This window comes from Dipteris shenzhenensis, chromosome 28 (genome assembly GCF_047967505.1).
Source record: "Dipteris shenzhenensis isolate YYH24624 ecotype China chromosome 28, Dip_SZ_1.0, whole genome shotgun sequence".
NCBI classification, from domain to species: Eukaryota; Viridiplantae; Streptophyta; class Polypodiopsida; order Gleicheniales; family Dipteridaceae; genus Dipteris; species Dipteris shenzhenensis.
The window spans coordinates 5609698-5670645 of NC_141623.1; the positions used below are offsets into that span (position 1 = coordinate 5609698).

General features: G+C 42.5%; 1 protein-coding gene across 1 annotated transcript; it reads right to left on the reverse strand.

Moving 5' to 3' along the window:
- Positions 1-19950: 19950 nt before the first annotated feature.
- LOC147883086 (serine/threonine-protein phosphatase PP2A-2 catalytic subunit) lies at positions 19951-58073 on the reverse strand. Its single transcript, XM_087399618.1, has 12 exons — positions 57779-58073; positions 55330-55386; positions 54862-54945; positions 53475-53546; positions 46671-46742; positions 46378-46418; positions 26753-26819; positions 25183-25374; positions 24996-25085; positions 24544-24595; positions 20489-20544; positions 19951-20392 (listed from the first exon to the last, which is right to left on the reverse strand). The coding sequence occupies exons 1-12, from the start codon at positions 57869-57871 to the stop codon at positions 20327-20329; spliced, it is 942 nt and encodes a 313-aa protein (XP_087255744.1). The 5' UTR covers positions 57872-58073; the 3' UTR covers positions 19951-20326.
- Between the last annotated feature and the right edge of the window lie 2875 nt (positions 58074-60948).

Genomic DNA, 60948 nt, shown 5'->3' on the forward strand with positions numbered 1-60948 from the left:
GTGAAGCTCTCAAACGAGGATTCATCACCACTGGTGGACGAAGCGAAGTACAGAAGGCTTGTGGCTAATTTGATTTACTTATGCAACACACGACCGGACATCAATTTTGCGACTGGTGTACTGAGCAGGTTTTCCAATAAGCCCCGGGAGAACCATAGGAGGGCAGGGATGCGGGTGCTGAAATACATTAAAGGCACACTTGATTACGGCATCACCTATACCAAAGGCAACATCTTGATCAGATTCTGTGACTCGGATTGGGCAGGAGACGTGGACAGCAGGAGATCAGTGATAGGTTACTATTTTTCACTTAGATCTAGAGTTGTGTCATGGGTCAGCAAGAAGCAATCCACAGTTGCTCTTTCTTCTACCGAGGCTGAGTACAAATCAGCATGTTTTGCTTCTTGTGAGGCAGTGTGGTTGAGGAGGATTTTAGGGGACATGGCTGTAGTGCAGAACAAGCCTACGTAGTTATCATGTGACAATCAGAGTTGCATGGCAATTGCAAAGAACCCTGTGTTCCATGCTCGCAAAAAACACATTGAGATTCAATATCACTTTGTACACGAGCTCATCATGGATGGAGAGGTCGACTTGGTGTATTGTCCGACTATAGAGAATGCTGCAGACATCTTCACGAAGGCTCTTGGAAGAGACTTGCTGGAGAGACATCTTCATCGACTTGGCATTGTTGGGCCGAAAAAGTAAGTTCACTTGCGGGTGGACATTGAGGGGGGGTGTTAGATACCAATGCTCCACTCTCATGTAACTACGCGGGAACCAACTAACTCTACTTGTAAGCCCCTCATATGAGGAGAAGGCATTTGAGTAGCTCGATTATCCGATAGGTCCTGGTTTGGACACCAAATGGGGGCCATGTGTGGCCTATTGGCTGGACGGCTTTAGATAAAGTTGGCACACCGCCAACTAGGCTACGTGCAAGTGTGGGAAGGCATCCCATGACTGACCGCATTGAGGGTAGATGGAGGATTTCCCAGGGCAGCCCACTCTTGGGTTGCAGGGCCCGCTGTTTGGAGCCCCAGATGATCTCGGATGGCTCTGGTCCGAACGGAGACCGTAGGTAAGTTGCTCCATTTTGTGCCACGGTTCTATCGTGTGGTCAGTGGCCTATTTCGGGACCAACCCCCAGTCGACTATTTTGGACGGACTGGGTCGGTCACCCAATTGGTTCTAACCGACTACGAGTGGTGGCTATATAAGAGCAAGCCCGTGAAGCCCATTATCATCACTGGCTATAGCAACCCTGATTCCTTAGCATCCAGCCTTCGTCCTCTACTGTTTCCAGCACACCATCGAAGCTTCTCACACAGGAGCACATGGCTGGGAGGCAGCGCCATCTATTGTATCAGTTCTACAGTAATCAAATTTTTGATTCTCCATACTATCTATTTTTCTCTCTTGCATACGAGATCCTGTTATCTGTTGAGCACAGACGTTGTATTGTTTTCTTACAGAGGATGCATATGATGCATGAGTATCTTGTGAAGCTTACACATGAGCATGTTTATAACTAAAAGTATATATACTGAGAGTGCTCTCAACGGAAGTGGAACGGAAGAGGGAGAGAGAGAAACAGAGAGCCACACAAGTTTTTGGTGGGTGCAGAACACCCTAATCTTCTTTTTCATTCATTTATATATGTGTTTAAGTATTGTACATAACCGGGGTAAAGGCACAATGACCTTTAACCCCCACAACCTCCCACTTAAAGGACAATGTGCCTTCAAGGGAGAACAACCAGTGAGCATACTATCCAATGCCCATCAATATATGACAATACTCAAACCGCTGACTAGGTAGACTCTTCGTCAGCATATCTGTAGGGTTATCATCTGTATGAATCTTGACAATCTCTATGCGCTTGTCCTCAAGTACCTGCCTGATGAAATGGTACTTGACCTTAATGTGTTTGGTCTTTGCATGAAACCAGATTCCGTGCTAGCTGAATAGCTCTCACTATGCAATGTCGGTACACCTGTATGAATTCCCGAATCTCCCACTAGCCGATCAAGCCATATAGCCTCCTTGAACCCTCTGTGACTGCAACATACTCAGCCTCTGTGGTAGACAAAGCAATGCACTTCTGTGCACGAGACATCCACGACATTGCACCACCTACAAAGGTGAACACATAACCAGAAGTGGATCTCCTACTATCCACATGCCCTGCATAGTCTGAATCTGTGTACCCAAGTACATGCATGTCTCCTCTACCAAAATAGATGCACATCTCCTTGGTACCCTTCATGTACCTCATGATGCACTTAACTGCCTCCCAATGCCTCTTTCCTGGATTAGCCATATACCAGTTAACAACTCCCACTGCAAATGCAATGTCTGGTCTAGTAGCTATCATAGCATACATAAGACTCCCAACCGCTGATGCATAAGGAACCTTGGCCATCATGATCCTCTCCTCATCTGATTTGGGACTATCTGTATGACTCAGTTTCACATATGGAGGCAATGGAGTACTCACTGCCTTCCCCCCTCCATATTGAAACGTTGCAATACTTTTGTAACATACTCCTTCTGTGAAAGCCAAAGGAGTTTCCTACTCCGATCACGCGTGATGTGCATACCAAGAATATGACCTACAAGTCCCAAATCCTTCATATCAAAGGCCTCATGCAACTTGGCCTTTAATGCATCTAGCTCATAAGTATTCTTGCTAGCCAATAGCATATCATCCACATATAGTGCCAGGATTATCAGGCTATTATCCTTAGCCCTTTTAGTGTAGAGGCAGTGATCAATTTCACTCATTCTAAAACAATGGGACTGAATGAAAGCATCAAACTTTTGATACCATTCTCGAGGCGCTTGCTTAAGACCATAGAGACTCTTCTTCATCTTGCAAATTAAATGCTCTTTGCCCTTTTCTTCAAAGCCTTCCGGCTGCACCATGTAAATTTCCTCATGCAGATCCCCATGCAAGAAAGCTGTCTTGACATCCATCTGCATAAGCTCCATATCTTCTGTTGCCACTAGTCCAAGCATGCATCTAAGTGTGGTCATCTTCACAACTGGAGAGAATATCTCATCAAAGTCCACACCCTTCTCTTGCTTGAACCCTTTAGCGACTAAACGGGCCTTGTACCTAGGCACATCATCACCTGTGACCTTCATCTTGTAGACGCATTTACATGGCAATGCTATCTTTCCATGTGGCAAAGAAACCAAGTCCCAAGTCTTATTCTTCATAAGTGAACTCATCTCTGATTGCATAGCATACTCCCACTTGTGTTGATCCTCGCACATCATATCCTCTCTGTAGCAAGAAGGCTCCCTGCAATTAGTAAGCATCACGTAGTCTACCCCTAGAACAAACCTATCAGGTGGTCTAGACACTCTAGATGATCTTCTCAAGGGCATTTCAGCTTGCTGTCCCATTTGCATATCAACCACATTTGGCTCATCATTTCCACCAATTGATGATCCATCATCTACCCTTGATTGTATACCTGTGGGAGTACTTGGTGGTACCATTTCTTGCACATTTGGTGCATGGACACCTTGCTATCTATCAACATATGCATGTGGATTCACATCCTGGAAACTGATTCTCCTCATTTCCACATCCCTCATGGGTGCCTTATGCATCTTCTTCTCATTGAAGACTACATCATGGCTGCGTATGATCTTGTTTGCTTCTGGATCCCAGAGACGATAGCCCATCTCTCCACTTTCACCATAGCCCAAAAAGATGCATTTCCTAGACTTAGGATCTAGCTTCTTTCAAAGCTCTTTTGGCACATGTGCATATGCCTGACACCCAAATATATGCAAATGAGAGTAAGAGGGCTTCTTGCCACTCCATGCCTCTTTAGGAATACCACCATCCAAACTCTTACTAGGTGATCTATTGATCACATGCACTGCAGTCTTCATTGCCTCAGCCCAAAAACCACCAGAAAGGCTTGCATTGGAAAGCATGCATTGCAACCTTTCTTGAATGGTATGATTCATCTTTTCTACAACTGGATTTTGCTCTGAAGTACGAGGGGATTTGAGCTCCCTCTTAATCCCACGTGTATCACAGAAATGTTGAAAGTCATGTCAATTGCAGTCAAGGCATTGGATATATTGTCATGGATTTGTCTTCGCGGCACAAACCCATACTGATGAGAATGAAGTCCCGCATCCAGTATCCTATGAAGCCTATGCACAATCATTTTGGCAATGAGTTTGTAAACTACAAGCATCAAAGTAATAGGCCTCTAATCTGACATATGTGGGGATGGATTTTCAAAGAACTTCGAAACAATATATTGCAATCAAGTTTGGAATACAAGCTCCCTTTTCTCTTCCAAGAGTGTTTTTGGGTGTTCTCTTGTTTTTTTTGGAGTGCCTTTGTGTTTGCCACTCCATCCCCATTCATTCTCCTCCCATATTTTTGTCAATATGCCCGTTGCCCCTAAAATGCCACATTGAGAAACATTTATATCTAGAAAAGAGCATAGTTTTTCTCTCTCTATAAGTTGCGAGAATATGCAAGAGCACAATTTTAATCTCTATTCTCTCTACTTACAAAGAGATAAAAACTATGCTCTTTTCTAGAGATAAATGTTTCTCAGTGTGTTTTCAATATGGCCCTTGAGGGGTCCCCTTTAGGGGTAAGGGCCATATTAGCAAACACATATCTCTAGAAAAGAGCACAGCTTTACCTCTCTCTTTTTTTGGGCAAATGGTTTTGTGGAAGTAAAGAAGTGGTAAAAACTATTTTCTAACAAAAAAGCAAGCATTGTTTACTCACTAATAATTGAACATGCTATCATGTTTATTATGTATATTGCTCATAGATCGAACTGCTTAAAGACCCAAAGTTGGCCCAATTGATAAAAGGTCTTGAATTGCAAGAAGATATCCCATTTCAAAAAACATCAAAGTATATTTCTATATTAATTTCCAACACCTTCAAAAAAACATCTTGATTTACAAGGTACTACATTGGTGGCCTAGACTTCATTCCAGGACACTTCTACTTTACAAAAGATTTTATTTCCTCTCTTTCTCTCTATTTACTCTCAAGTAGATCTTTTGCTAACCTTTGTAATTCCCTCTTCTCAACCTCCCAACATTTTCTTTCCCTTTTTGCTTCTGCATCAACTTCCATTTGCTGTCAATGGTTTTGGGCTCTCAACTTTGATTGGCCTTGCAATTTCTTTCAGTCTCTGAATGAGAGCAATGACTACATCTAACATCGCATCTTCTCCTAATTTATGGTCTGTCACAAAATAACCATGGCACTATTGTTTCTTCCAAGTAGTACTCTCTTACATACACAGTTTGATGCTTCAGCTTTGAGCAACCAACCAAGTACTTTGTGGGTTCTAAAGCACCTTGTATAGGCTATCATCAATTATTAGAGTGATCCCATGTCCAAATGTCGAGTTTAGGCACAAAATTTCATGAGCCATTTGAAGAATATAGATTTACTCTAAACTTGGCAACTAGTGCACTCACAAAACTCCTATGATAAAATACCTACTAACCAAGATTTTTGTGCTCCAAGCACCAAGTCAAATATCTCATTGACCTTGGCTAATCTACTGGTGCTCCATATGTAGACATGAAAACACTTGATGCACAAATCTAAAAGTCTATAAGCATCTTTTTGCAAAGCATTTAATGCCTGCCATTAATGGGGTGCTTCACCATCTAAAAATCAATGAGCATCTTTCTACAAAATTGATAATGCCTGCCATTAATGGGGTATTTCACCAAGTCCTTGTTATAAGTGTGGGTTTAAAGGTCACTGTGCCTTTACCCCGGTTATGCACAATACTCAAACACATATATAAATGAATGAAAAAGAAGATTAGGGTGGTTCTGCACCCACCAAAACTTGTGTGGCTCTCTGTTTCTCCTTCTCCCTCTTCCGTTCTTGCTTCCGTTGAGAGCACTCTCAACTGGTATCAGAGCTCGAGTGATCTACCTAAGTGTGCGTGAATGCTTGAAGCTCAGCAGCTCTGTGGGAGGAAGGAGAAGCTCTATGGGAAGCTTTGTGGGTGACTTTACTTGCATCCGAGTGTGTAGAGATATTGGAGGAACCTTTGCAAAAGTCACTTTGGTTTTGCGAAGTGGTTTTGAGAGCCTATTAAGTGTTTTCAAAGAAAAAGTCGTTTTTTGAGCTTTTCCCTGTTCTGTTCGATGACAGAGACTCCGTATTGACTTCTAGAGGCAACTATTGCTTGCTTTTGGTGTCCACTTCACTTCAGGAGCTTGGAAACACCTTCATTCTTGAATCTGGGATCATTTCATTGGATTTTTGACTCACTATGTTAGTTTCTGCGTTTTTCTGCCTGGGTGTTGGAACTCAAGTTTGGAGCAACCACTTGCAGATCTGTCAGTTCCGATGGACTCAGGAGGTCCTAAAACTTCTATGTTGCTCATCATTCGCACTCCAGTGGAGTTTACAAATAGCTCTGTTTCCAAAAACGCTTTTCAGTCCGTGTGTTGGACCCAGTGATTGAGACCATAGTTGTAAGAGAGTCCAATGGAGGACAAAGGAAAAGTGAAGATCGAGGAGATCAATGCAGTCACACATGATAGTGACAATGACATTCTCTTCATGTCTAGTTTATCTGCAGAGTTGCTTACCACTTCAGATGATGCATATTCCAAAGATTGGATTTTGGATTCTGGTGCTTCATTCCATGTTACTCCCTATAGGGAATGGTTCTCCACTTATGACAGTGGAAAGATAGGTTGTGTGCATCTTGGAAATGACTATGCATGTGACATAGTGGGAGTAGGTGACATAAAGTTTTCTTTTGCAAATGCGTCTGCATTTATTTTGAAACATGTGAGACATGTGCCTAAGTTGACCAAGAGTCTTATTTCAGTGGGTCAGCTAGATGATGCTGGTTTTCACACCACTTTTGGCTTTCAGAGTTGGAAAATTCAGAAGGGCTCTATGCATTTGGCCAGGGGTGCCAAGTGTGGGACTTTGTATCCCTTACATGTATCAGGGGTATTTGATCATGTTGTTGCAATAACCGAGCAGCCAAGCACTTCTTTGTGGCATTGCAGGTTGGGGCACATGAGCCAGAATGGAATGAAACTCTTATGCCGTTTGGGTTATGTACCACATCTGAGTTTCTCTGATTTTGAATTTTGTGAGCACTGTCTCTATGGGAAGCAGACTAAATCAGCCCATAAAAGAAGGGGAAAGAAAGAGTTTGAAAAGCTTGATTTGGTGCATTCAGATGTATGTGGTCCCATGCCTACACGGTCATTAGGCGGGGCTGAATACTATGTGACATTCATTGATGATGCAACTAGGAAAGTGTGGGCTTATGCTATAGCTCGGAAGAGTGATGTGTTCCAGGTATTTTAGAAATGACTGGTCTTGGTTGAGAATCAGTCAGGTAGAACGCTTAAATGCCTACGAACTGACAATGCTGGAGAGTATCTCTCTCATGACTTTCGGCATTTTTGTGATACACGTGGGATTAAGAGGGAGCTCACATCCCCTCGTACTCCAGAGCGAATTCCAGTTGCAGAAAAGATGAACCGTACCATTCAAGAAAGGTTGCAATGCATGCTTTCCAATGTAAGTCTTTCTGGTGGTTTTTGGGCTGAGGCAATAAAGACTGCGGTGCATGTGATCAATAGATCAGTTGTAAGAGTTTGGATGGTGGTATTCTTGAAGAGGCATGGAGTGGCAAGAAGCCCTCTTACTCTCATTTGCGTATATTTGGGTGTGAGGCATATGCACATGTGCCAAAAGAGCTTCAAAAGAAGCTAGATCCTAAGTCTAGGAAATGCATCTTTCTGGGTTATGGTGAAAGTGGAGAGATGGGCTATCGTCTCTGGGATTCAGAAGTAAAGAAGATCATACGCAGCCATGATGTAGTCTTCAATGAGAAGAAGATGCATAAGGCACCCATGAGGGATGTTGAAATGAGGAGAATCACTTTCCAGGATGTGAATTTACCTGCATATGTTGATAGACAGCAAGTTGTCCATGCACCAAATGTGCAAGAAATGGTACCACCAAGTACTCCCATAGGTATACAATCAAGGGTAGATGATGGATCATCTATTGGTGGAAATGATGAGCCAAATGTGGCTGATATGCAGGTGGGACAGCAAGCTGAAATGCCCTTGAGAAGATCATCTAGAGTGTCTAGACCACCTGATAGGTTTGTTCCAAGGGTAGACTATGTGATGCTTACTGATTGCGGGGAGCCTTCTTGCTACAGAGAGGCTATGATGCGCGCGAAGATCAATGCAAGTGGAAGTATGCTATGCAATCAGAGATGAGTTCACTTATGAAGAATAAGACTTGGGACTTGGTTTCTTTGCCACATGGAAAGAAAGCATTGCCATGTAAATGGGTCTACAAAATGAAGGTCACAGGTGATGATGTGCCTAGGTACAAGGCCCGTTTGGTTACTAAAGGGTTCAAGCAAGAGAAGGGTGTGGACTTTGATGAGATATTCTCTCCGGTTGTGAAGATGACCACACTTAGATGCATGCTTGGACTAGTGGCATCAGAGGATATGGAGCTTATGCAGATGGATGTCAAGACAGCTTTCTTGCATGGGGATTTGCATGAGGAAATTTACATGGTGCAGCCGGAAGGCTTTGAAGAAAAGGGCAAAGAGCATTTAGTTTGCAAGATGAAGAAGAGTCTCTATGGTCTTAAGCAAGCGCCTAGAGAATGGTATCAGAAATTTGATGCTTTCATTCGGTCCTAGGGTTTTAGAAGGAGTGAAATTGATCACTGCCTCTACACTAAAAGGGCTAAGGATAATAGCCTGATAATCCTGGCACTATATGTGGATGATATGCTATTAGCTAGCAAGAATACTTATGAGCTAGATGCATTAAAGGCCAAGTTGCATGAGGCCTTTGATATGAAGGATTTGGGACTTGCAGGTCATATTCTTGGTATGAGCATCACGCGTGATCGGAGTAGGAAACTCCTTTGGCTTTCACAGAGGGAGTATGTTACAAAAGTATTGCAGCGTTTCAATATGGAGGGGGGGAAGGCAGTGAATACTCCATTGCCTATGTGAAACTGAGTCATACAGATAGTCCCAAGTCAGATGAGGAGAGGGCCATGATGGCCAAGGTTCCTTATGCATCAGCGATTGGGAGTCTTATGTATGCTATGATAGCTACTAGGCCAGACATTGCATTTGCAATGGGAGTTGTTAGCCGGTATATGGCTAATCTAGGAAAGAGGCATTGGGAGGCAGTTAAGTGCATCATGAGGTACATGAAGGGTACCAAGGAGATGTGCATCTACTTTGGTAGAGGAGACATGCATGTACTTGGATACACAGATTCAGACTATGCAAGGCATGTGGATAGTAGGAGATCCACTTCTAGTTATGTGTTCACCTTTGTAGGTGGTGCAGTGTCGTGGATGTCTCGCGTACAGAAGTGCGTTGCTTTGTCTACCACAGAGGCTGAGTATGTTGCAACCACAGAGGGTTGCAAGGAGGCTATATGGCTTGATCGTCTAGTGGGAGATTTGGGGATTCATACAGGTGTACCTACATTGCATAGTGATTCCATGAGTGCTATTCAGCTAGCATGGAATCCGGTCTTTCATGCAAAGACCAAACACATTGAGGTCAGGTACCATTTCATCAGGGAGGTACTTAAGGACAAGCGCATAGAGCTTGGCAAGGTTCATACAGATGATAACCCTGCAGATATGCTGACGAAGAGTCTACCTAGTCAGTGGTTTGAGTATTGTCATGTATTGATGGGCATTGGATAGTATGCTCACTGGTTGTTCTCCCTTAAAGACACATTGTCCTTTAAGTGGGAGGTTGTGGGGGTTAAAGGTTACTGTGCCTTTACCCCGGTTATGTACAATACTCAAACACATATATAAATGAATGAAAAAGAAGATTAGGTTGGTTCTGCACCCACCAAAACTTGTGTGGCTCTCTGTTTCTCTCTCTCCCTCTTCTGTTGAGAGCACTCTCAATAAGGTGGTGGTCGTTCATCAAATTGGCTCTTCATGACCTTCACAAGGACCCCATTAAGGTCAAGAATTAAATCTCATCTTTCATCTTGTAAGCTCTATGGTGCCCATGTAAGGTGAGTTTCAAGGTGCCAACCAAGGATGATTACCTCCCTATAGGGCTGACATATTGCTGAACTATACGTACAATTCTCTTTGGAGCTACTTAGACTTCTAGATTCATGGCATCTAATCATCTATTTTAGATAAGACAACAACAATACTTGTAGATTGTTTGATCCCATATAGAAAAATGTATGTATTCAAAAATGAAGTAGATAAGCAAAAAACCAGATCATTTGAATGCTCTAATAACAAAAGCATATGACAGTGACACCTAGCTATGACGAGGGTACTTAGCATCTGAGATCATACGACAATAGTACCTACAATAGCATATGATAGTGGCGCATGGAATATGACTAGCAATCGCAAATGCTAACTAGAATATGATAGTGCTGACTATCATTTTTTGACATCTTCAACATACAAAAATATACTTTTCACATCTCCATCACATGAACTTCATCACGTGAAAAGAAACACTCATCAATGTGGACTCAATGGGAAATCGTTTGGATTATATTCACCTTTGATCAATTCTAAATATAACCCATTATTACATACTTTGATGGCCATATGGATGAGGATACAGGGAGACTCCCATGCAGCCTCAGCTAGGAGGGCTTCTTTCTTCAGGGAATGGAAGGACTCTCCTTTCTTCTCTGAGACTCCTACAGGGTTGAGGTGGCATTGGTTGTTTTCCATCTCACTTTGAGGGGGTTTTATTTATCCTCATGATTTCATGATGTATTTTCGCTCAGAGCTTGCTCTAGCAAGTTTCTTTCTTAATAGAAGTCTCTTTTTTTTGGGGGGGGGGGGGGGAATATATATATATATATATAACCCATTATAGTTTTTGAAGACAACAACGTCTTTGTAATCCTCTTTTCATCTTGATCTTATTCCATCGAACATGGCATTAGGTGTTGGAAAATATCTATATCATCAAAGGCCAACAAGCCAATGTGCAACACAAGCGATTTACAATTGTGCATATAGTAGTACCTAAATAGTACTAATGAGCATATGATAGTGGCACAGTTGTACTAATGAGCATATGATAGTGACACATAGCATATGACAATGGTACTTAGCATCGAAAGCTAGGAAGTGAAAGTCATGAATAAAAAGAAAAGAGAGATCGTTCATTATATGACCACTTTACAAAAATAGAGTTTCAATATCATCATTGTTACAAAAAGACACCTCCATGAGATGGGGATTTGTCCAAATTAAAGAGCTAGAAGAGGGAAACAGCTCATGACTTCTTGCATGCATGAGGTTTGAGGGATTTGGTCAAAGGGATTTGGCTATTAGGGATATTTGGCATCTTGCTTCAACATGTATCCACTTGCTTGGTACTATTTCTTTTTGTTTTTCAATAGTATGCTTATTAAGAAATGAAATGTTTTCCTACTGTTCAGTTACAGACAATGGGGACTAGGTCTAGCATTTGAGGGTGGACCCCCTTGCTTGGGGTTATGGGCATTAGTGACCCACAAGAGTGATGGCCTCTCTTTGAGAGGGACATCTGAAAACCACACCCCACCTGAGTACCCAAACATGGGACCAATCAAATGCACAGTTGCATGCTGACCTGAGAATGTTCCCTGAGCTTTGGGTGTGGGCCTGGCAGCATGCCAAGAGTAATGGAGATACAAGATAAGATGACAAACAAATGAGCTCAGTATGGCTCAAATATGACGTGAGAGTATGTCAATAGATAGTCCAAGCTGTTAGGAACCCGTGGGTGTGATCAGAATTGAATTCTGACAACTTTAAAATTTTAGGGTTTTTGGGAGTGACACGTGGCAACTGACACGTGGCAGACTGCCACATGTAATCTGAGCTGGCAGGTCAGTCTACTTGTCCCACACATGTGGCAGCATGCATGGCAAGTGGCAGGGCATGCAGGCCAAGTGTCTGGCCCCAAGTCTGGTAGATTTGGGGCAGGTTGTGGGCTGTACTCTTTGGGACTGCAGCCCACCAAAAATCTAGGAGAAGTGTCCACCTTCCACTCTAAGCCTGGGGGGGGCTGAGCCTATAAAAGAAGGCCTCTCCCCTTCATTCCCTACATGAAAAATTCGTAACTTTTCTTCTCTCTCCTTTTGGTTGATGCAGTAGAACCTCTCCATCTCCTTGGGTGCAGCCAGCTTCTCCCTAGGCCATTCTCTCACCTCATCAGCACTTTCTCTCTCTACAATAGCACATTCTCTCTCTACTACTCCAGCCCTTCCTCTCCAAAAATCTGCCCCCTCTCAGCTCTTCTGGAACAGCAGTAGCATCCTCTCTCCTTCTCCTAGCCTGGAGCAACCACAACCCCTTTCTCTCTTCTGCTACAGTATTTCTCTCTCTACTGCAAAATTTCTCTCTCTATTGTTCTAGTTCCCCTTGCAAAAATCTTCCTGTCTATGCACCTTTGGAACAGTAGTAGCTCCTCTCTTACATCCCCTCCCTTGGGATCAGCATTGGCACTCTCTCTCTACAGCTATCACTCCATAAAGGCTTTCTCCCTCTAGCCTACAGGCTGTTTTTCTAAGTTGTTCTCATTCCAACCCCATTTCCACACTCTCCTCACCCAAGGTAGCTTCAGAGGCATCAAGGACTTCATCTACAAAAGGGTCAAGTCACGAAGGGAGCCTGTATTGTCAAGTTTATCTCATTTACAGTACTATTTCATGTTGTTTCTTCTATCTTTCTAGAAACTAGTGCTTGCCTCTAATGTTGGATGTAAGTGGTGATTGTTGTAGGCTTCTTCCTTATGGATTGGGCAAGCCAAGAGTTGAAACCAGAGCTTGGAGTCCTCCTTTTTGTTGTCTACCTACACATATGCTCTTGAGTCTTGTATCTAGGTCCTAGGTTTTCATTGAGTTCATCAGTTTGGAAGGTGCATTGCACCTTCATCTTGTATCTCCATTTTCAAGAATAAAGTGAGCCTGGATAAGGGGGGAGGGGTCCCGTCTTGGCCCCTCAATCATATTGCAATTTTCCAATGATGTCACTTTGTGTTTAAGCGTGTTTAAGCTGTATAAGTCTTAATTCCAGCTCAATTGCAGACTCTTAAGTTCAAGTATATGTGTTTGGCAACTCGCAATCATTTCATTCAAACGCCTCTGCAAAATCCGTTGTCTGAATTGATAGAAAGCACCGAGTAGTTTACATTGGTATCAGAGCTTAGGCAGTGGTCCTGTACTTTGTGCTTTCTCTTATTGAGTCATCTTGTCATCATGGCAGCCAATGGACCTGACCCTCCTCCTAACCTGCATGAGTTGAGTGCTCTCTTGTCGAACATTGCTCAACAGGTTCAAGTACTGGAAAGAAACCAAGCAAAAACTCATGACATAGGGCCCCAATCCCAAGGAAGAGGCTGTGCGGACAACATCAACTCCAACAAGGAGGGAAGATCATCCTCTTCTTCCCCTCCTCGAGGTAGACGGCGTCATCGGAGCCCATTTCCTTCGAGACGTCCACGGAGACGAAGGTATGCAAAGCATAAGGTACCTCTTAGAGATAAGCTCTTCAAGTTTACCAAGTACAAGGGAGAGAACAAGCCCGAGGTCTTGCTGGCCTGGATCCGAGACCTTGAGTATTTCTTTGAGGGGGATGAGTACGAAGACAACGCGAAGATCCGATTTGCCATCCTGCACATGCAAGACCGTGCTTCACTCTGGTGGGCAGTTATGGTCAACACTGGACAGCAAGCCCACACCTGGAAGCGCTTCAAGAAGAACTTGATGAGGCACTTCCTGCCTAAGGAGTTTAAGAGAGATACAATGGTGTAGTGGGACATCCTCTGCCAACGCCAAGAAGAGAAAGTCAGTGAGTATGTTGATCATTTTTTGGATACTTTGTTAAAAGTTCAAGCATTCACTAGGAAGGATAAAAAGGAGCAGCAAAGGAAGTTCTTTGCTGGCCTACGGTATGTCGTTCAGCATGGGGTGGACATTGCCACTCCTACTTCTCTCAAAGACACCATCAACATCACCTTGAAGGTGGAGAAGAAACAGTCTTTCTCCAACAAGCGGAACGGTAGCAACAACAAGCGAAAGTCCCAGGGAACCTCTTCCAAGGAACAAAAGGGTAAGGAGACAGCAAAGGACGCACCAAAAGAGCAAAAGTCAGCCAGCCAGCCTCCTTCGAATAAAGCCGCCCGCACTTCCAGCTCATTGTCTCCACAACAGAAGCAAAAGTATTACTCCAAAGGGCGGTGTTTCAAGTGTGGCGAGCGAGGCCACAGCTTCTACGAATGCCCTCAAGCTGCCAAAAACAGCAGCAACAAAGAAGCAGCCCCCAAAAAGCCAGTTTTGGTAGTTAACAAGGTGGAAGCACCTCCAAAAAAGGGAGCTGTAAACGACACCCATAGTTTGTTGAAAACATCGGGTCAAGTAAAGGATCAATCCGCTTTGTTTTTGTTCGATAGTGGAGCTACTCACAACTTTATTTCTCATGAGATGGCTCAGAACTTGGGGATAGCCCCAGAGGATAAAGGAGAAGCCTTGGAGGCAACTGCAACCTTCAAGAACCAAGAAGAGAAGGTGTACCCCATCATCGGCAAGCTTCGGGTACACATCCAAGGGTACTTGGATCATCTACCCTTCATGGTGGCACCACTTTAAGGATCAGATGTAATTCTCGGCATGCCCTGGCATAAGCAAGTCAACCCCCGAATCGATTATGTGAAGAATATTCTAATCCTCCAACATAAGGGTAGAGATGTGAGCATTACAGCCAGAGTTTCAGGAAACACCAATCTTCAATCTTATGGTAGGTCATGCACAATCTCCCAATTTGCTTAAGAAAGGAGTATGTTCTTTTCTAGTGTTTGTAACCAAGTGAAGAAAAGTCGGATCCTCTCACAAAAGAAAGATTAGATTTCCTTCAGGAATTCTCTAGTTGCTTCTCTCAGGAGCTTCCTAGTCACCTCCCTCCTGAGAGACCAGAGGATCACAAAATTGACATAGTTCCAGGGTCTTCACCTCCAAATAGACCCCCATATAGAGTTAGTCAATCTCAACAAGATAAAATCCTCAAGCAAGTCCAAGAACTCTTGGACAAGGGATTGATCCAACCCAGTAGTTCTTCTTTTTGCTTTCCTATCTTACTAGTCCAAAAGAAGGATAAAACCTTTAGGATGTGCATAGACTATAGAGCTTTAAACAAACAGACAGTTAAAAATCGTTTCCCGATTCCTCGTATAGACGATATCTTTGATCGTTTAGGAGGATTTGAAATTTTCAGCCGCATAGATCTTAAGAGTGGCTGGGTACGAGTTGTACCTGAGGACATTCATAAAACAGCCTTCTGAACCACATTTGGGCTGTATGAATATATGGTAATGCCATTTGGCCTTACCAATGCCCCAGCCACGTTCAATCGACTGATGGAACGGTTGTTCAAGAACTATAGACAGTTCACTGTCGTCTTCTTTGATGACATCCTCATTTTCAGCAAGAATGAGGAAGAACATAAGGGGCATCTAAAGATTGTATTTCAAATCTTAGCTGAAAATGCTCTTCACATCAATGAGAAGAAAAGTGAGCCTGAGATTCACCATCTTGGTCACATTATCTCATGAGAAGGTGTCCGTATGGACCCAGCCAAGATACAGACAATTGTAGAGTGGCCTGACTTGAAGAATGCCCATGAGGTCTTTTAGCCTATGCTCATATTACCGAAGGTTTATTTGGCATTTTGCTGAACTTGCAGCTCCTCTACATGATCTCACTAAGAAAAATCTGAAGTTCAGATAGACCCAAAAAGAAAAGGCCTCTTTTAATGCTCTTAAGCATGCCCTGACTATAGCTCGTGTACTTATCATTCCTGACTTAAGGAAACCATTCCTAGTAGCAGTTGATGCCAGTGGCGATCGCCTTGGGGCTTCTCTTACCCAGGATGGTCATGCTGTGGCCTTTGAAAGCCGACGGCTAAGAGATGTTGAACTTCATTATGATATCTATGAAAAAGAACTCTTAGCTGTAACTCATGCTCTCAAACTTTGGAAACATTATCTTTTAGGGATAGATTTTCTTGTAAAAACTGATCATGAAAGTCTTAAATATTTTCTAACTCAACCTCTGATCAAAGAGAGACATATGAAATGGTCTACCTTTTTGCAATCATTTCATTTTCAGATACAATATAGTCCTGGAAAAGAGAATGGAGTGGCTGATGCCCTTTCTCGTAGACCACGGCTTCACCATATTTCAGTTCCCTATCATGATGAGCTAACAGCCCTCAAAGAATTCTATGAGAGACATGCTGATTTTGCTCAGCCATGGGCACATTTGAAAGATCGAGGCACCCATCATGCCTACCACATCAGGGATGGCTATTTATTCATGGAGAACAAACTATGTATCACAAAGCAGCTTAGATTTAAAGTGATGGAGAAAAGCCATAACCGGTGCACCCTATGCTGGTCATAGGGGTATTGTGGCCACTTTTTCAACTATGGATAAACTTTTCTACTGGCCTAACATGAAAAAGGACACTGCTGCCTACATTTCAGCTTGTCTCGCATGTCAAAAAGCTAAGTATGAGAGAGGAAAACCCAAGGGTTTACTTCAACCCCTACCCATTCCTGAGAGACCATGGGAACACATCGCCATGGACTTCATTACAGGAATTCCCAGGACCAATCAAAATCATGACATGATTTGGGTGATAGTATATCGATTCAACAAGCAAGCCCACTTCATTCCTTGCAGAAAGAATCTCAAGGCACCTGAAGCTGCCCATTTATTTATTAGACACATCTTTAGACACCACGGCGTGCCCAAGTCTATAGTATCAGATAGAGACTCAAAGTTCACTAATAACTTCTGGCAGGCTTTGTTTGAGAACCTTGGAACTCTTCTAAGTTTCTCCTCTGCTTTTCATTATCAAACGGATGGCCAAGCTGAAATTAGGAATAGTACACTTTTGGATTTGCTGAAATTTTATGTGCATGACCAGCAAACCTTTTGGGAGAAATTCCTTCCTCTTGTGAAGTTTGCTTATAACAACACAATTCATTCCTCCACTGGAAAAGCTCCTTTCGAAATTGTATATGGTAGATCTTTACCAACTCCACTCATGCAAACAAAAGAGAAAATCTTTGCCGCTGATCAATTCGTGGAGGACTATGACTCTGCTTATGCCGCGGTTCGAGCAGCCATTCAAAAGGCACACGAGAAATAAAGAGCAGCTGCAAATAAAAGACGGAGGGCGTTTGCCATGAAAGAAGGCCAATGGGTCTTATTGAAATTTGAGAAAGCCCGATTAAAAACCAAAGTAGGCAAAAAGCGCATCTACTTCAAGCTATCCTTTCGATATTATGGTCCTTTTCAGGTGTTGCAAGTAATAAATGATGTCTCAGTCCAATTGAGACTTCCAGAGCATTGGAAGATCCACGATGTCTTCCACGTAAGCTTGGTGAAACCCTTCATTGGGGAACCACCTCAAGATTCCACACTGGACGATGCACCTAAAGTAGAGAACACTGAGATCTCGTTGATCCCAGAGCAAATTATTCTGCATAACTTCACTACGGGGCGTCGAGGCATAACTCGCAAGATGTACCTTTTGAAGTTCAGAGGGCTCCCATCCACCGATGCCCAATGGGTGGACAGAGCTACATTTCAGGAGTGTCCTGAAATCCTGGATGTTTATGAGGAAGCATTTAGTTGAGGACAACCGAATGAAAAACGAAGGGAATGTCATCTTGCTTCAACATGTATCCACTTGCTTGGTACTATTTCTTTTTGTTTTTCAACAATATGCTTATTAAGAAATGAAATATTTTCCTGCTGTTCAGTTACGGACAATGGGGACTAGGTCTAGCATTTGAGGGTGGACCCCGTTGCTTGGGGTTATGGGCATTAATGACCCACAAGAGTGATGGCCCTCACAAACCTCCATCTAGTGTGCCCAATCCACCCCCCTCTCCACATTCTCTCTCCACTCGTTGAGGCTCAACCCCTCATCTTTGTCCCCCATGTCCTTACTTACCCCTCTCTTCCATTAGCCTAGTCACACTAGCAACCAAGCACCCCTCCAAACCCCCTCTTTGAATTCCTTTTCCTACCCCCCTGCAAGTCAGCAACAATATTTCAATAGCTACCAACTCATCAACTACGAAAATATAATCTAAACTCCAACAAAGTCAAGGTTTTTGTCTAAAGTGAAAAGTTGAGTCTCTTTGGGAATCAATATGTATTTTCTTCAAGAATCAAAAAGATCAAGAGGGGTGCAAGCTTTACTGGAGGCTGATGAAAAAATAAAAAAGCCAAGAAGTTTGGATTAGCAAGTGCAGTGAATGTGTGATGCAATTGTAAGTTAAGCATGCAAACATAATGGTTTGAAAACAAATACTATGAAAGGTTTAAAGTCACCTAATTAAGAAGAAAAGATGTTGCGAATGTAAACAATGATAGTCCAAGATAAGACTAGATACTTACCATGATTGAGGACTTCGTCCAAAAGAATGCCAGTATATCTTCAACCCATGAAGAAAATGATCGAGCTTGAGAGAGCTACATCGAGAAGATGCTTGTCAAAAAATAACTCTATGCAGCCTTGAAGAAGATGGAAGAGGAAATAAAGTGAGATCAAATATCCCCCAAAATGAAAAAAAAAAGGATAATATTTTTATTAAATAACTTCACATAATCACCCCTTTGTGCACACCCAACACTCTCTTGCACATCGATAACCTATGCTATTCTAAAAACAGTCAAAAGATTCAAATAGTCCCCCAATATGTGAATTAATGAACTTCACCCAAGCCAAATGCAATTCGCTTCATACACCAGTCCAAACACAAGGAAACAACTCCTTACATAAGGAAAGTGTTTAAGTAGAGCAGCTCGCATCTTTCGTTCCGTCGGCGTCTGTAGCTCACTAGGACTACTTTCAACTATGGGAATATATATTTGAAACAGTGACTTTAGTCTTTAGTCAGAATCTCGCATGAGGCTCATTCTTTCACATTACATAAAATAACAGGACAAGGGAACACTATCAAACCTTGAAATTAAGCTCTTGCTTTGACATTCTTTCAGGACAATCCCGAGAAAAAAAATTAACCCAAATGACAATCTATCCTGTTTGTCTTTCCAAGCAGACCAGAACAAAGGAATCGATATAACATCACAGAAGATATAGCCTATGATGTCAACGCAAAAAACAACACTCATGGCATGCTGTTCACAAAACCCTGAATACTCTCTCTTTTTTCTTTAAAAGGATGCCACAAACCTCAAACATAATGGCAAGAGCAGAAACTGTTAGCAATAGTCATTGCTCAGTCAAATTACATATTCAAAAGAAACACTAAAGCTGTGTTCAACGAATTTTTCAATAAACCGTAGGAATTTGGTAAAATTTGCTTCCAAATTTCTCCTTTCAGCATTCGGCAAACATTCAAGCACGTATGAATTTATGAAGAACTGAGGAGCTTGTCTGTTTTACAGCTGTTGAAAAAGCAGGACCCTTCACATTAAACCATCAACAGGTATTAATAGAAATTAAAATAAAGAAATTGTAAGTCACTCATTAGCAGAAGTTTCAAATGGAGTTCTCACATTGAGTAAGATTATAATTCGAATTGCCACAAGAAAGCAGCGGAAACTTCACCTAGACCCACCAAATTTCTAGCAGTTCCTGCTTTCTGAATTGTCTGTTTCCTTTACTCAAGCAGCCCTCACTGTGGTACCAATCATCATTTAACCACAGAACCAACATCACTTCATGAACAAAATCAAAGAGTCCTAACTCAGATTACATAGTTAACCAACAAATCCCAAGCTGTATTCAAGGAAGCTGCTGCTCTCTAAAGACAAGCCTCCACATGCTGTCAAGAGGTATATAAGCAAAGAATCGCAGCCGAACGAAAATTTTCAACCATAAATAGCCTTGCCTCTGATTCAGAAAAGGCAAGATATTGGCCCTCCAATGTACATCGAATACAGAAATTTGTTTGAAGACAGCGAACGGTAATGCAAAGAAACACTGAATACAGGACTAACGTGTTGCTACAAACCTGAAAATGGCCGGCTATCTTCATTACCTTCTCTTTCTGTCAGTGCAGGACACCTGTTAAACATCCAGATGCAAGCTAGCACTCTCATCGACTCAAAACACTCTACTCACTAACCAACTGCTCAGGAAAAGGCCACTAAGCCTAGTTGGCAGTGTGAAGGTGCCACAAATCATACACACTGAAGTGGGCGTGTAAGCCAAATTCGCCATGTAACCATGAAAGTAGAATGACTATAAGAAATAGTCAGGTGTCCTCCTCGTAACATCTGGTTCCCCTCGCCTTGGTGCCGGTTCAAACTGTTGAAGAAACATACAGCGAAATTGGTTAACCTACAACAAAGGAGCAATAAAAATATATCGATAGCTCATGCTATATAACAGCAAATACCATACCTGTATAAAGGTGTGCCCCATGTTGTCATCCACCTCCAAGATCGATGCCATATTCCCTTTAAATCACAGCAGAGGAATGAATCTCTCTCTCTCTCTCTCTCTCTCTCTCTCTCTTTTCCCTTCAATAAGCAAAGGACATATACCTAGATGAATCCAGGAACATTCCCAAACTCATCCAGGAATAAGCAAAGCACAAAAGCAAAAAAGGAGGCCATAATGCAAGACATTGGTCACATATAGTTTCTTTTCCCTTCAATACAGAGTACTAGTATCTACATGATGTCAAACACATTAACAATATCTTCTAAATGGAAATGGCACGCCCAATCATGCCTTCCAAGAGCTAAATGATATATCTACAAAGTCCGATTAGGGCAGCGTTAGATAGATAGTGTGTTTGTGTACTTGAGAATGCCTTCATACAAAGTCCATACAGGGTGACTCTGAAGAGAATGAGCTGGTTCCACTCAGACAGGAAAATGGGGTGGAAAAGACCCCTTGAAGGCATGTGGAAATGAATAATAAAAAAATAGGGTAAGGCAAAGAATTTAACACAGTCGCAGAGCATAAACAGTCATGAGATCACCACATTGAAAGCTGAAATGATAAGCTGGAAAAAGAAAACCAAGAACTCTTAGACCACCAATAAAAACAGGTTTGAGGCACTCCATTCGTATTACGAAAAGCAGATGCCATACAAATTCTGTAGCTAAGCTCTCTCCATGATTCCAAACCCATTTTAGTCTCTACCTTGGAAGCAGGAAATGTCCATATTAAAGCTTCGTAATGGGAGGGCCAAAGGCCATGAAGGGCTCCAATTGGGATATATGCACAAGGACGAGACCATTCCAAGTACTCAATACATTGACGTGCTAGTTTTCCCTTGGACACAACATCCCATCATAGCCATCTTTAAGGCAGGAAACCCAAGCATCTATTGCACAATTATGATTGCTCGTGTAATAGCCAAGGTTTACGAGGTGACTTGTTACAGACATTTCAGAGACGATAAATAAAAGATCCTAAAGGAGAAGGCTAATCATAAAGAAGTCTAAACGATTTCATTTTAGTCTCTCCCAAACGAGCGTCTAAATCTTAGAAATGAATATATATATACCTTTGTAGAACTAGAATAAGTCCAATCATACAAATTTAGAATTTTTGTTGTTCTAAAGATCAAAAATCTACAAAGAAAATAAAAGAGAAAATGAAAGAGAAGAAAAAAGAGGTAAACAAAAACTTTTATGAAAAACAAAAGGAAGACATACTTAGCAAGCAAAGCAACACTTATGTCGTCATCAGTGCCCAAGCATAAGCAGCTATACTGGGTTTCTAAAGACCCACGGAGTCTCTTGGGCAAACCCAGTGCTTACTAAAATACATCAAATAAACAAAAGAGAATGAAAACAAGAAATAAAGAAGAAACGAAGCAGGTGGCCTACAACGTTTTTTAATACATTTCTAGAGCTCTTAAGTTCTTATAATAAAAAATGCAGCCTGTTACAGATATTTTCTTCCTTCCATATAGATATTTATTTAGTCTTCCTCATATGAAAGCGGTTGTAACATAATCTGTGAGAGACTAATGCAAAGTGATCCATGGAAACAACAACGGTTTTAGAAAATTCGTTTAGTGAGGTCTAGCTAACAGCACATGATTAAGCCGAAGTTTTGCCAAGCTAGTTCACTTGGTATCGTAAGTGATTTGTAGTTAATACTGACGAGCCTGGTATGCATAATTTTGTGCTTTATATTTATTTGTCAAGTGTAATTGTGTTGGATTTTATTAATATACTGACTCGTTTAATTACTCATTACTAACATGATCAATGCTATGAGTACATATAATGGGTTGGTGATGAATAATCGAGAATGCGATACCAATTGAGGTGTCACATGACATATTTAAATAATTATTCTATGCCGTGGCCAAAGCTTTGTTGAGAGACCTTGAAAGCGCTATGCTAGTTTAGCTCAATGAGCTATGCTAGTCAATCCGCGTGAGCCATCCATCTAAGGGAGGAATATTATATCCAGTCTTGAGTCCCCTCTCTCATGCTTGATGCTCTTGTGCTCTCCTATTTAATCTCGATCCAAGTCTTGTGCTCTCCTATTCAATCTCAAGCCAAGTCAAGCGTCTCTCTCTCTCTCTCCCTCTCTCTCTCTCTCTCTCTCTCATACGCAAGCTTTATATGTGATTGCTTTTTGGGCAGTAGATGTCCAAGAGGATGAGTAGATTGGATTCGAGGGGCTACAAGCAATGTACGCCCCACATCATCCTAGCAGAGTTTGCAATGAGAACTCTCCACATACACTCCTAAGACCTTCACCTACATCAAAACCGAAACAAAGCTTCCATAGAGCAAGCTGTGAGTCCGATTGGGGACATATAGGTCAACGTGTATTGTCTCAATGATGGAGGAGGATGGAGTGTCACTAGGAACTAGGAATCATTACATGCTCTAGAGAGAAAATCTGTGCATAAAATATTAGGAGGAATGGTCACCAAGCGGTTGGCTATCATGAGGAGGCCATTGTATATGTGGGGAGGGGACTAAAAAGTTAATTAAATTTCTTCCAATGCTGAGGACTCCAACGTGGCAGCAAGGAAGCTTCTTGAATCCCATTTGTGTAAAGGCCCCCGCCTTTGGGTACTAACCTTTAGTATGTGTCTGGTAACCCTAGCAAAACAGATGAGCAGGAGTCATAAGGTATCAAGACCCCTTAGGGTTGAGCTAGCGTGCTCACCTCCCAAATATAGGTTTAGTTCCTTGAGCCACCCCCAAGCTTGAGGTCTAGACTACTATATAACTCAAGGTCAAGTCATGCCTCATACAACAGGCCCTGAGACTCCACCTCGCAAGATATCCATGGACTGAACCCTTGGCATTTATAATCTAGCTCTCATATCTTTAGAATCCAACTACTATTCTCTGAGTTATGCCTTAAATACCCCTGCTGCAGCCTCGCTTTTCTTGAATTAACCTAGTTCATACGATCTAAAGCTCATCCATGCTGTCTCCAGTCTCAACCTTAGGTTATTCCTCACTTCCCCCCTTACAAAAGCTCTATGTCGTAATAAATTATTCTGAAAAAATACCCCTTGAAGATTTTTGAGAAATACACAAACTACTTGCTTTGCATTATTCTTTTTGTAAGTATATGCTGAGATGCAGCCCATTGTGTATATGTCAGAACTTATAGATGGGCATGAGCCTTGCACTTGCAAGGTTTATAACTGAATGGACCGCAAATTCATTGTGGAGGCTTTATATCCTTGGATCTAGGATGAGCTTAGAGCACTTGCAGCCAGCCAATGTGCTTGGGATGGCGCGCGAAGTCTTATTCCACAGTCAAGGCTGCAGCATTTCTCTTGGGTCCAGAATTCCAAGGGGGAGGGGATGAGACAGATACAAAGGTGGTGTAGGAATAGGAGATGGTATTGAGACAACTAGTCTCAAGCATGAATCAGAGCAGGACGTAGTGAGATGAGCTAAAGGCAAAAGGTTGGTTTGGTTTAAGGGATGCACCAAAAGGAAATGAGCTTGCCTCGGTGCATTGATGGGAGGATTATGGTCTGATGCTCTGCAGCTGCAGAGATTGGCCATCTGTAAGTCGGCCACACAGTCAACTCCCAGCCATGTGGAACTTTGGAGCTCTTTTGGGAGCATTGCATCCAAAAAGAGAAATGAGTTTAGTGTAGAGGAGCCAAATAACCTTGAATCTGTTTAAGCAAACTTCTCTTTGTTCAACTAGTGCAGGGCAGGGTAGACTCCTAAAAAATATATTCACTGATATGGCATCAACAATTCCATATCCTCTGGTGGACCTTGATCTTGGGCACAAGGATGATGATGATGAGAAGCATGTTGAGGCCTTCAGGACGCAGACCTCATGCTTCTACCCTTGTCAGGTTTTATGTGCTCTTTTCTTTCATACATAAGATACCTGGACACTTGAGTCACAGTGTCACACAAAAGCAGACATACACACCTGCCCCACGGACATACATTTATTGCATGTTAAATATTCAACAAAACAGACACTTAGCTTACCACAGCGGTAACAATAGTTTGGAGCGCTAAATATGGTCACTACTTTTTGTTCCTGCAAAAGGTTTAGGAAATTTCAAGTCAGCGGTACACTCAGGAATATCTGGCAGTGATATCCACAGAAAAAAATAGAATCAAGCCGTACATCAATCAAGAGTTGTTATCCCACAACATGAAATGTACTGTAAGATGAGCAAGAAACAAATGTTCCAAATCAGAGAAACATTATATTTTAAAATTCAGCCTCAGAACTCCTAGGGAGTATATCAAGATGGCAGAGAATACACAGAAAAGTTGAGACACTCGTAAGACAAAAGAAAACAAAATGGCAAGCATAACTACATGCAACGTTATAACGTAGGCTAGAAACTAGGAGCTTGTAGCACCATTCAAGTATCATACTATGAACATATACAGATATGAGATGGGGTGAAACTGGATCACATCAAACTTACATGCCCCCAATTGAAGCCCTCCATCACTAACTGATGCGCTCTGGCTATTAGTTTTAGATTATTGGTATGGTTGAATTGTGCAGATATATCCTGTAGGCAGTACCAAAGCATGTAGTTTATCATCAAGACCAACTCTCCTCTTTTGAAAGTAAAATTGAATCGCTTCTAAAATCTATTCTGTACGTACTTGGCCAAACGTGTAGCCAGCTCCGCGAGGTGAGATTCCCCATCCACAACGGTCATCTGGATCAGACCATAAAAGATCGCACATAGGCCCTTCATGAGGTACTTCTTGTACGCGCTCAAGCTTTCTCACATGGTCGAGCGTGTCTATGGAGGGTGACAACCCACCATGTAGACAAAAAATTTCAGACTCCACCTACAAAGCAGTCTTGCATGGAGTCAAAGAATTGAAAGAACTTGCTTTGATAGCTTCAAAAGAAACCAATAAAATATTCACACGTGACTTTATCACATTTAAGCAAAATTTCCAATGAATGCAGAATTGAGTTAAAGAATTATTTACCATGGTAAGCAAAATTTCCATGAATCCTCCCTCTACCATGGTACGAAAATTTTCCATTGAGTTAGAAGATTATTTATCATATCTATGCTTTGTAAAGAAAAGATGCATGGGATTACAGAATCAAACCTGCACTTGCTTTATTGTGACAGACGACTGTAATTTGCATTTCAATAGATCCAAAAGCATCCATGACACACACACACAGTAAAAACAATCCTCCCGTAAAGTAGAACAAAACCATGCATCCTCTCTCTCCTGTGACCACTCAAACAAACTCAAACCATCTATTATGGTACAGAGGAGCACCTATTTGAGCCACGTATTCACATGCCGCCCAACATGCAAAATTTTTCCACCCTTTCCAGTAAATGTAGGTCTACATCGACAGAAGTGAGGGCCAATACTAGAGGACTTCTGCAACATATTGAAATTTTGAGAGGTTTTGGATTCACAAGATTTTTGCTTAGAAGCTCTGATTTAACAGATGCCAGACTTAAATAACACATTTGATTCCTCGTCACACTGGGGTATTATCACTTGCCAAAAAATGTGAGAAAATTTTTGACTAATCTTCACCATGGACTTTCATGGATGCACATCGTTCATTCTATACTGTCATTCATATATTCCTTCCTCTGTTTCTATGGATCCTTGCATAGGTGTATGAAATATATATACATAGAGGGACCTATATAAAGCTGTGCCTAGAAGCTTCGAGTATCAAGAAACACGACTCAACTTAAAGCAATTTGCCCTTGAAGGAATGCACTTGCAGCAACTGTTGTCAAATTTTGCTTCAGTGATATAAATTTTAAATGGTTATGGTCCAAACAAGTTAACCAGTTGCAATGCAATCCCATCCAAACTTGCAAGAGGATCTACAGCAAAGGGCCCAACAATTTTGCCAATTCCATATAAAACCATTAGTCCCTGAGCTTCCTCACATCAAGCCAAAGCAAGTTTGTTCACAGCTTTCATTGCTTATAATATCATGCAAATGGTCTTCACGACATAGTATTTCCAAAACAACACAACCAACCTAGCTGGTTAAGTAACTTGCACTTTGTTTAAAAAACTAACCACATTAGTAAGATTGTTAATTTTGCACGATGTAAACTAAAGAAAGTCCCCCCCCCAAAAAAAAATCTTAATAAAAGCACTCAATAGAAAACAGATTTGACTTTATCCACATACTTCAAGTTCTGGAAAAGACGGAGTTGAGGAGACTCACCAATGCTGTTAATGGAAAATAATCGAAAAGGTCCGTAAAAATCTTCCAAACATTCGCATTCCCATACCTACCACCAAGATATTCATAGTAAGACATGGAAAATAACCTTACCAAGAGTTTTCCTTCAAAGAAAGTACAAAAGAGCTAGAGGGATTAGGATATACCAAGGAACATAACCATACAATACCATTATTCCAACTTGTACTTTGCACTTGAGAAATGTAAATGTTTATTACAATGTAAAAACAATCTAAATTTGAAAAGCTACATTTGACATAAATTTATTTAATTGTTGTATGTCAATGCATTCAATATTGAAAGAGGGTTCATTGGTGGCTCATGAGTAGATGGACTATGAGCCTATGAGGTAAAAACCTTTAATTCCAAGAGCCATATATGTATTATGTAATGTAAACATCTAACAAATTCAATATAAAACCTATGGTGGACGTCAAGTAAGGGGTGCAATGATCAGCAAATTCAATACCGAATGGCCTCACAAAGATGAAGGCAATAGTAGCCAAATGTTTTTGCAAACTCAATAGAAAAACTACTGTGAAGGTAGGTAATGGGTTCAGTACTTGAACAGCAAATTTGAACAACATCTCAAAGAGAAAGATAGTACTCGCCAAATATTTTTCCCTAATCATGAACAAAATTACGGACACAAAATAGGAGCTCCCTGGTCCACAACGAATGGAGAATACTCACTCCAACGCAAGGTCTGAATATCAAACTTGCACTTACAGGCGTGTTCATCAACTAGTACTTGCAAGTTTGATATCCAACGCATTCGTATACTAGGAAAAAGAGACCTTTTGCAGGCAGTTGGCCACCAAAGATTTGAACACCATCAAAGCCTACTCGATGCTTCTAGGCGACCTGGATGGACGACTGGCCAACTCGGTTGTGGTTAGCTTCAAGGCTGGTCTCAAGGGTCTACATAAGCAGCCCTTTGCCCCTTTCTTCAACAACCAGTTCCCCTCAGCCCTTCACCTTGCATCTCCAGCCCTTGTGCAGCCTCTACCTGCCCCAAACGTCACTATACAGATGCTTGCATGAGGCTGCATTGGACATTGCCTCAGCTTGAGATTTGTATGCTACCTGCATTGAAACTTGGAGCAAGCGACAAGGTATGGCTCTGGCTCTCTTCTAAGTTTAGTTGATGAAGATCTTCAACAGGGCTTCAAGTCAATCTGCGATAATAACTACACATCCCTAGGAAGGATCTCAGCTCATGTATATTTTTGGGTATTGGCCATTCAATTATGGCCTTGACCTTTTTAGAGTCAACCCGAATTCCCTCAATAGACACAATGCGTCCCAAATACTCTATTTCTGTCTTGAAGAACTCACTCTTCTTGGTATTTAGGAACAATCAATCCTTCCTTAGGAGCTCCATCACCTTAGCAAGGTGATCCTTATGCTCTTCCTCATTCTGGCTGAAAACTAAAATGTCGTCAAAGAAGACTGTGACAAATTTTCCCAAGTAGGGTCGCAAAACCCTTCTCATCAGCCTTCTAAAAGTGGCTGGAGCATTAGTTAGGCCAAAAGGCATGACCAAAAACTCATAATGTCCAGTGAGAGTGCGAAAAGAAGTATTATGTTCATCCCCAGCTTTCATACGAAGTTGATGGTAGCCAGATTTCAAATCCAATTTGCTAAAAACTTTAGCACCTTTAAGCATATCTAATAAATCATCCACTCTTGGAATCGGATGAAGGGCCTGAAGGGGGAAGAAGAGCAAGAGGGAGAGAGTGTGAGAGAGAGAAGACACAAGTGTGCGGGTGTGAAGTGATGAGCCACACCACAAACTCATTAGTTTTATTAGGATTAGGTTTTATCCTATGACTGTCTTAAGACAGTCATAGATGTCTTATCTTTAATAAAGGGGTGGCAATGTGCCTTTACCCCAACAACCTCCCACCTAAAGGTTGCACGGGTTCCTTGTGTACACTATCCTCTTTAAAGATGACATCATTGCTGCGTATAATCTTCCGTTTAACGGGATCCCATAACCTGTACCCCATTTCACCTTCGTCACCATAACCCATAAAGATGCATCTGATAGACTTTGGCTCCAGTTTGGTGCGCAGTTCTTTGCGTACATGAGCAAAGCACTCGCAACCAAATACACGTAAGTGCTTATATGAGGGTGGCTTGCCAGACCACATCTCCTCTGGCACTTTCAACTCCAAAGCCTTGTTTGGCGACCTGTTAATAATGTGAACTACTGTTTGCACGGATTCTGCCCAAAAGCCATGGGGTAATGCAGCATAAGACAACATACATCGAACCTTCTCCTGAATAGTTCGATTCATCCGCTCACTTGCACCATTTTGAGATGCATTATGAGGGGCTGTGAGTTCTGTTTGATGCCCTTAGCTTGGCAAAACTGCACAAAAGCATGTGACACATACTCACCCCCATTATCGGATCTGAGGCATTTCAGCCTGCGACCTATCCGATTCTCAACCTGAGCGACAAACTTCTTGAAAGCATCTAAGGCATCGCCCTTATGCTTCAAGAAATAGACCCACACTTTGCGTGTGGCATCATCAATGAAAGTAATAAAATATTTTGCACCCCCTAGTGATAACTGTGGCATCTCACACAATCAGTGTGCACTAGATCAAGTGGTGCTCTATTCTGGGGAGTTCTCCTCTTATGAGGAGTCACAGAATGCTTGCCAAATATACAATGATCACAAGTAGGCAAATCTGAAAAAGAAAGAGACGGCAGATAACCCAAACGTGACAGTTCTTGCATTCCTTTAACAGACATGTGTCCCAACCGGCTATGCCACAATGAAACCTTTGGCAGCTCGGTTATGGCAACAACATGATTACCGACACTGGAAACATAAAGAGGGTACAAGGTATCACTCTTAAAACCCTCAGCCACTACAGCCTGGCCATCAGTAATCACCCATTTGGAATCCCCAAATGTGGTGTGGTAACCACTGTCATCCAATAAGCCAGTGCTAATCAGATTTTTCTTGATTTGCGGCACATGGCGGACACCATCAAGCATGAATATGCGTCCATCAGGAAATACTATCTATATACTGCCAATCCCTACAATCTGACATGCGTAGTTGTTCCCAAGATGAACAACTCCATGAGTACCTGTGTAGGAAGTAAACCACTCCCTATGAGGAGTAACATGAAAAGAAGCACCTGAATCCAAGAGCCAGGTGTGCATGTCATGGCCATCAATAACCAAAGCATGTGCTATTACAGCAGAAGAGCATAAAACATCATGTATGTCACTGTCACTGTCCTCTGCTGCAACATTCACTGCATCCAAGTCATCTGCCTTGGCCTTGCCTTTGCCTTTGCTTCCATTGCCTGCATCCTTTGTTTCAACCTTCTTGGCTTTCTGATCCCGTATGAACTTGAAGCACTTAGACTTCACATGTCCCTTCTTGCCACAATAAAAGCATTCAATATCCTTTTTGCCACGGGACTGACTGCGGGATTTGGACTTACTAGCAGATCTCCCCTTCTACTGAGCCTGCCTCTATCCTGTACCTGCAAGGCATTTGAAGACTTGCTGCTCGCATTATTCTTCCTGCTCATCTCCTCCACAAGGAGAGAGCTCTCTACATCAGCATAAATAAGAGTGACATTCGAATTTGACAGGGTGGTCTTGAAAGTGTCCCAACTCTCAAGGAGGGTACACAGCAAGAAAGTAGCCTTGAACTCCTCATCAAGATTCAATCCCTGTGCAATCAGCTGTGTAAAGATGGCATTGAACTCACTCAAGTGTGAGGTCATAGCTGTACCTTCCTTCATGCGAAGATCAACCAGCTTCTTCAACCAATAAACCTTACTGGCTGAGCTCTTTTGGGCATACAATTCTTCTAGCCTTTGCCATAGACCATAAGAGGTCTTTTCAGCCTGAACATTGAACACAAGAGTGTCAGAAATAGTGAGCATGATAGCTGCCCTTGCGGACAAATCCAGCTCTTCCCAGTCATCAGCTGCCATGTCAGATGGCTTGACACCCTTCACCCTTATGGGCTTAGAAATCTTCTTTAACAGAAGTACATTCAAGCACTGTTCTGCCCATAATGCATAATTGTGTGCTCCTTCCAGTTTCTTTATGTTCAGAATTGAAGATTCACTTCCCCCTGATGCCATATCAGATAAGGAAAGTATCTGATTCCCTGGAAGTAAAAAAGACTGAATAAAAAATTCTGATTTCTCAGAAAAAACCTGCTCTATCAAGAGCCAGGAGCACTCACAATAGTGCCTTTTTTTACTGTCAGGAAATCTGCAGCAAAACAGAGAATTCTCCCAGTTACTGTACCTTCTGAAACACTGTACCGTGCTCAAATAGGCATAAAAACAGTAATTTCAGACTGCTGCAGCTGCTCAACAAGTGCTTAACAGTGCATAATCAGCTGACAAAGCACAAACACTGCTGTAAACACTGCTGTACTGGCTGTACTGATCACTTCTCCCACCTCAGATGAGGTATTGCACTGAGTTAATATGCATAAACCACTTGGCAAACACCCAAAAAAAAATGACACTTCAGCCTGTCACAAAACCTGCAACAGAAAATGGGATAAATCCCAAGCAATCACCCTTCTGCCAAGGGGATAAAATGCATCTGAAGATCTCTGTCGGTAACCCAAGTGCTATCAAACAAAATCTGGGCAAAAGCCCCTTGACTGACACCTGAACCAAGTGAAGAACACCTCAACACTGAGGTAGCATGCAATATGAAAATCTCTCTGACAAAATCATCCAACAGTGTAATGCATATACTGCCCTGTGTAGAAATGACATACACAGATCCCAACGTACAAACACTCAATGAGGAACCTTTTGAGCACTGTCAACGATGGACAGTTAGGGACCGAGTAAACTCGAGGCGCCCTGGCCAAACGTGGCTCAACTGAGGTTCTCTAAGTGTTGCACAAGAAATGTGACCTGCAAGAAAATGTCACCTCCACACTGCGGAAATCGAGGCAAATGTGTGCTCTCTGGCACCACACTACCTCAAGGCATACAAAGCATCAACTGCCAGGCAAAAGCCCTATGATCTGCTCACCCGGAAACTGAGATTCAAGCCCAGTAAAAGCATAAAAGTCTCTGCAAAATCAAGGCATTTCCTTCACGAAAACAGACAACTGTGCAATCAACCACACACTGTGGTTCTCTTCACCTCAAGCACGAGGTAAATGAAGGTACTTGCTGTACTTTCAAGATAACACAGTTTTGTGAACTGAAAAATGACCCTGAATCAAGAGCAGAGAGCTCTTTCTCCTTCTTTTTCTTCCCAAAGAAAAAATCTGCGCCTGCTGTACTTCCTGTACCTGCGCAGTGTACGGAATCCCAAAAAAGGGAAAGAAGAAAAATTTCGGAAGTTCTTCCCCTGATGCAGCTCCCTGCAGGTACGGCGGCTTCGTCCGTACTGTACGGACGACGGTACGGAGTCCGCACGGTCGTATACCTCCTGAACCTGTACGACAGCGAGGAAGAAGCCCGAGGGCTCAACAGCTAGCAGCTGCTGGCGTGACGCGGCGCCGCCCTGCTGCAGCTAGCAGCTGCTATACAGCCCACGCCCAGCTCTATGCCCGCGCCCGCGCCAGCGCCCGTGCCCTGCTCGATGCCCGCGCCCGCGCCCGCGCCCGCGCCGCTGCTCGATGCCGCCCGCCGGTGCGACGCCTGTCCGTACAGATGTACGGACGACGTACGTCCGTACGGCGCTGTCAGCCTGCTGGCCCGTTGGCCCGTGAAGAGGCTAGGTAGAGGTCGAGGGGGGTGGGTAGACTAGGGTAGAGGGAGACAAGGCTCTGATACCAGTTGAAGGGCCTGAAGGGAGAAGAAGAGCAAGAGGGAGAGAGTGTGAGAGAGAGAAGACACAAGTGTGCGGGTGTGAAGTGATGAGCCTCACCACAAACTCATTAGTTTTATTAGGATTAGGTTTTATCCTATGACTGTCTTAAGACAGTCATAGATGTCTTATCTTTAATAAAGGGGTGGCAATGTGCCTTTACCCCAACATCGGATACCGGTTCTTAATCATAAGTTTATTCAAAGCACGGTAATCTATACACATTCGATATGATCCATCCTTCTTCTTGACCAATAATACAAGTGCTCCAAATGGAGAACTACTTGGTTGAATCAAGCCTTTTTGCAATAAATCTTCAATTTGTTTTTCTACGTCCTCCATTTCTATCCTGTTCATCCTGTATGGGGCTCTACATGGAGAAGCTCCTGGCTCTAAGTCTATGGCATGATCATCTTCTCTCTCCATAGGCAATTCGAATGAATCATCTCTTGAAAATCGATCCTCGTAAGCTCCAAGGAACTCATTTCTCTTCCGATCTTCTTTTGAGATATGAAGATCTCGTGAATCCCGTATATACACAAGATTACAATCTACCCCTCTTTTTACCAATCTTTTCACTTGGGTAGGAGTAATCAATGGAATTGTAAACACGTCTCGATCCCCTACGATCCTTATGTTTTCATCCTTATGTACAAAGCAACAATGATGAGTATGAGGATGAACAGCAGGGTTAAAATCATACCGCCATGGTTTACCTAGAATCATGTCAACGTCTTGTAAAGGAGCTACTAGAAAATCCCTTCGATCTCTATTCACTAAGTCATAATTACATCCATCATCTAGGAGAACCACTATTCTCTGTCCATTCACCAATCCATACACCTTAAAAAGATCATGAGGCCCAAAGGTATTGGCTGAATGGACAGCATTCACTACTGGCTCAATAGTCACGGTAGATTTCGAGGGTGACAAGGTAGAAGCCTCACCCTCCTGCTTGGATGCCTTGGCTTTCCCTTTTACTGACTTCGCCTTGGCAATCTTAGCCAAGAGAACGGGACACTTATGCCATACGTGCCTTGGCTTATGTTTCTTACACCCGAAACATTTTCCTTCCTTAATCAACTTCCTCTTCTCTTCGTCCGTCATAGAAGGAAATGGCACCCATCCAGGACGTGATTAGCTGATCACATTCCTTACAAGAGCTTTACCCTTCCCTTTATTATTCTTAAACTTGTTTGGTTTCCTAAAAGTGGGTATATTGTTGGTCTTAGATGATGACCCACCCTCCTTATTGAAGGGTTTACGAGGATTCAATTTCCTCTCGACTATTTCAACCAGCTTAGTGAGGTCCTTAAGCGTGGTCGGGTTAAACATTTCAACCTCGTACCTTACTTTTGGGCTTAAGGCTGCTAAATACTTCTTTCTCCTATCTTCCTCACTCTTTTCGGGTAACTCTAGAGAGAGTTTCCAAAATCTAGCTGTAAAATCTGCATTACTCTCATTATTGAACTGCCTAAACCTCTCCCAACGAAAGGTTAGGTTCTCTTTATGCCTCGGTGGCATGAAAGTGGCTTTCAGTTGCTCCACGAACTTAACCCATTCATGAATAGGCTCTTTTCCTCTTTGTGACAAAGACCACCACATTAGAGCATCCTTCTACAGATGCAATGTGGCAAGAGCAAGCTTCTCTTGCTCGGTCTTGTCTTGATGGGCAAAGTATAGCTCAAAATGGCAAATCCAATTGAGTATTTTTTTAGCCTCCCTTGCCCCATCATATTTGGGAAACTCAATTCTCTCTCGCGGTTGGAATTCGGACCTCTTAGAAGGGGTACTCAACTCTTCATCCCCAAAGTTTAAAGTCCTCTTAGTCCCTAATCTTTTCATAATGGACTGCTCAATCGTATTGCTAAGCTGGAAAATCAGCTTGTCTTGATGGGCAAAGTATAGCTCAAAATGGCGAATCCAATTGAGTATTTTGTCAACCTCCCTTGCCCCATCATATTTGGGAAACTCAATTCTCTCTCGCAATTGGAATTTGGACCTCTTAGAAGAGATACTCAACTCTTCATCCACAAAGTTTAAAGTCCTCTTAGTCCCTAATCTTGTCATAATGGACTACTCAATCATATTGCTAAGCTGAAAAATCAGCTTATCAACAGGAGTCTCCTCTCTTCCTCTTGCACTTGGATTATAATCCATGTGTGCTGGGTTTTGAGTTGAAGGCGTAAAATCATCACCTTGTTCTTGGTTGGTCTCATTTCTTCTTTCCTTATGAAAGGAGAACTCCCTATCAAGAGGTTCTTGAAGAAGAGACTGCTGTAAATCTATTTGTGGGTTATCATACTCAAGATGTGTGTAACTCTCACCTAATCCATCCTCTCCAGGAGGGGGTGAAAGTGTTCTTTCTCTCTCTCCTTGGGGTAATGGAGGAAAAGGGATAAGTTCATTGTTATATCTCCCTTCCCCTTCCATTCTTTCCTTTTAGTAATACAAGAGAGAAAATGACTTCCTGTAATTTCAAAAAAGGGGCTTATTTTACAGCAAAACGTAGGGTCGATAGGCAAAAGAGAGAATACAAAGAGTCGATGATAACCAACAGTCACGTCAACTAGGATAATGAAAAAAAGGAGTACAAGGTACAAGTACCTATACCTAGGACTAAGTGTCCTAGACTTAGTCCTAGGTGTCACATAGGACTAAGTGTCCTATTTGGCCTAAAAGACACTAACACTACAAGTGCCTATATTTATGCCTACAAGGCACATACCATGGCCTATAAGGCATCACTAGAACCACCAAGAGATGGCCTACAAACCCCCATCCATGGGATGGGCTGAAGTATTCTGGAAACGTCTCAGAATACCTGGTATTTTCTGGTCATAGTGGCACATGTTCATCCAAAAGGATATAGCCACCTATGAATGTACAAGGGATGTCAGATCATGTAACAAAGGGAACCAAGTGTAAAGCTTGTCGGAAGACTTCGAACTTGGGACAAGGAAGTGCCTTTGTAAACATATATGCTATGTTGTCCTCTGTGGGAAGATAGGACAACTCTATGTCTCTTGCTGACAACCGCTCCCGAACATAATGATAGTGAACTTCAATATGCTTGGTACGCGCATGAAACACTGGGTTACGCGTGATGGCCAAAGCACTCTGGCTGTCAGTGTAGACAATAGTGGAGGATGTCTGGCGAATACCAAGATCTGTAAGTAACTGTCGAAGCCAAACACACTCTACTGTAGCAGTGAAAGCTGCCCTGTACTCAGCCTCACAGCTAGATGTGGCAACTATTGGTTGCTTCTTGCTGACCCAAGAGATACATGAATTGCCAAGCAAAAAAACAATTGCCAGTATGTGACACTCTAGTGTCGGAACATCCTACCCAGTCACTATCCGTGTAAGCATGCATGGTAAGTGAACCCTGATCACCATAGAAGAGGGCTAAATCCTGAGTGCCTCTGAGATATCTGAAGACTCTCTTCACTGCCTACCAATGCTGTGAACTGGGCATGTGCATGAATCTGCTGAGCTGAGACACTGCATACTGTAAGTCAGGTCTGGTGTGACATAAATAAATAAGGCATCCAACAGCCTGTTGATAAAGAGTGATATCACATGGTGGGCTCCCATCATGAGCTGAGAATTTGAAGCCAAGGTCCATTGGAGTAGAGATTGGCTTGCAATCCTAAAACTGAAAACGATCAAGGAGCTATCCAATATACTTGGACTGAGACATCATGATACCCCCCTCAACATGAGCAAACTGAACGCCCAAATAATAATGGAGCTGTCCCATGTCTGACATGTCAAAAATCTGCTGCAAATCAGCCTTGAAAGCTGCAATTTGCTTTGTATCTGGGCCCGTGATGAGCATATCATCCACATATAAAATCAGCACTAAAAAATTAGATCCACTCCCACGGACATAAAGAGTGGGTTCTGTGGGACTATTCTGAAAACCAAGGGATAGTAAGTGTGCATGAATTTTGGCATACCATGCCCTGGGTGCGGTGCTGGGTGCCTGCTTCAAACCATAAAGGGCTTTTCTAAGCCGGCATACCTTATTTTCAGAATTAACAACCTCAAAGCCAGGAGGTTGTGTGACATATACTTCTTCCTGCAGATCCTCATGAAGAAAAGCAATCTTGATGTCAAGTTGGTGCACTTGCAAATGATGATGGGCTGCAATGGCAATGACACATCTAATGGTAGTAATCCTGGATGTGGGAGCAAATGTCTCCTCAAAGTCAATGCCTTTTGTTGGGCATACCCTTTTGCAACAAGACGCGATCTATGCTGCCATCAGATTTCCTTTTTAATTTGTAGACCCACCGGGTACTAATGGCATGCTTGCCGGGAGGGATATCTACTAATTCCCATGTGTCATTTTTAGCAATGGAATGTAACTCATTTCTCATTGCATCCATCCAGTCTTTGCTGTCAAAAGCATCTTTATGGCACAGAGGCTCTTCATTGCAAGCTGTAGCAAGGAGTGCAAACTCAAGAAAGTGACCATGCTGTCTATTCCCTGATCTTGTCCGGGCAGCAAAAGGCTGATCTTGTTTGCTGTCCCTCAATGTATCAAGAAGCCATCTGGGAACTTGCCTTTGCTGTCTATTGACAGCTCTTTCTTCAATGACTGCATCATGAATAGTGGGATCTGAGAAACCTGCAAATCAGCATGAGGTAGTGGCTGATTATTGCTTGGTGGAGGGCCTGTAGGAGGCTCATGTTGCTGGTCAAAGTCCTCTTCTGAGGATGGCAGAGGTAACCAAGATTCGAAGGCATCAAACATGTCAACATCTGGCTTAGCTTTGCAGTCCACAAGAGGAGAAGCTGAATGTTCAGCAAAGATTACATCTCTACTGACAATAATCTTCCCAGTATTCGGTTGGTATAACCGATACCCTCTACTCTCCTGGCTGTAACCAATAAATATGCATTTGATTGCCTTGTCATCAAGCTTATGTCTCAGCTGAGATGGTACATGAACATATGCAAGAGACCCAAAACTCTCATGTGTGAAAGTGAAGGTTTCCTGCCTTTCCATGCTTCATAAGGTGTAACAGTCTGCAATGCCCGTGTAGGTGATCTATTCAGCACATAGTTGGCACACATCACTGCATCAAGCCAAAATATATTGGGCAAAGACTTGGCCTTTAAGCATGCATCTGGCCATCTCCATTGTGGACCTGTTTTTCCTTTCAAAAACAAGATTCTGCTGAGGAGTGTAAGGAGTAGTACATGAGTGAATAATGCCCCGTGAAGACAGAAATGCATCAAACTCCTTTGACATATACTCTCCCCCCCTATCTGTGTTGAGGGTGACAAGCTTGCATCTTGATTCATTCTCAACCATATTCAGCCATCTCTGAAAGCATAAGAAAACTTCAGATTTGGCTTTTAAAGGATATATCCAGCAATATCTTGTGAAATCATCAATGAGAGTCATGAAATACTTGTACCCCCCAATGGCATTTGTCCTCATTGGGGGGCCACAGACATCACTATGCACTAGCTGCAATTTCCTTTGTGAGAGTTTTGGACAATTCTTTTGAAAGGGAAATCGATGCATCTTACCCAAAAGACAACCCTCACACACATGTTTGGAAACTGTGTGAGTTTGAGGTACATCATTTGCCATCTGCTATGAATGTAGCTTTGCAAGAGCTCTATAATTGAGATGGCCCATTCTCTCATGCCAAAGATGAGTTTCAGCAAGCTGTGAATCTGAAATAGCCAATGCTTCAATAGAAGTGCAGCTGAGTGATGATCAAGGTGATAAAGCCCTTTTTACAAAATGCCAGTGAGAACTATGGCGTTGTCATCACGAAGATCATAAACTAGGCATCTGTAGCCATCAAAAATCACTCTGAAACCTGAAGTAGCAATTGCTGAAATTGAGATCAAGTTGACTTCAATTCCAGGCACAAAGAGAACATTTGTCAAAGTGACAGGATGACTTGAAATAGATGTGAGCTGCACATCTCCAATTCCTTTTACAGCATATGAAGCATTATTAGCACACCCCCTCGAGGTGCATCAGCTAAAGAGTGAAAAAACTGTCTACAAGATGTGACATGCTTTGAAGCACCACTATCAAAGTACCTAGACTGAGCATCATTAGCAGTAAAGAATGCATCAGCTTTGGAGGGATCAAATGAGCAATGGACAGCCCATGCCCAATCATCCAGAAGAGCATGTGCATGTGAAGCATCTACTGGCTCATGGGATTCAATAGCATGTGAGGCATTAACTGTCAATCTTGCTTTCTTTTTCTCCGAAGCAATGCACTTCCTGCATTCTGAAATGTCATGTCCAGGCTTGCGACAATAGTTGCATCTTTTCTTCTTTGACTTATCTGCTGTATTTTTAGATGCATGGGAGGAATTGCAGCTGCTATGCGCAGATTTTGGCTTGCCCATAGGCTTGGAAGCCTTGCCTCTTCATGTCTGCTGTGAAGCAAATGCATGATCAGGAATAATGGCTTGTCTATTAGCTCTATTTTGCTCTTCTTGCAAAAGCAAAGTAACTAGCTGATCAAAAGAATAGTGGTCTGGATTACCCATGGCCACTAATCGAAGGGTTGTAGCAAACCCTTGATATGTATCTGGCAGTCCATTCAATGTGGTACTGACAAGCTGTGAATTTGGCACCACCTCATCAATGTTGGCATGTTGTTCCATGAGGTCCTTGACCTTGTCAAGTATGCATCCATAGAGTCACCTTCATTCATGCTGACTTCATGTAATTGCCTTCTCAAATATGCAACGCGTGCTTCATTGTGAATCTGATAGAGAGAAGCCAATTTATCCCAAGCATCCTTTGATGTCCTGCAAGACCGGATGTGAGGAATAATGATTCTCTTGCATGATAAAGCAATGCCCGTATGTGCATTTGCATCTCTTGCATCCCATCTTGACTGTTCCTGAGTTGGAAGAGTAGTAGCAAGAGTGCTAGAAGATGAGGCATCAGGAGGAGTACCCCCTGCAGAGGGACCAGCAGTAGAGGCAACCACTCTAGCATTGGCTGGCCTCAGATCAACCCCAGAAACAATATTCCACAAATGCTTTACAACAAGAATATGTTTCATGAGATAAGACCACATCGGATAGTTGGTGCCATCCAACTTATCATCTTCACGAAGAACGCCAAATAGATCTTGATTGTTCCCAGCCATAGCAAATGTGATACCCTGAAAGAGACCTGAAAACCCAAAAGCCTCAAGGCTATCACTGCAAAAGCTGGCTGTCCAAAAATGACAGCAAATATCTGCAAATTTCCAACCCAAAATGCAAATCTGACCCAAATGTGACTGTGGCAGGCAATGTTCACTGCAAAAACAGCACTTCTGGCTAAAGCCCCAAATTTAATGAGGGCAAATAGGCAAAATAGAGGGCAAATACAAAAAAGCCCCAAATTTTGCTGAATTTTTTGCAAATGTGACCCAATGTATGATAATCTGACTCAATGTCCTGCAGAAAAGACTCAATGTCTGAAAATCTGACTCAATGTCCTGCAAATGTGACTCAATGTTCTCCAATCTGACCCAATGTATTGCAATCAAACGAGAAATTGCAGACCAAATCCCAAGAAGAAAATAGCCTCAAGGCTTGCAACTGTAAAATTAGGACTTGTTGTCCACAAATTGACTGCAAAAAATGCACATGTCCCAAAATATAGACCTCCATATGTAGGCTTTCCAAACTATTGAAATGGCTTGAGATGATTTTAAACACTAGAAGGAAGATAAGGATAACAAAAATCCTCAAAAGCCCCAAATTTTGATAATGTCATGTAAGGTACAAGCTGTACGGGCAAAGCAAGTACGGTGCAGGTACAACGTCCTGAGCAAGTACGGTGCAAGTACAAAGTACAACGCAAGTACGAATTGCGGTGTACGAAATAAGTACGTGCAGTGTACGAATGCATGTACTTGCTTGTACGGGTGCATGTACGTTGAGACTTGCTTTACGAAAGATGTACGACGAAGTACAACATGCAAGTACGAAAGATACGGTGCAAGTACAACTGCTGTACGATGACGCAGGTAGACAGGTGTCTTGTGTGCAAGCTGTACGGCGACGCAGGTACGGTAGGTGTCCTATGAACGGACGTCTATTGCGGAGTGTACAACGCAAGTACGTATGAAAGCAACTGGTAGAAGACGTACAGATTCTGACGCGGGATCTGTACGGGCGTCTGTACAGTCGTACAGACTGTACGAATGGTGGCACAGGGAGCAAATGCAAATCCAAGGGCAAGAGACGAGTCGAACGTGGCTCTGCTACCACTGTAGGATCGATAGGCAAAAGAGAGAATACAAAGAGTCGATGATAATCAACCGTCACGTCAACTAGGATAATAAAAAAAGGAGTACAAGGTACAAGTACCTAGACCTAGGACTAAGTGTCCTAGGTGTCACATAGGACTAAGTGTCCTAGGTGGCGTAAAAGGCACTAACACTACAAGTGCCTATATTTATGCCTACAAGGCACATACCATGGCCTATAGGGCATCACTAGAACCACCAAGAGATGGCCTACACAAAAGTCAAGTGTTGTAGAGTTTGTGATACTTATCCGACTCCCACTTCATTTGTGATGAGAAGACACTTAAAATAACCTCCTCTTCCTTCTCTTTTAAGCTTTTCTTCTTGTATTTCTGCTGTAAACTGGTACGCTCCATTTGGGCTACTTGTTTTGAGCCGATTGGAGCTGTAGATACCGTTATAGAGGATACTTAATGGGTGGATCACCTCCTTAAAACCTTAAAATCTTGTTCCGATCCAACTTTTCGTTGGGGAGAACGGGGGGATCCCTTTTCCTCACAGTTTAAGGATTTAAAGGCTACATTCACACGGCAGGAGTCACCCCGTTAGGACACCCCGTTCACCATTCAAGACCAAAAATTTTCAGACACGAATTTAGGGTTAGTCAGGAAGGAGATGTTAGCCTCAAGAATTCAGGGTCAATCGGCAGGGAGATGTTTGCAACCTGGAAAGTTTGCTGCTGCACTGTCCGCTGGGCATACGTGCCGTCGAGGTTCCGTCGTCAGATTTCATTGTCTCGTGTTCCCTGTCCGCGCCTTCTTTTGCGACTTCCGTGCCTCCTCCCGCCGTCCTTCTCTTCCATCGTCCATGGCTGTCACAAGCCGTGCCTTTCCCACACTAGTGCTTCCGCCACGATTCTGCACATTGCTCTAGCCCTCTTCTCGTCCCGCTCATGGACCATCACCGCTTTGATAGCAAATGTGAAAAACCAGACTTTTCGAGAATGCAAATGTGTGCAATGCATGCAGAATTTGAATGCCAATTAGCCCTCCAATGGGAAAGACTGCACGTTGCTCTCTCACCCTCTTCTCGTCCTGCTCGTGGACCGTCGCCCCTCTGATACCAAATGTGAAAAACCAGACTTTTTGAGAATGCAAATGTGTGTAATGCATGCAAAATTTGAATGCCAATTGACCCTCCAATGGGGAAGGACGCCCTCGTGAGAGTACTTGTTTCTATTTCAACCTACATGCAAGGTGGAAGAGAGATGGCGGATGAATGCAATGTGGTAGAGAGAATGCTACATGAGATTCACAATGAAAGGGTGATACCCTTTCATCAATGTCCATTGAGATCACTCAAGTTCCATCTTCCCATTTACACCTACCCTTATCCTATGACCCATGCACCTACCATTCAATGCACTCTAATGCACCCTTTCCCTTTCCTATTGTCCCTAGGACCTAGACACATGTGTGCACATCATTATTACTAATCATTGGCCAATGTTACATAGTTTTGGCGGTACTATTTACACCGCTTGATCGATCATAAATACAAACATATAACCGCACCATCAAATTGGCGCGCCTAACAATAATAAGGTTCTAATGACTATTAATTAACTAAATAATCATTTCTCTTGTCATGACATACGTGCGTGGAGCGGAAGTAGAGATAGGCGCTAGAAGGTGAGGGGCATTTCCTATAGGCAGGAGTGAAATTTGCTCTGATACGACTGTAAGAAATCCTAGATTTACTATATTTACAAATGTGCTTGGACTAGGAGAACCAAATACTGCAAGACGAGACTCTTTCTTCTTCTTCTCAAATGCAATTCTCTTCTTGCATTCAAAATGTCATGCCCAGATTTCTTGCAATAGTTGCATCGCTTCTTTTTCTTCTTATCCCCCAAAGAAGAAGCATCATGAGAGTGACCAGCATGTGAATGAGGGGGTTTACCAGCTGAAACCTTGCCTTTGCCTTTATTTTTATGCAACGTGCGTGGAGTGGAAGTAGAGATAGGCGCTAGAAGGTGAGGGGCATTTCCTATAGGCAGGAGTGAAATTTGCTCTGATACGACTGTAAGAAATCCTAGATTTACTATATTTACAAATGTGCTTGGACTAGGAGAACCAAATACTGCACGACCAGACTCTTTCTTCTTCTTCTCAAATGCAATTCTCTTCTTGCATTCAAAAATGTCATGCCCAGATTTCTTGCAATAGTTGCATCGCTTCTTTTTCTTCTTATCCCCCGAAGAAGCAGCATCATGAGAGTGACCAGCATGTGAATGAGGGGGTTTACCAGCTGAAACCTTGCCTTTGCCTTTATTTTTATGCTGGGCAGCAAAGGCTTGATCACTAGCCATAGCATTGCCGTTTGCACGACTTTGTTCCTCTTGGAGTAAGAGGGCAATCACCTGGTCAAAGGAATAATGATTGACATTGCCACCTGCGACCAACATCAATGTAGTAGCAAAGCCTTGATAAAAGTCAAGCAACCCATCAAGGGTATTAAAAACAAGCTGAGAATCAAGCACCACCTCATCAATGTTAGCCAACCGCTCTTTCAAATCCTTCACACTAGTAAGATAGGCATCCATGTTACCACCCTCTTCAAGCATCAAGCCCTTCAACTGCTTGCGGAGATAGGCAACCCTCGCCTCATTCCGCACCTAATATAAGGATGCAAGCTGATCCCACGCTTGCTTTGCTGTCTTGGAGGACCGGATATGAGGGATAATGACCCTTTTAACTGAAAGAGCAATCAAGGCATGTGCTTTGGCAACCATCCCATTGAATATGCTCTTGTGTAGGAGGCAAAGTACCTCTAGTAGAAGATACACCTGCTCTAGAAGTAGCATTAGATCCATCACTAGATGAGCCCGAAACAGTACCTATAGTACCAGAAGCAAGAGCTGTAACACGAGAAGCTGCATTACGTGAAGGCCTGACCTCAACGCCTGAAACAATGTTCCACAAATTCTTGGCAACCAAGACATGCCCCATCATGTATGCCCACATGGGGGTGCCATCAAGCTTGTCCTCATCCCCAAGCATCACAAACAAATCATCCTTGCTGTTAGTCATGGTGCTGAAATTCAAGGCAAATGCACCGACTGGCAAGGCAAATGAGAGAAGGGCAACCTCTCAAAATCAAAAGGTAAAACGCTGCTCAAGCTTCAAAGCTTTTCACTACAAAATGTGTGGCTGTCACAAGGTGTACCTGCTGCAAAAAGATTCCCAAAAGGCAACACAAGACCTTCCAAGGCAAATCAGGGCCTTTCCAAAATGCCAAGAAAACATAATTTTGCTGGAAATGAAGGAAGCCTTGCAGTAGGTGCTTACCAAATGATGTAGGCCCAAAAATGCAGCAAGGAAAAGGCTCCAAATGCAAGCACAGATGGTCAGCCTTGTGGGAGAGGTGAAAGGGACAGAAATTGGCAATGAGAGGGCTGTGAGAGGCTGGAATATGATGTTTCAGCAAGAGTAAATGCTCCCACAAGCTAGAAAACACCTCAAAAATGATTGCAGCAGCAGCAAGATGAGAGAAGCTCGTAGCCCAAGGTGTTAGAACAGCAAATGAGGGCAATAGGGCTTCAGAAAAGGTCTCCAAACAGCAGCAGCAGGCTCCAAACTCCAAGGTCAGTGGCTGGCCGCTTTCAAAGAATACTGAGAAATTAGTAAATTCGATTAAAAGGGATTTGAGAAGATAGCGGCGACCCTGGAAATGACAGACAAGGAGAAGGATGATCAAAGGCTGCTCGCTTTGCAAGCAAATACAGAGAGAGAAGAGATTGCAGGCCCTATTGTTATAGGAAGGATGGATGTTGTTGCAGCTTCGAGCAGCTCTAGTCTTTTGGAGTCTCATGGCCAGGAAGATAAAAAAGAGGAGGAGGAGGAGGAGGAGGGTGCGGCCACTAATGCTGATGACGATGAGGATGAAGATGCAGCTTGAGGCTTGAGCCTCATCGGTCGTGAATCATGATGCATTTCAAGGCCCGAGCTTCAAGCTTCAGCTTTATTTCTAGGCTGTGGCAGCCTTTCTTATATGATGTTTTGGTGTAGTACCTACTCCCTTAGATGATGTTTCGGTCACTATGTATCAGAATCCAAATGACTACGGTCTCTAGAGGCTGGACTCTTTCATGAATCATTAGTCATGACTTTAAAATTAATACAAGTTTCAAGTTCCAAGCTGAAAGCTTTGTAGCTCTATGTCAATTTAATGTGTACAATGTATATTTTTCTGATTTATTTTTTGTAAAATTAGGGTCACGTATGTTTCAGCCCTAGGGGCTGAACCACACTCCAATCATACTTCCGTACTCGTACGACATGTGTATGGGAACGTATGGAAAAAACATTGTTTGGGTATTGGTGAGCTAGAAGAAAAACAATCCATGTGTCAATAGTTAGTCATGTCCACAACTGCTTGTGAAGACTAAACGATTTCATTTTAGTCTCTCCCAGACGAGCATCTAAATCTAGCTCATAGGGCAACACACCACTTAAGATAGAAAGAATTATCGCAATACCAGTAGGCCGCAACATGGACGAAAACTTCACAAGGTGAAATTTGCATGTCCGCTAGTCTGCATTCATATTGATACCTTCACAAACAAAGCAAAACTCTGCATCTCCATTACGTCTAATTAAAAATCAGACTCAAACTATATATCTATGTATATCTAGATGAATCTAGGAACATGCCCAAAATAACCCTCTTAAAACAACCCACATAGTGCAGGTTCAATCTTATGAGTGACACTCACAAGGTTGAAAACCATAAACTTCATCACACCTAGCAGGACTCGCTACCATGACTTCCCAACCACCGTCATTGGCACTCAATAGTAGGTGTAGACCATCATATAAATATATGCTCTCACACATACAAATCCACACACACACACACACATACTTGAGTTTCTGTCAGCACTCCGGAGATGAAGGGCAGACTCAGCCATGACAAAGGCTAGTCTGAAGAGGGTAATCGAAAAGTAGTGTATATATCTAGATGAATCCAAGAACACACCCAAACTCATCCTCTAAAAACACAACATAGTGCAGTTTCAATCTCATGATAGTCACTCATAAGGCTGAAAACCATAAACTCCATCACGCATAGCGAGGACTAGCTACTATGACATCCCCGCTGACGTCATCAACGCTCAACAGTGGGTGTAGACCATAGTATAAGCATATGCTCTCACACATACAAATAAACACACCTACACATACTTGAGCATCCATTTATACAAAGTCCTCATACTGAGTTTCTGTCGGCACTCCAGAGGTGAAGGGCAGACTCAGCCATGACGAAGGCTAGCACTAAAGGACAAGGCTAATCAAAAAGTAGTGCTCCATTGCCTTTTTCCATCCTGAAACAACTCATATTAATAGCACTAACATATACCTAGATGAGCAGACTCAACCACGCAAAGGCTAACACTTTAAAGTATGGAAATTATGATGAAGCATGAAAAATGAAACCCCACAAAAGGGTAGGTCAAAAGATTATGTGAACTCACTTCCTCAGACATTCATCATAGAACCCGTAAACCTGTGTGATCTGTCCAAAGCATAGAGGCATGGCATTCCTATTAGAATACGGTATTTCCTCTCTGTACAAACAAACTTAAGAAACCTCACTAACATATCATAAATGTAGAGGTGAGTATCTACTGTATGGCAGTCTCTCTCTCTCTCTCTCTCTCTCTCTCTCTCTCTCTCTCTCTCACACACACACAAGGGGATACAAGTCTGCAGCCGTTAAGACCACCACACCTAGTTTTTGCACAAAAGTAACATCAATTTCACCAACCTGCCGACTTTCATGGTTGCCTCGAAGAATAGTGATTCTGTCTGAATAACGAACTTTCAAAGCCACTAAAAGCTGCACAATACAGTATCAGAATAAGAATTCCTACAACAAAAATCCGTTGAAACTGCAATCAATAAGTGCAGGCCATCAACAGAATATCAGAACATGCAGAACCATCTTTACATAGCTCAAATATCAGAACATGCAGAACCATCTTTACATAGCTCAAAAATATACAGCCTTGAACTACATCCTTTTAACACCATATTTTGGGGCATAAACTTAATACTATCAAAGTAGCGTCAACAGGTGATCTTCAAGAAATCATCTTCATCATCAAAGGGAGGACTCCATCCTATCGCCATGGATAAGAATGTCCACACTTAAGTTAACAAAATAGTCCCATCAAGCGTAGAATGGGGTCCCTGCAAACTAGCATGCAGATTGCAAGCAAACATGCACTGATTTTCATGCAGAACTATCTTTTCCAGATTATAAGAACAGAATTGGTTCAAATAAGCCAATGGCTGTCCTTTTTTCCCACAGTTGATAGAAAGTTAGAAACATAGAGGGTTACTGACCAGCTGGAGGGCGAAATAGGGATCACTTTAAATCACGATTATTCTTTACTGTTTCTCGTTTTTAAAATGGCTACCCTATAAATCCACACCAGACCAAATTACAAATCCTACTTCTAGCACGTTCTTAGCCTGAATCTATGAACAATATGTGGGAAAACATGCTACAATGGCTTACATCTAATGTATAAACCATCGGTCTATTTCTAAACAAAAATTACGGCCCCCAGAAAACGAAAAAGGAAAGGGTTGTGAAGCCAATAGATATGACTATAATTGTGCACAACAATGGCATATGTCAGCTCATAGACAGTCCCACTTTTTAAAAATAAGAGCACATTCAGTTTCTTCTATGCTATACATTTATAAGAGCTAGCCTTTTCTTGGTCAACATGATACAATTACACTTAGAGATCATGGTTGTATAACCAGATCATTAGATTTTCAGAATGAGATTTCAACTTCCACCATGCTAGGCTAGACCTGCTCAAAAGATGGCACACCATTTCTCTGCATACGCACGCGCACATGTGTGTGTGTGTGTGTGTGTGTGTGTGTGTGTGTGTGTGTGTGTCACCCGTCCATAACTGTGCATAAACCCTGCTGCCCTTTCTTGCTTCATCAATTCTGCCCTGCTCACCTTCATGGAGGACCATATTAAAAGCTATTCTCGGAAGGACTTGTCCCAGGACCCTAAAAGACAGCAATTTGAATTCTCTACCTCAGCCTCTGAAGATGCTCACTATGTTTTCGATATGCTCAAGGATGAATTTCACCACAGCCGGAAGGAGTGGGCCAAACCTCCCCCGGCCCTTAAGTATAAGCTGAAGCTGCCCTCATTGGTTACTCCTCTCCGGAAGTTCTCTCAACAAGCAGTTATCATTTTCTTCCCTGGGAAGTTACCTTCTGCAAATGATGTGGCTCAGTGGGTTCAGGCTTTGTTGGGAGGTTGCTTTGTTGAAGGAGTATACTTTGCTTCTCGAGGTTTTTATGAAGTGCACTTTTTGGATGCCTCATATCGTCATCAGATATTGGAGATGTCTCCTCTATTCTATGGCAGACAAATGGTGCATGTCATGCCATGGTCGCCAAATAAGGATTATCACGGTCTCATTCGACATCACTGCCCTATATGGGTTGAGGTAGTGGATTTTCCGGATTATATGAGGGCTGAGCTACCAAGTCTGGCAACTACTTTGGGGCAAGTTGTATGCCCACCCCGACCTTCGGGCAATTGAAATCGGTTTTGTGTTCTTTGGGATACAGATCACCCAACCCCTCCTTCCATTGCGGTAGAGGTGGAAGATGTTCCCTTGGGCGAAAAATATTTTGATTTGAAATGGGGAGTATTTGCAGGTGCTTGTTTTACTTGTCATAAATTTGGCCATCTAGCTTCACAGTGTCCTGCAATACTGCATCAGCTCCCACCTACAGCTATTGCTCCAGAAAATACTACCTCTCTAACTTATGGTCCAGGGCCTAAGGCAACGCCTAGCAAGTTGGGTGATGTGGCATCTAAATCTGTTCTTCCCAAAGAAAGTGTGGTCCAGGTTTCAGCCAAGCAGAAGGATAAGGGAAAGGGCAAAATTTCAGAATCCAATGCCTCTCCTCAGGGTGCCTGGCAGCAACCCAAAAAGGTATTTGCGCTTAAGCCACGACCGTTACAATCTCGGCATTGGGATGCCTCTACTTCCACCCCTGGTCAAGCCTCTACCCCTGCTGATAGCCTGACTTCTCGATTGTGGGTTGATGTGCTCAAGAAGGGCATTCTTGTATGTGACAATGATGCGGATGATAGAGCTACTGATCCAGGAGGCCACGTGGACGTCGATGTCATGGCTGAGGCCTGACAGCTTATACCTTTACTATGTTTCACATCTTCTATGTCTGCTTCAATTACTTGCATTACATACAATGTTCAAGGTCTTTGCAATGTCAATAAGTGGAGACTTTTTTGGCACTATGTACATAGAATGCACCCCAATGTAATTTCCTTACAGGAACACAACCAACACTTCTTGGCTGGCCAGCAAGGCCACTTTGCTGGTTATGACATCTTTTATGCTGGTACGATGCACTTTTCTGGGGTATGCATGCTGGTAAAACATGATATGCAGCCCACGGTTGCTAACAACGACCCCCAGGGTCGATGGATGGTAATCAGATGCATCTGTCATGCTGATCTTTATGAAATAGCATCGGTTTATGCCTCTCAAACTTCTGCGACCAGAGCTCGAATGTGGGACTCCCTCAAGCAATATCCATGGCTGTCTAATGCTTTTTTGTGTGGAGACTTTAATAACTCGCCTGCCATGCAAGACAACACCACTCATCGTTCTCACATGATCCCCACTGAGCTTCGACATTGGGAGGATATGCTTTCTTTTTTGCATGCAGAAGATTTATGGCTCTCAACAAGGGATAGAGATATGGGTTATACATACCGTCACAATGCTTTTACTCATTACTGGGCTCGACTTGACAGATGGTATTTGTTGCAGGCTCAGCAGTACACTAGTTTCACGTGTGCATTATGGGTTGATCATTCCCTCTTGTTATCTAATCAATTTCCAGTATGCCTGACATTATCTATAGCACATTTGACAGATGATATGCCTTTTTTTGGTCGTCGCCTACTCCATGTTAATAGTGCTTATTTGCTTCATCAACAATTTCAGAACGTGGTGAGAGTGGCTGTCCGTCCCCTCCTCTTACATGCTCAAGAGGACATGGATTTTGCCTGGATCAATCTTGCCCATCGCTTGCAGGCTGTTATTCAAGATTATGGACGGAGTCACATGGAAAACCTCAGACTTAAGCTGAAATGGGCTCAATCTCACAAGCAACAGACAGATGCAATCAGCTCTTATAGGCAGCTCACCTCTTCTGAATAGGATTCTTGCGCTTATGCAGTTCGTATCATCCATCAAAATGATATTCGTAAATTAAAGAAGTGGCAAATCCGAGCTCACATGAGACCCCTTTTGGATAAGGGCTGCTCCTCCAAGGCCTTCTATAAAAGCCTGCATGCGGATAGGCGAAAGGAGGATATTTGCAGGATCAAGCAAGATGATGGCACCTGGACCACCTCCAAATCAGAACTGGAATCGAAATGCTCTAGTCATTTCCAGTATCTCTTTTCTCCTCAGCCTGATTATTCCATGCAAGTGAACGCAGCTAGGTCTCAATTCCTTATGCATGTTCAGTCTATATTGTCTCGGAAACAGGCTCATGCATTGGAGCAGCCATTTATGCTTAAGGAACTAGATGATGCTTTGAGTCATTTACGTAAAGGCAGCTCTCCTGGTTGGGATGGATTGAATGTTGAATTCTTCCATGCATTTTGGGGTGATCTCAAGCACACTCTTCTTCTCATGATCAATCATGCTTGGGCAGAACAATCTCTTCCCCCTTCTTGGAAACATGGGCTTGTCAAATTGATCCCCAAAAAAAGATTGTGTGAGACAATGGCTGATTGGCGGCCCATATCTCTTATGCCAGTCATCTACAAACTCATTGCCAAGATGATTGTCCTTAGGGTTCGATTTATCTTGCAAGCCGGACTTCATCCCAGGCAGTATGTGTTTGTTCCCAGAAGGCAGATTACTGACAATATCTCCAATGCTTTGCTTGCAATTGAGTATGCCAAATATTCTAAACAAGATGTTCTCATTCTGCAAGTGGACATTGCGAAAGCATTTGATACTGTCCATTGGGATTTTATTTCTCAGACAATGCATAAATTGGGATTTGGCCCTCGGCTCGTTCATGTTATTTATTGGTTGTATTCTCATGCCACTGCACAGTGTCTGCTTGATAGTGGGTTGTCAAGGACATGGACTATGACCCGTTCAGTGAGACAGGGATGCCCTCTTAGCTCCCTACTGTATGCCATTGCTACTCATCCGTTATTGTTGCATATGGACCATCTTGCAGATACAGGACAGCTTCATGGCTTGCAAATTCCAGGGGCACAGCCATTTCTTGCACAGGCATATGCTGATGATTCATATTTCATGCCCAGGAATTCTCAAAGTGACCTCTCTCTTTTGATGCATACTTTGAATGATTTTGGCATAGCTGCTGGACTGCATATCAACTTTCAGAAATCGAATCTTCTAGCATTGAAAGAAGCTGATTGGCATGCACTTCTCTAGCCAGGCCACATTATTTCTTCCCATACCATTGTGAGGCATTTAGGGTATCCCATTGGCTGGAATATTACCCCTCAACAACAGCTTAAATGGGTGCTTCAAAAGATTAACAAGAAGCTGGAATACTGGCACTTGTCAACTTGGCCTCTACATGTTCGACTTCGGATAGTCCAGTCTATCATCATGGCATATGTGCAATTTTACTTGCCTCTTCTTCACTGGTCTTTTAAGCATTTAGCTTCCTATATGTCCCAGGCTATGGAGATATTTTGGAAAAGAAAATCTCACAAAAAGGCTTTGCGACTACTTCCCATGCAGTCTGTTTGTTCTCCTAAGACTCATGGTGGACTGAATATTCTCAATCTTCAGTTTCATATGTTGGCAAGAAAGAGCACTATGATTGCTGATTTCTTTCAGCAAAAACAGCCATGGGCTATTATGCTAGCAGCTATGTGCGGAAACATGAAGTCTCATGCATATGGGCATTGGATTACAGATCACTGGGAAGCAGTCATGACCACATTTCAGGGGAAAATTCCTGGCTGTCCTATTTCTACTGCTTTTATTCATGACTGGAAGAGAATTCTCTCTTATGCTAAATGGTCAGGTGCTTCCTCCCATCATGGTAACTCTCTTCGTTTGGAAAGCATCCATTGGAGCAAGGTGTTTGAATCGCCTCTTGCTTTACAGGCACCAATTAAAGCATATAATCTTATGAAATTGGGCATAAGATTTGTCGGAGATGTGGTGGATCAACATGGTTATGTGCTCTCATTTCCACAAGCTTGCAGGACATTCCCCTTGGGTCTGCATCATAGGCCCATTTGGAGAATACTTACAACTATGTTGCAGCCATTTGTTCCTGTTCCTCCGTTGTTTGTTCAGGACAAATTACTGGACTGGAATCTGATTTCCTTGTCTCCTACTACCTGTTCACTTTCACTGCATAATTTGACATCTTCGATGGTCTACAGATTTCTTCTTCCACCGCCATGGATTGATAAGCATGCCAACACTCTTTGGAATTTGGATAGGCCTTTATCTTGGTGGCAATCAAAACTCAGGAAATTTTGGAAAGCTAAATTGCCATTGAAACAGAGGCTCTTCCTTTGGAGATGTATAGTAGGAGCTTTTTCCATTGGGGTGAAATTGGAAGCACGTCGTATTGCTTCCTCTTCCTGCCCCCGTTGCTCTCATCACCATGAGACAATTCCCCATTTGTTATGGTCTTGCCCGCACTCTCGAATACTGATCACTCATGTCTCTCATTTGCTACGGCTCCGGTTTCCCTCTATCAGATTCGGGAAACTCTTCTGGATGTTTGGATGCTTCTCACCTCAGATGTCTCCATTCCTCCTTTTCTTTCACTGGGCTCGCTTTTGGGTACTATGGACTATTTGGACACAGAGATTGCATTTTAGGATGGGACAACAGTTTCCTCAGGCATATGCTTTCTTCAGAATGTCCCTCAAGCAATCTTTATATGATAGTTATGCTGCGAGGGACTTGGATGCTACTAGCCTTGAAGTGTTTTCTCACTGTTTTTGAGTTCTTTCATTAGGCTCTCCTTTGGAGTCTAATGTCATGTACATTGATTTCATGCTAATTTTATAGTTACTGGTTTCACAAAAAAAAGTGTGTGTGTGTGTGTGTGTGTGTGTGTGAGAGAGAGAGAGAGAGAGGATGTGCTCAAGTACATCAAGAGAAGAGCACATCCTACTTTGGGATTGTGACTCTGTAATGTAAAAGAAAAATCTTTTCAGATTTTCACCCCCAAAAAAAAATGTGTGTGTGTGTGTGTGTGTGTGTGAGAGAGTGAGAGTGAGAGAGAGAGAGAGAGAGAGAGAGAGAGAGAGAGAACTGCTCAAACTCATCCTCTGAAAACACAGCATATACTGCAGTTTCAATCTCATGCCAAAAGCATCAACTAAATACCTTCTCCTATACAAACACTAGCAAGTCAAAGCTTCCATCAAAGCAAGTTTCCCTATATTCAATCAGCATTACACAAAAGAACAAGGTTTACAAATCCCCCACCACCAAAAAGGGATAAGGTTTACAGTGAGACTTACAGTAGCTGTTTCAACTGAGTAGTATCCACGGTCCACATAGTCTCCCATGAAAAGGTAGTTGGTATCTGGACACTACAATACAAGAAACATTGCACAAATACATATTTACAAATCTCTCTCTCTCTCTCTCTCTCTCTCTCTCTCTGTGCATGTGCGCCGCGCGCATGCATATACATATGTGTTGTCACCAAAACAAAAAAACAAAAACAAATAAATACTTAGACAATCTAAACCTCTGTCACACTGGTTCATGGGTATTCCCAAAAGAAGCTTAGGGAAGAGATTAGAAAGTTGACAGCAAGAGCAAGAATTCTGAGTTTCAGCAGTAACTGTTGGATTTAAATGGATTATCCCCCCTTCTTTGGCCTTCGCATAAATGAATGTAAGATGAAAGGCTGAAGCCGCAAGGACTGTTACAGAACTGCAACTCCAATGTAGGCCATTGGAGGCATTTTTCTATGGCGCATACTCGTCATAATTCCAATGTATGCGTGAGTGGCATTTTTTACAGGACCCTATAGCAATACATGTCATAATTCTTAAGAGAATCACTAAGAAGAGAAAGCAGCCTAATAGTGGAACCTGGACAGGTACAGACCTGAGACTCCTTCAACTGAGAACCCTCCAGTGACATTGTTATACACATCCAATTCGATGTCCCTACATTAGAGAGTATTGCATATAGACCTCTATTTATAATCATGATGTCGATCTTGAGGCTTCGATGGTGTTGGAGATGATCTCAACCTCAAGGGACGTGTAGATTGCTAGAGCAAAAATATAGATTAGGTGTACTGCCACATCACATAAGGGGAAAAATATCTTCAGTACACTAATTCCCTATGGTGGAAACCCTAGAATAGTGAGTGTTTCTTTGTTATATTGATAGATGTAAATTGTAGAATGTATGATCTCCTGAATAAGACCATGCCCAGTTTATGGTTTCAATGGATGCCACAAAAAGACCTTGTGCTCTGCATGCTCACTATACGTCACAGAAACTGTACACTCTAAAGGATTACTTTTTTCTTTCTTTCTTTCTCAGATATCCTCTACAATAATGTATTGAGCCACTCTAGTCAAATCATTACAACAAGGACCACAGAAAGACATCACTCATACAGTCCTGTCTCAGTCTGTTTCAGTTCAGATGTGAGTGTTGTTTGATTTCACAAAGCTCCCTCAGAATGCTTTAATGCCTCTAATCCAATCACCATGAAACACAGAAGGTGTGCATAAAATTGCAAACATCATTCACTTCTTAAGATGCATTGACTTGACTTGCACTTTCACATCCACAGCATGTACTTCCAGAGGTGAACTGCAGACTCTGATACAGTGAAAGCCTCGATCACATGCATCACCAAACAGGCCGTAGAGCAAATACCTTTCCACCAATTCGGAAAAGCTCTGCAAGGTCATGAAACTGCCCATGTATATCGCCACAAATCGTCACAGGACATTTGACTGGCTGCTTACATTCACAACGGGTCAACTAACAGTGAGAATGATTCCACCTAAGTTGCTGCCATACTACCAAGACATCCGACTTATCATACGACAATTCTTCTTAGCACTTGGCACGTTACAAAGAAACCCAACATCCATACGCTTTCCAGTCCACACTATAGCCATGAACACCAAAAGCACAACACATATGGAAGGTCTTACGAGCTTTTAAACTTCAACAAAAGAGAAACATGTTTGCAATTGCAGACCCACAGGAAGTAAGAAGAGCAACACAAGATCAAAGCAAGAGTGTAATAAGAAAGATCAACAAACCCAGAATGACAAATGTTTCTAAAATACCATTTCATCGCATAGTAAAGTACTTTGCTTCTGCTGGGAGGCATACCTGCACGTTGTTCTCCTCCATCAAAATTTCTTTAGCTTTCTCACACAATGCTCGTACCTGCATCCATCTCCAAACCAGATTGACCTGAACATTCTTAATGTGTTGAAACCAACAATCCAGTCTTTATACGTTGACAAATTTACAGCTTTGTCCCTAGCATAAATGATGCTGAACCAATCATCTTCCAAGCAAAGTTGTTATCAGTTTGAACATTCTATCATGATTCCAGAATTCAACAGTAAAACCTCGAGCACACTGAGCTCCAAAAGTTTACACAGAAACAATCAAAAAACCCACTCCATCCTGGTTTAAATATGAATTAAATTATTACACATAGCTAAACATCATCATAATAAGACGTGCACATGAACAATGAAGGGCATGTGACAAGCACCTCTTTATGGATGCCACACAAACAATGTCACTGCAAAGGGGCAGACTCCATCATAAAGCAATTTCACTTTTTATTCAGGTAGTCACCATGAAATGACCTCCCGAAAAAAGACATAAGAGGCAGTTGGATAAATGGACCAATCCAGATAGAATAAATATTGCAAGCCAGTTGTGGATAAATGGAGCAATCCAGATGGAATAAATATTGCAAGCCAGTTGAGGAGCACTCCACATAGAAGAAGTATCGCAGACCAATTAGGCACAAGTTGCAGCTTGTTTTCAAGGTTTATAACTGGCAATGATAAGTTCACCTCTTTTAATTTTCACCATTTATATCTATGCCAGAACTGCCTGAAAAGAAATTCATGATCGTTCAGATCTTTTATTTTTTATGCTGTAAAAAGGAAAACTCTTGCCAGTAACAATTCGCATGGGTAGGCATTAGGCGTTGGTAAATTCACCTTGTCTACTTTCTATTAAATGCATCTCTTCGCAAGGCTCTTCGTGTGTTTTTCTTTTTAGCCGTACATTATTGCCCTCCTGTATGATGTAAGGAGAGAAGGTATAGAAGACTTTGTGAGGGTCCAAAAACTCCCACAGAGGATCTAGCTGCAGCTCCATCAAAAATCATCGCATGCATACACACACAGCCCTAACGTTGCCTTTACAAATTGAAGACTCCAACCATCAATGCAATATGGAAAAAGTTAGCAACATTATAGAGCCGTATGCAGTCTTTAGATGACCATGCTACGCTAAACCTTGGAGTCAGCTTTTTGCATTAAGCAAGACTACCGGCTCACAAGCCTGACACGACCCTTAACATCCTCAGCATCTGAAGTGGTTGAAGGCTAGCTCGTCCCTCTTTCAATAGTGAGACAATAAGGTGACAGGTTTAGTTGCAATTCCTAACATCCGCACAATTTAGAATTGTACCTTACACTTTAATGGTCCTATACAGCCTTCATTTGCAAGAGAGCGAGCTTCCTCTTGTGCCCGTTTTGTATACAATGAACTTTTCATTAGAGGTCTGTCCCGTGACATGAAATTCCTCAAATGTCTCGTTTTCAAAATCTACAAACCCTGAGCAAATCTCACATCCTCTACCATCAGGGACATGGCCCCATTAAAAAGATCCTTCAAATGAAAGCTGGCTATCAAGGAATTTAACTATGCCTACGTTCTCATATGCCAGTATAAAAACTGTCATATCCAAGAGTAATCAGGGTGATCTCATTTTACAAAACGACAACATAAAATCAATCATTTTATACCAGCTTCTTCCCTGTAAGACTAGGTCAATTTCTTGCAAATCAGGACGTATTAACTTGACATACTTTGGTTACTCCAAACTCAAACCTCCTTAGAACAGACAAAACTTCAGCAGTGACTGCAATCGTTTTGTCTGAAGGGATCTACAGGCCCAACTTGATGTGAGTGCTACTTCTGAACAGACTTCTCAGACGCGCCCTAAACAAAATGATACTGATGCAAGAAACGATCATCCAAAGGTTAAAATTACGGTGAATAAAACGCCGCTGGCAAGAAGCAAAAGCGTGTTTTATAACCAATGGCTGGATAACAAATGGTGGCTACTCTTCCACAAAGATCTGCATCGCATTCACGAACGAATTTGCCTGATTTCGAAATAGAATATTCAAGACCGGCAATCATCGCCTAAAGGTAAGGGGATGCAAAAGCCGAGTGTGTAACCTTCTTAGTTCGCCAGGCGATCTAGCCAAGGAACGGTGGATAAAAGGGTGTATCATGTTTGAATACGACATCATGTCCGTCGAATAACAGTAAGAGAGAGAGAGAGAGCATCGCAAAGAAGATGCTTTTACCTCACGTAATGCTTAAGAGTGGAGACGACCGGCCCTGGATGTGTGAGGGACGAAACAGGAACAGTGACTAGGCAGGGCAAAATCATCAACATTTCACGCCAAGTCTTAAAGACGGGAAAGTGCGCAGAACAAGAAGATGTGTGTGGAGGACTGCGAGTAGGGTTGGGATCGTGGAAGCAGCAGCGAGGGGGAGAGGGATCGAGGAGACAAACCTCGGGTTCGGAGAGGGGCTTGCATTGCATGAGCTGATCGATTTGAGAGTCGAGGTGGCCATTACGCTCGACGATGGCAGGAGCCACGCTCATGACTTCAGCAATGGCGCAGGGAGCTGGGAAGGGGGAAGATGGAGATGGAGGAGGAGGAGCTGAGGCAGAGGCAGATGCAGATGCAGATGGAGGGGAAGCACGAGGATCAAGGGCACCACGCCACACATCCAACCAAACCAGTCGCAGAAATCAGGCTATGTCGCACAAAAAAGAGGAAGAAAAGAAAGAGAGAGAAGATGATTCATCATCACCATCATCATCATCATCAACATATTTCCTTCTCTCTCTCTCTCTCTCTCTCTCTCTCTCTCTCATTCATCTCTGGAGTCTCCAGAGGGGCACTCTCTTCGCTTCAGGTTCACATGTGGATGATGCTTGCATCGTATATTTGTTCCGTTGAGGTGCGGGAAGCATAATGATCAATGTGTAGTATCTATGGCTAGACTTGGCCACCATTATTCCGTCCTATGCACCAACGCTTGCACAACACGTACCCAAAAAAAAGGACTAAGTGGAAAGGGGGGGATAAATACACACACAAAGCATCCTTTTGGTCAAGCCTTACAGCACAGGTAATGGAAGTGGGTTAGTGTTCCATGAAATGTGCAATAGGTAATTTTGGTCTCATGGAAGGCTCGTTGTGTTTGCAAACTCTATTGATTCCTCTATAGAGCCAAAGAGGACCACCCTATCATCATGTGCACACCCAAAGCTCATGCTTGCACTATAAGCATGATGGGGACCATGGTTGGGCTATCTTAACAATGTTATTATCAACTCTGTGATTAAGGTAACTCACTTGTGTTACTAGCACAAAGTTTAAAGAAGAGATAAACACTTTTGTCCTACTACATAAAGTTATAAAGAAGAGATAACCTACTCACAAGCAACTGGTATATCCACTCTTAATGGGTCCTTGGATTTCCAAAATTATTTAATTTGCAAGATTAAAAATCATTTCAACAATGAAATATGGAGTGAAAAACTCTCAACATGTTAGGTTAAGCTATAAGTTAAAAGTTCAATCAGTCAATGGGAATGAAGGATAACACAATTGCTAAACAAGGCTGGACTAGGTCCTGCCTTGGAGTTATAGCATGCAAGGGAGGACTGTGTCATCATGTAGTTTTTCGTGCAATAATAATTTAGGACATGTTGGGTTTTAGCTTGTTGGACTTGCGAGTCATGATGGGTCTGAGGCATCCTCAGTTGTTGGGATGGTTGTGTATATAAGTGAGTGGTCTGACTAGTATACTAACATTGTTCCGTGATTCGTATTGGTTATTTTGGATGGTACCCATACGTGGTCAATAGTAGCTCCATGGATTGTTGTTGGGACTATGATAAGTTGTTTCATTTTGTTGTGTGTCATAAATTGTGCAAGGTTTGAAGTGTTGGTCGAGTCATATTGGTAGTCAATGTTGAAGTCACCTATCGTGTATGTTTCGATATATTTGGCACTATGTTGTATAGTTCTTGTAAGGTTTGAACAAGGATTTGAGTTTTTGTTTGAGGGGACTTATATACATTTATTATTGCTATTTTTTGGTTGTTTTTTGTGCTTAAAATTGTGAGGAGGCATTCACAACCTTGGTTGTACATGTTGGTTGTGTGTAAGAGTGCCACGTGTTGGAAATATGCGGCAAGGCCTAAGCCTTTTGATGTTTGTGATGTTTCATAGTGATGGCAATGTTATGTCTGTGGATGGGTTCGCATTGGTCTCTTGTAAGCATAGGATTGTCGAATTTATTATCGCTTTTGAATGTAGGAAATCATGTTCATGGTACTTGAAGGACCTTGTGTTAAGGCTTGGTATGGTTTGGTTGTTTGAGTTAGTTTGTGTGAGGTTCATGTGCAGGCTCTGTCTGCAGACACTGTATTTCTTGTAATACCATGGGGTTAACTTTAATGTTTTGTTGTTGCAGTTTGTGAGTGAGGTCAAGATTCATTAGAGAACAGAGCTGTGTAAACAAGCCCATGTGTCCTAATGTTAGAGGGGTCAAAAGCTAGTGAATCCATGGTTAACCCTTGCGAGTGGTGTATGGTTCTTAATGATGCTGGTTATAAGGGGAACTATGTTCTACAAGCACCGTTTAAATGATTGTTGCCAATTTGGAACTCCTTTGTGATTTGGAATATTGGTGTCCAACTGCTTGTTACAAATTGGTGGTTGTTTTTTGCACGTGCTTTTGTGCCGGCTTATTTGTTAGTGAGCTCAATCCAAACCAAGGGTTGTTTGCTTGTTATGTTTGAGCCTTTGAAGTTTGCATCTGCGTCGTTTACAATACCGTCATCTACATCAAGATTGCCCGAGTAGATTTCAACAATCATCCCTATTTTTAGCCTCAACTCGCCATGCAGTCCCGCTGTTTTTTTGGGATCACTCGGGATGTTGATTCGTTTGCTACATGTCTTGTGTTTGTGATTTGTTGCTATTAGCACATTTGGGTTTCCTTTTATAGTGTTAAACACATATTGATTTTGTGCGTCTTTAGTTGTGTTTGTGTAGAATAGATGCGGGATTTTGTGCTTGTCTGGGATAGGTGAGAGATGGATATTATTTATTATCGAAATCCGTCCTCTGTTTGTGAAAATAGGATGTCAACACCGTCGAATGGTTTATCGCATGGGTGTGCTTTATTTCGCGCATGCGCATGTCAGTAGCAACAAAGGTGTTGATTCCCACCATCGAAATTTTATCGATCACCACCAACTCAACATTTCTGTACAAGGCGAAAAGAGTTTGAAGCTTCTCTGCCGAAAGTGATGTGTACGTAGATGTCAGTACTGGCAAGTGTAGAGCAGCATGTATTGTGCTTCCACCGATCCCCCTAACCGCTTTTCCTGTGTAAGCTAACAACAAGGCTCGTGGCAGGTCTCTGTCGAAAGTTTGTATGTGTGTGTATAGTCGTAGCAAAGCTTGCAAAGTAAGCATCAAGACAAATGTTTTCCCAAAGCCGTCATTGCTTGATATAAACAATCATATTTTTCTTTCCGGTGTTGTTCTTTTTTTTAAGAAGGATATCGCCAACTATCGCACACTGGTTATTGTTTAGTTGTTGGAACATTTGGTAGTATTCGTTGTTTGACAGTATGTAGTATGCACAATGTTGTTT

Excerpts from the sequence above, each read along its gene's own strand:
- LOC147883086 (XM_087399618.1), bottom strand. The coding sequence starts at position 57,871 with ATGAGCGTGGCTCCTGCCATCGTCGAGCGTAATGGCCACCTCGACTCT. Across the intron at positions 25,375-26,752 it reads ATTTTCCATTAACAGCATTG|GTGGAGTCTGAAATTTTTTG; the intron begins GTGAGTCTCCTC and ends ACTGCTTTGTAG. Across the intron at positions 20,545-24,543 it reads AAACTATTGTTACCGCTGTG|GGAATATGGCATCGATCTTG; the intron begins GTAAGCTAAGTG and ends TGTGATTTAAAG.